The sequence below is a fragment of the Zingiber officinale genome, chromosome 6A (assembly GCF_018446385.1).
Source record: "Zingiber officinale cultivar Zhangliang chromosome 6A, Zo_v1.1, whole genome shotgun sequence".
NCBI lineage: Eukaryota > Viridiplantae > Streptophyta > Magnoliopsida > Zingiberales > Zingiberaceae > Zingiber > Zingiber officinale.
In genome coordinates, this window is record NC_055997.1 from 107,068,911 (window position 1) to 107,131,113 (window position 62,203).

The 62,203-nt window shown below is 38.8% G+C and overlaps 3 protein-coding genes across 3 annotated transcripts; 2 read left to right on the forward strand and 1 right to left on the reverse strand.

The window, feature by feature from the left end:
- The first annotated feature begins 34,060 nt into the window (after positions 1-34,060).
- Positions 34,061-43,580, forward strand: LOC121997290 (ATP-dependent Clp protease proteolytic subunit-related protein 4, chloroplastic-like). Its single transcript, XM_042551635.1, has 7 exons — positions 34,061-34,470; positions 34,847-35,050; positions 36,363-36,418; positions 38,306-38,432; positions 38,594-38,671; positions 43,100-43,213; positions 43,301-43,580. The coding sequence occupies exons 1-7, from the start codon at positions 34,186-34,188 to the stop codon at positions 43,379-43,381; spliced, it is 945 nt and encodes a 314-aa protein (XP_042407569.1). The 5' UTR covers positions 34,061-34,185; the 3' UTR covers positions 43,382-43,580.
- Positions 43,581-45,325: 1,745 nt separating this feature from the next.
- On the reverse strand, positions 45,326-59,686 carry LOC121997291 (probable protein transport Sec1b). The gene is made up of 21 exons (XM_042551636.1): positions 59,408-59,686; positions 59,269-59,327; positions 58,923-59,004; positions 56,508-56,586; positions 55,448-55,498; positions 54,861-54,957; positions 54,732-54,764; positions 54,350-54,478; positions 52,110-52,301; positions 51,923-52,006; positions 51,724-51,822; positions 51,582-51,655; positions 50,367-50,463; positions 49,206-49,331; positions 49,011-49,106; positions 48,000-48,116; positions 47,759-47,836; positions 46,435-46,613; positions 46,234-46,324; positions 46,072-46,161; positions 45,326-45,690 (listed from the first exon to the last, which is right to left on the reverse strand). The coding sequence occupies exons 1-21, from the start codon at positions 59,478-59,480 to the stop codon at positions 45,655-45,657; spliced, it is 1,962 nt and encodes a 653-aa protein (XP_042407570.1). The 5' UTR covers positions 59,481-59,686; the 3' UTR covers positions 45,326-45,654.
- Positions 59,687-59,897: 211 nt separating this feature from the next.
- LOC121997292 (probable calcium-binding protein CML7) lies at positions 59,898-60,469 on the forward strand. Its single transcript, XM_042551637.1, has one exon. The coding sequence runs from the start codon at positions 59,977-59,979 to the stop codon at positions 60,418-60,420; it is 444 nt and encodes a 147-aa protein (XP_042407571.1). The 5' UTR covers positions 59,898-59,976; the 3' UTR covers positions 60,421-60,469.
- The last annotated feature ends 1,734 nt before the right edge of the window (positions 60,470-62,203 follow it).

Consider the following 62,203-nt stretch of genomic DNA (forward strand, 5'->3'; position numbering starts at 1 on the left):
TCCAATCGATCGGTCGATCGATTGGGAGTCGCGATTCTGTGCGATAAGCCCTGGATCGATCTGCCGATCGATCCAAGAAATTCCCGAGAGCACAGAGGCGCTCTGGATCGATCGGCCGATCGATCTAAAGCCTCCCCAATCTATTGGGAGCAATCCAATCGATTGGGATTCGACCATTGGCGTCGTATTTAGCTGTTGGCGAGCGTTTCTCTCTGCAGAACTCTCGGCTTTCTTCTCCAGCGACAACAGCGACCACAGAGATTCTCCACAGTTACTCTCACGCCAGATCTTGAAGGTTCTTGGAGGCATTTCCAAGTCAAGAGGCGAATCTACAACAAGAAGAAGAAGCTAGGGTTAGGGTTTATTGTGTAAACCGTGTAAGCTTTCTCTTGTATTTGCTTTTGTTTGTTTCTTGTTGTATTGAGAGTATTGTAGGGCTTCTCCGCCTTCGGTAGTTACCGAAAAGGAGTGTTTACATAGTGGAGGGTGCGTGAGTGTGTGGATTGTTAAGTACCCCCCTCCTTTTTCTTCTTCTTCCCCACCGAAGCCTCAAACCCTTTCCCCCTCTCTTCTTCTTCGTTTCTCTTCTCCAAGGGCAACAAGCTTCCCCTCTTTGCTGTCTTGCTTCTCGCCAGCACTGTCGGAGCTCCTCGGAGTTCGCCGGAGCTCGCCAAACCACTGGAAAAAGAGGGGAAACAAAACCCTAGTTGTCATTCTCTTTACTAGCCAAACACAGCAGCCATCCGAGCTAGCTGTGGCCTTCGCCGGAGCTCGCCGAGACCACCGGTGAAAAAGGGGAAAAGGTTTTCCTTGCCCCTTCACTATCCCAGTAGTTTTCCTTATTTTCAACCTTCCCTAACTGCCCTAGTCACTTTTTGTTTCCTCCAACAGCAGCCCTAGCTGTTGTCCTTTTTTTGGCAGCACCGCCAGAGTTCGCCGGAGCTAGCTGAGGCGGCCAATGACGAAGAGAAAATAACCCTAGTTGCTGTCCTCATTTCCAGCAGCCACATTAGAAGGTTTACTTTATGCCTTGTATTAATCAATGTGTAGTTAGGAGGGTTATCTAGATTAGAACAGCAGTTTCATTTAGGAATGCGAAGTGGTACGAGATAGTGAGATCAAAAATAATGATCTAATGGTTTCGAGTCGTAGATCATGTTCATATTTAGTATCATGAGTTTATTATCATTTTAATTATTTAAGTTATTAAATTTTGTAGATACGAGCTCGAGTGGAGCGCGGTGACCTGCCGACACCTACAGATTTTGCTGTATATAAAGTGGGCACATTTCTCTTTGACTCATATAATTATCCTTCTGCATGAATAAAGTAATAATGAAATTATATATATTTATATAATTATTTTTAAAAGGGAATTAAAATGATACTTAAAATAATGAAATGGGTATTAACTAATTAAATCATTGGATGGTAAATAATTGATATTATTTCTTATTCACATGTAGGTTCATACTGGGATTTATATGGGAAGGGTTGTTTTAAAAATTAAAGAAATATTCTGAAGTACTCTTCTGTTGATACCTTGTCTTTTTGACTTGCTTGACCTTTCATACTCCATGTTTTGATATTCTATCTGTTGATACTTGTAGCTTTTTATCTGTGGATCCTATAATGATAAATTAACAAACTTGATATAAAAACTGTTAACTTGATTGACCATTTGTTATGAAAAGAGAATAATTTTGATAAATGGATAAAATGGAATCCTCAAAGTGAAATAATAAAGATGGTAATAAAGAATTAAAAAGTGAAGACTATGAGCCTAGCTTTATACCAGAGCTCTATATTAGAGTACTGGACCGTCCACATGTTATTGTGGTAGCGCGGCGGCCGCGGTCTAGAGTACCTGACCGTACACCCAAGGCGTGGTGACGTGATGTAGCCCTCAGTCAGTGTTTAGTATGTCTTCCACCGGTGAGGGTTGATAGCCCGTACGTCAGATGACGTATGCGACAGTTTTATACTCTGAGGAGGCATTTACCCTATCCATATGATATTACACTCTGATGATATTGGCTCCGATGATTCACTTTTTAGTTGATTTAACAGATTTAGACTATGGATATACATGTCGATATTACCATGATAACTTGTATACCGATTGATTAAATAATAAGATTGAAGAATTGATTTTACTAATGATGACAAGTGATGATAAGGTGAAGATCCTAAACTCTAATATAAAAATCTTACCTAGTTATAGATAATGAGAAAATGATTATACATATATATGTATAAATGTAGAACTTTAAGAATAACCTAAAGTTGTAACAAAAGATTGTGATTTACTCTACTTCTTTGACTTCTTCAATAAGATTAAATTCATGCACATCTTTCTTGAGTATCCACTTAGCCATTTGGCTAACTTTCTACATTCCTTGGCCTCCAGTTTTGCAGACACAGGGATCCTTTTGATATTATAGTTGATTTTGGACTTTCATAGAGTTGCTCAGAGATCTCGATGTGTTGATTACCTGGTTTGTTTTACTTTTGTTTTCGTTGTATTTATATTTTGTAATTTTATTTCAGATGTCGTTTATTTGTATAGTTTGGTGGTCTACGAAACTATGACATATATATAAATTTGATACATTTCGTGGTTATGTTGTTTCTATTTTATGTATGTTTCAGCCGTGTGGGCTGATGAATATGTTGTTTATCTTTATATTTTGTGATGTATGTATGTATGCTTCATATTGTCACCGGTACAGGGGAGATGCTGTCAGATTTTCGTCTGGCAGGGACTCCTCTGGGGGCGTGACATGGATCCTTGGATTAGTCACCTCTTCTTGAGGTGGATACCAAGTAAATCCCTAGTGTTAGCGTTGAGTGTTGTTTCTTTGTATTTTTCGCTGCATTTCACCATAAGAAACAAGCAACAAAGAGCACGAGATTGCACCGAGCTATTCACCCCCTCTAGCTACATTTCAGTCCCAACAGTTACAAGTGGATCTTTAAGAAGAAAATAAAGTCAGATCACACAATTGATAAGTGATCCTGTCCGAGAATCGAAGCGACGGACGCTGGGGACATGGCGCTCCTGTTGATTGCGTGGACCTCCGACGAGATGAGCCTGCAAGCACAAAGCGTTAGTGCCGAGCCAGGGAGTGGTTCCCTGGCGATGGACCTTCGACGCTCAAGTTAGATCTCTAGTGATGGCAACAAGAAAACAAAGTAGTGAAATGAAAGCAGCGGAGTAACAGTAGCTACAGTAGATTATTCATACCTCCGACGAAACTTGGGGCTCCTTATATAGGACCCCAAGAGCGCACGTGCACGCTTCTCGATGCGTGCACGCTTCTCAAAGCCTTCCCTGAAAGGGCATGTCAAAAAAAGTACCTCTGACGTCATGCCACAATGGCTCGAGCATATCCTGACAAGATAGTGGAAGCTTCCGTCGTATGATTCTCTGCCTGATCATGCCGCCGACCATGCTGTCTGTCAGCGGCACGAGTCTCAAGGAGGATATCAGTCGATCCTGCTTTTGTCTGCTAGTGGGCCGAGCAGATGATCGCTCGGCTATTTTCGCTGTTTAGGTCGAGCGGGGTGGCCGCTCGGCTACTTCCACTGTCTAGGTTTGCTGGGTCGAGTTTACACTTCGCTGGCCGTGATTTGATCTGTGGTCGATCCGGATGTCCGGTCGGCACATGGCCATCCGCTCGGCACATGACTTGTCGGTCGGCACCTGCTTTGGTGATAGTCCTTGAGCGTCGAAAACTCGGTGCGAGACCGAGTTATAATAACGTCAGACCGGTCATTCCTTAGTCCGATCGACAGATGGGGTCACCCGGTCGAACGCTAGCCTGGGGGCGTTGACCGCCTTGACTTTGACCTTCCACGTGGCCCTGACCTCCTGCGAGGCGGGACCCTACCTTACTACCGGATCAATAAGTATAAGGCTAGATTGGTAATCAAAGGATATCGACAATGAGAAGACCTTGATTACTTTAATATGTATTATCCGATGTCGAGAATAACTTCCATTAAATTATTGTTGGTTATAGTCATTCTATGAAATCTCGAAATACATCAGATGAATATAAAGATAGCCTTTTTAAATAAGGATTTAGAAGATAAAATCTACATGGAGCAAACCTAAAGGATTTTCTGTGTCAGGGTAAAAAAAAATAAGGTTTGCAAATTAGTAAAGTCATTATACGACTTGAAACAAGTATCAAAATAGTGGCATGAAAAATTTGATAATACAATGAAGGAATGTGGATCCAAGATCAATTAATGTGATAAATATATCTATATAAAAACCACAGAGAATGACTATGTCATCTTGTGCTTTTTTATGTAGATAATATACTTATCATTGTGAGTAATAATAAGATAATCAAATCCACTAAAGATATGTTGAACTAAAAATTTGACATGAAAGATATGAGTCAAGCTGATGTGATTATAGGAATTAAAATTCTTAGAATAATAGAATGACTTGTTCTTAGTCAGTTTCATTACGTGGACAAGATTCTTGAGAAATACAACAAGTGTGATACTGTGTTGACATGAACGCTGATAGATATGAGTCAACATCTACTGAAAAATCGAGGAAAAAGCTATCTCTCAGATAGAGTACTCTCGAGTAATTGGAAATCTGATGTACCTGATAAATTATACATTACCAGACTTAGCCTACGCAATAAGTAAACTGAGTAGATATACGAGTAATTCCGATGTTGAGCACTAGAAAGGGATAACAAGAGTATTGAGGTACTTGACATATACTCATGAATATGTACTGTATTATACAAGATATCCCGCTGTGATCGAAGGATACAACGATGCGAGTTGGATATCTGACATAAAAGACTCTAAGTCTACTAGTGGATATGTATTTACTCTTGGAGGTGTAGTCATTTCCTGAAAATCTTTAAAGCAAACTGTAATAACTAGATCCTCGATGGAATCTGAGTTTGTAGCTCTTGACAAATATAATAAAGAGGCTAAATGACTACGATAATTTTTAGAAGATGTTCTAACATGGCCAAAACTGGTGCCAATAATTTGTATACATTGCGATAGTCAATCGGCAATTGGTCGGGCATATAGCCAAATGTATAATGGTAAGTCAAGACATATACGTCGTAGACATAATATCATTAGACAACTACTCTTCATGAGAGTTATCATTGTTGACCGCATGAAGTTAAAGGATAACCTAGCAGATCTACTAACTAAATGGTTAAACAAAGAGTTAGTTACAAGTTCATCGCTAGGAATGGGCTTGATGCCGATGAGAAATATTGGTGCAAAGGAAACTCAACCTATACAGACTAGAGATCCCAAGAACTAGGTTCAAAGGAATAACTTAATTGTACCAACAAAATTGCTCACTATGGGGGAACGACCCAATGGACTAGTGAAGGATGGAGGTTAAGCACACGACTTTTAATGATCCAGTAGAGTAATGTGGAATACTCTTAAGAGTTCACCTATGTGAGAAAGAAGTGGAGCCGCTTCAAAGAGAATTGGAAGCACAATTCTTAGAATTTCTCATAGAACCAAGCGTGTTAATGGCCAAGAACGAATACACTCATGAGAACTGAGTTGTATCAGAAAAAGTCTTGGGTGAGATATGTCATACTTACACAAACAGTAGAACGGTTCAAGGACATCACGTCTACTATTAGCCAGTAAGCAAACAAATCTTTACAAGGAAAGATTCAAAGGGTAAAACCTACATGTCCTATATTGGACTCAACTATTGAATGGTATCACATACCATGTCTTCATTTATGTGAGGGATTGTTAGATATATGTGAATGGAGAAGAGGAGGAAAGGAAAGAAACTTCATTATGAATGAGACTTTAGCCCCTCATTGGGAATTTCAAGGCATATTGGTTGGTTTATATTGATTCACATGCATGTATGATGTGAACAAATGCATGCGGACAGATTCTCTCTCACGCATGGGTGCATAGAGGATGTAAATCTAGAGCTCAGATTGCACTATACTAAGTTGACTCATGTGTGAGCAGGAATTATGCATGTCGAATGTCGAACCGGCGATCAAATGAATCAGCGCTTTGTCATCTGAATCTCTTTTTGTTACCTGTTCAAGAGTGTAATGGAGGCATTAATATGAAAGTAATGGTAATATTAACCTCATTAATGGTGATTTTGTAACATCCCGACATTAAAGACAATATTAAATTCATTAATGATGATTTCATAACGTCTCGATATTAATGACAACATTAAATTTATTAATGGTGACATTAAACTCAGAATTAAATAACCATAATTTGGTCATTCATTGCAGGTGATCCTGTCCGAACTCTGAATCAACGGACGCTGGGCATGTGGCGCTCTCCGAATGGCTGACGTAGATCTTCGACCGGTCGTACGGACCTCCGGCGAACCTGCAGGTAAGTCAGGACGGGATGGGGTTCCCGGCGACGACCCTCCAACGCTCAAGTCAGGCAAGTGAACAACAAAGAAGTGGCTCTTAATATCCGAGAATGCGTACCTCAGGCGAAGTGTGAGGCTCCTTATATAGAGCTGGGAAGGGGCTCACGCACACATACCGAGGCGAATACGTCTCCTCAGCCCATACCTCAGTATGGGCTTGTCAGAAATGCTTACCTGACACCATACTGCTGCAGTCCAAGCACATCTCTGATGGGACAGGGGAACCCTCTGCCATAAGATACTGCGTATGGCCTCCTCATCGAACATATCTGCTGTCAGAAGATGTTCCCTTGTCCTTTCTCTTTTTACCCTATGCAGAGCGTCCGACCGGTCGACAGTTCCCTCGCGTCCGACCGGTCTTATGTTGTGTGGACTGTTCTTGGTCGTGTGCTGTGTGGACTGTTCGCAGTGTTGCTACTTTATGCCTTCGGCCGAGCGGGTTACCCGCTCGGCCATACAACTCTGTTCAACATGAGCGTCGGAACCCCGACTCCCCGCCGGGGTGTCTTTGCTTCCGCTCGGAACATTCGGTCGGTCGCCCCAATCTTTATCCGCTCGGCCAAGCTTCTGGTTGGCCTTTTACCTTTCAACCTCCACGTGGCGTTGACTCTGCTAAAGGGGGTCCCCCATTCTTACTGCCGGATCACTTGCCTCCCCTTCAAGTCTAGTCGAGGGAGGCGATTAGTCCGACTGACTGGACCATCAGTTGGGCCGAGCGGCGCCCTGAAACTACCATCCACACGGAAACAAGGGGCAGCTGAAACGCCAGTCCACGTCAACCTTCCTCAGCATCTCTTCGAAGTTTTCACCAATCTCCATCAATAAGGTCGAGCACGCGCTCATTAAATGCGTTCCAGTGGCTAAATGCCACTTGGCGGTGCTGCCGTCATTGTACGGCGGCGGCGTGGTGTTCTGATGGGATCGAGGCGGTTCAAAATGAACGGCGCGATGCGTGCTCCGAATTTCGCGACCTGGATCCGACGGTGGGGGCCGCTCGGGCTCCACCCTATAAAAGCTTCGCTTTTCTTCCTTCACCGCATTCTTGCTCTTGCGTGCCTCACAGCTTCTCGCTCTCAGTTCTCCGGCGACCCAACTCCTCTGCTCTCCGACGATCTTCGATGTTCTTCCTTCGATCCTCCTCCTCGTTATAAGGTTCTCCTATTTTCTCTCCTTGGTTCTGGTGTTTTCTTTGCATTTCTTTCCCAAGTTTTCATCCTCGGGGTACTGTTTCGTTGCCATCTTCTTCCTTTTATCCTCTTTCATCTTTTTTGATTTCGTCCGCTCGGACAATGGCTAGCTCTTCCCAACCACAAGACCAAGCCCTCGGCCCATGGAATACCACCATGGAGTCGCGCTTCGATCGGCGCGACGCCGACATTCTGATAGATAGTTTTGACATTCCCTCCGACCTTGAAATCATCTTACCCACAGATTCCGCTTGGCCACACAAACCACCGCGCGGAGCTTTCTGTGTTTTCCGTGACCAGTTTACAGCCGGTCTGCGATTTCTGATCCATCCATTCTTTGTAGAAGTTTGCAACTTTTTCGGCATTCCGCTCGGAAGCCTAGTCCCCAATACCTTCCGCCTCCTCTGCGGCGTTGTCGTCTTATTCAAGATCCATAACATTCCCCTCCGACCGGAGGTCTTCTATTATTTCTATTACCCTAAACAGTCCGAGCTGGCACTTACATGTTCCAGGCTCGACCCGGCTTAGTTTTCTTCAATAAACTTTCTTCTTCCAATAAGCATTGGAAAGAATTCTACTTTTATATTCGCCTTCCCACGCGGGCTACCTTCCGAACCCAATGGCAGGTCGGAAATCCTCTCTCCCCAGAACTCAAAAGATTCAAGACCCGGTCGGATTATCTTCACGCCACCAACATGCTTGCCGGTCTGCGGTTTGACATCCACAAATTCCTTCCAGAAGGGGTTATGTACATATTCGGCCTGAGTCCGATCAGAACCCCCCTCCCGAGTAGCTTCGGTAAGACTTTTACTCGTACCTTTTCTTTAATTGCTAACTGATTTTCTCCTTTTTCTTTTGCAGCTAATATTATCATGGAGTCGGTGATGGCTTGCATTTTGAAGAGGAAGGCGGCGGCGCTCGAGGCCGCGCGGCCAAAGAAATGGAGACGCTCGGCATCCAGCCGGTCGGCTCTAATGAAGAAGAGAGCGGGACAAATGCTGGGGAGTCGGCCGCTCAGGCTTCTCTCCCAGAGCCAGCGGCTAGCACAACTATTAGCCAAGAGCCTTCCGCTCGGGAGGAAGCTCCGTTCCGGAAGAAGAGCGGCCTCCCCAACAAAAGAGGCGCCGAGTGGAGACTCCCCTTCGGTCAGCCACGTTCGCGGTTCAGCCGTCCGCTCGGGTCACTGCAAGTGCTCGCGGCAAGGCTCCAGAGGTCAAGGCTATTTCGTCCGACCGGACCCCATCTCAATTGGACGCGCCGGCGGACCCTCTCGAGGCCGTTCCCGTCAGCGTCCTTCTGCCCGCTTCCCGCCGAGTCCAACATCCAACCATTTTATCTCAATTTTCGGCGTCGACCTCTGATCCTCTTCCATCCTCCGCTCGGACGGCCCCCGGTCATGGCTGCACTGTTAGGGTCACCCTGCATCTCCCCACCGAGGAAATTTTACCCGAGTCCGAGCGGCCAACTGCGCCTGAGCACACAATCACCCTGAAGGGGCCCCTAGCCGAGATGTGGGCCGACGCTCGAGCGCGCGTCACGATGATCCCTCTCGGTAACCTAGCCAACAGCCATATGCAAGAGGCCACCGGGGTAAGTGTACTTTCTTTTAGATCTTTTATGCGATATTTCCGATCGGCTTATTAATGATTTCGTCAATTGCAGAGATGGGTAGAAGAGATAGCTATCTCCGACCGCCTGGCGATGGTGGATGAAGAGCTCAAGAGGCTGAAGGCTACGGGCGGTCCGTCCGGCTCCCAAGGCCCTTCGTACACTGATCTGCAGAAGGAGCTGAAGAAGGCCCAAGACTTGTTGGCGGCCGAGCAGAAGAAAACGGCCGATCAGGCTTATACCTTGGCCGAGCTCGAGCGGCAAGCCAAGACGCTCGACCAAAAGATAAGCCTAACCACCACTCGGAAGAACACGGCTATCTCCGATCTGGAGAAAAAGAATGTCGAGGCTCGGGGCCTGGAGCAGAAAGTTAAAGAGCTGACGGACCAACTAGCCGACGAGAAGGTGGCCCTCTCGGCAGAGGCGAATAAGCACAAGGACGAGCTTAAAACTTTGCAGGAGTCCCTCGCTGCCTCCCAAGCGGCCTTTAAAGAATATCAAGAGGCCGAGCCAAGCCGGGTCGCCGCCCTGAGACAGAATTACATCCGCTCGCCCGAATTTTTGGAGAAAGTTTGCAAGCGGATGTACACTGCCTTTGACCTTGCTATGACCGCCACCACAACATATTTGAAGTCCAAGGGTCTTCTTCCCGACTCTGCTCTCATCCCGGCCGCAGATCAAGTGGCGCTCCTCGACAACATCCCGAAGGATCTTTACGATTACCTAGAATAGAAGTTTTACATGTAATTCGGCCGCTTGGCCAAGACTATCCTTTTTTTGTAATTTGGCCGCTCGGCTTTAGTTTCTTCAATATAATATCCTTTTGCTTGCTTTGTCCTTTGGCTAGTCAATATGTGTGCTGTCCGCTCGCCTCTTATCACACCTTTCTTGTGTTCGAAAGGGCTTTTTACGAAGTATTTTGCGTAACTTTTCCGCTCGGCTGAATATGTCCTGCTTGTTGGACCCCGTGGTAGTTTTGATGTGATCAACCAAGTTGGTTAGGTCCTGCTGTGTTTGATCCTTGTTTCTGAGTGTGCAGGAGCTTAGGAGCACAGGAAGTCGAGCGGAAGACGCAGCTAGCGTGAAGGACGACAAGGGAAGGGAGCCGACGGGCTTGGTGCGTCCGAAGGACGAGAGAGCTGCGGAAGAGTACTCCGGTGGGCGTGAAGAGCGTACGCGGCGTTCGAGGGACGTTAAGCCGGGATGGAAGGCTGCTCGAGGAGAAGGCCGAGAATTGGGTTCGGGTGAGCCCTATTCCGGTTGGCCGCAATCACCCAAAAGAACGGAGCTTCGGAAGCCAAAGCGAAGAAGAAAAGGAGTCAAAAGAAGCTGGAAATTACTGTAGCAGAAGTTACTATAGCTTGAAGGCGCCTTAAACAAGCTTGAAGGCGCCTTCAAGCCTGTTCAAGGCGCCTTGAGCAGGCCAGTTTGACCGTTTACGCTGCGGATGAAGTTTTATCCGCAGATCGAGTTGGAGGCGCCTTGAACCCTATTGGAGGCACCTTGGACTCTCGGGATAAGATTTCCAGGGCCTATATAAAGGCCCATGGAGCTAGGAATTCAACAACAACTCAGGCATTCAATCTGTAGTGTTTCCTAGCAATAGTTCTGAGCTTTTGAAAGTGTAAAAGGCTTCTCCGCCTTCAGCAAAGGAGAGTTTCTTTTAGTGCGCTTCTACTGCCCTGGATTAACAACCTCCTTGGTTGTAACCAGGTTAATTCTTCTGTGTCTTTCTTTTACTGTTTTATTATTTTGTTAACTATTGCACTAACTGAGTTGAAAGTACGAGGAGGGTATAGTCACTTTTTGTTTTCAGCAATTCACCCCCCTCTTGCCGACCTCCGCTGCACCAACAACTGGTATCAGAGCCTGATCGCCTCAGAAGGACTAACCGCCAACTGAAGCACTACAATCAAGACGATGGCCGGAGCGAACATCCATCCCCCGAAGTTCGACGGAGACTTCGCCACTTGGAAGCGAAAAATGGAGGTATTCTTCAAAACCGAGTTCGATATCTTACTAACAATGAAATACGGTTTTGCAGCTCCTAAAGACAAAGAAGAGTTCCAATGGACGAAGAAGGAGCAGGCGGATTTCGTGGCAAACGGAAAAGCTGAGTTTCACTTGCTTAGCGTTCTTCCGCCCCAAGAGGTAAGTCGGATCGGAAGCTATGACTCCGCAAAAGACCTCTGGGAGAAATTCCTAGAGCTCCACGAAGGCACCTCGGAAGCAAAGCTAGCGAGGCGCGACATTCTTCGAACACAACTAACGAATCTCCGAATGAACACCGGCGAGAAGGTAGCGCAAATCCAAGCACGGATCAAGGAGCTGATAACGCAACTAACGAATCTCGGCGAAACGATAACGAACCGAGACTCCATCCGATACGAACTCAACGCCTTCCCGAGGACTCCGGAATTGGCGTCCTTAGTAGATGCTTACTACATCTCTAAGGACCTTGAGGTAAGTACCTTAGAAAGTTTGTTTTCTACCTTTGAACTTCACGAGTCTCGGATTGCAGAGCCTAAAGAAGCAGTGAAGTCAAACCTCGACGTCGCCCTACAAGCAAGGAGAGACGATCCCGATTCCGAAGCTTCGATCGACGAATCCGAAGCGCCACTACTGGTAAGACGGTTTAATAAATTTGTAAATTCTAACAAATTTAGATTGCAGTCGAAAAAGCTCCAACGAAAGAAAAGGGTGGTTCGTTGCTACAATTGCAACGAAGAAGGACATATCAAAGATGACTGTCCAAAACTGAAGAGCAAAAGTAAGGAAAGGAGCAAAAAGCCCACTCGACCCAAACACAATCTAAAGGCCACGTGGGATGATTCGTCGTCCTCCGACTCTGAAGTCGAAGAATTCTCGGGACTAGCACTGATGGTCAACCATCAGCTAGAAGAAACGTCTAGCTCAGAAATGAGCATAGATGAAGGGAGAGGAACATCAGAAGGAGAAAGCAATGATGAAGGGGGAGCATCGCAAGATGAGGTAAGTAAGGTACGTGCCCTAAACTCTAAACAGTCTTTTGAGTTTATTAAAGCTTTGTCTAAAGAATTAGATCACTTAGAAAAAGAAAATGAAAATTTAAAATCTGAAAATAAAAATCTAAAATTAGAAATTGAAAATTTGATAAATAATACATGTTTAAAAAGATTTCCAAAGTCAAAAATTAGAATTTATGGTAAATTAAATTGGTATATAAGGAAGCATCAAGGACAACTTAGGAAAATACCAAGAAACTATGTACCCCCTAGATTTTTGAATAATCCTATAGGAAGGAACCTCTATTGGGTTCCAAAATATGTACTTAATTAATCTATCAAAAATTAAATTTGACTTAGAAATTTTTTTTTATTTACTTAGAAAATTCTTTCTGAAAATTCAAAAATTTGACTTAGAAATTCTTTTTGGGAAAAATTCATTTTGACTTAGAAATTTTTTGAAAAATTCATATTGTCGTAGAAAATTTTTTCTGAAAATGAATTTTTTAAATACATATTGACGTAGAAATTTTTTTCTGAAAATTCAAAATTTTACTTAAAATTTTTTTTCATTTTTAACTTAGAATTTTTTTTTCTATACATTTCACTTAACTTAAGTTATTTTTTTCTTTTCATATTTTCTTAACCCCATTTTTGCTGTGATCAAAGGGGGAGAGAAAAGTACAAGTTTAGGGGAAGCTAAATTTTTTTTTTTATTTTTTAAAATTCTTTTTCTTGCAATTTTACTAATTGCAAAAATTATACTTAACTTGTTAGTTTAGTAATTTTTTCTTTAAAATTACTGTTTATGTCTATTTTTAACCCTAACTTGAACTTGGGTTGATGCACATCAAAAAGGGGGAGATTGTTGGACCCCGTGGTAGTTTTGATGTGATCAACCAAGTTGGTTAGGTCCTGCTGTATTTGATCCCTGTGTCTGAGTGTGCAGGAGCTTTGGAGCACAGGAAGTCGAGCGGAAGACGCAGCTAGCGAGAAGGACGGCACGGGAAGGGAGCCGATGGGCTTGGTGCGTCCGAAGGATGAGAGAGCTGCGGAAGAGTACTCCGGTGGGCGTGAAGAGCGTACGCGGCGTTCGAGGGACGTTAAGCCGAGATGGAAGGCTGCTCGAGGAGAAGGCCGAGAATTGGGTTCGGGTGAGCCCTATTCCGGTTGGCCGCAATCACCCAAAAGAACGGAGCTTCGGAAGCCAAAGCGAAGAAGAAAATGAGTCAAAAGAAGCTGAAAATTACTGTATCAGAAAGTTACTGTAGCAGAAGTTACTATAGCTTGAAGGCGCCTTAAACAAGCTTGAAGGCGCCCTTGAAGGCGCCTTCAAGCCTGTTCAAGGCGCCTTGAGCAGGCCAGTTTGACCGTTTGCGCTGCGGATGAAGTTTTATCCGCAGATCGAGTTGGAGGCGCCTTGAACCCTGTTGAAGGCGCCTTGGACTCTCGGGATAAGATTTCCAGGGCCTATATAAAGGCCCATGGAGCTAGGAATTCAACAACAACTCAAGCATTCAATCTGTAGTGTTTCCTAGCAATAGTTCTGAGCTTTTGAAAGTGTAAAAGGCTTCTCCTCCTTCAGCAAAGGAGAGTTTCTTTTAGTGCGCTTCTACTGCCCTGGATTAACAACCTCCTTGGTTGTAACCAGGTTAATTCTTCTGTGTCTTTCTTTTACTGTTTTATTATTTTGTTAACTATTGCACTAACTGAGTTGAAAGTACGAGGAGGGTATAGTTACTTTTTGTTTTCAGCAATTCACCCCCCTCTTGCCAGCCTCCGCTGCACCAACAACCAGCTTCGACAGAAGAGGTTGTTCGCTGGATGTTGATGAAGTACCTTTGGGTACTAGGCCGAGCGGAACGTACAGGCGGTCGGACGATATTGACGGCGAGTACCTTTGGGTACTTGTTCACAAGTCCTCTTTATTGCCTTCGTCCAGCCGGAGGGTTTATAGTCGCCGGCTCAACTCTCGATTTTTAACGTCGGCGCTCGACGGTCTTCCAGCCGGAGGGTTTATAGACGCCGGTTCGTCTCTCGATTTTTAACGTCGGTGCTCGACGGTCTTCCGACCAGAGGGTTTATAGACGTCGATTCGTCTCTCGATTTTTAACGTCGGCGCTCGACGGTCTTCCGCTCGGAGGGTTTATAGTCGCCGGCTCAACTCTCGATTTTTAACATCGGAGCTCGACGGTCTTCCGGCCGGAGGGTTTATAGTCACCGGCGTGACTCTCGATTTGTAACGTCAGAGCTCGACGGTCTTCCGCTCGGAGGGTTTATAGTCGCCGGCTCGACTCTCGATTTTTAACGTCGGAGCTCGACGGTATTCCGCTCGGAGGGTTTATAATCGCCAGCTCGACTCTCGATTTATAACGTCGGAGCTCGACGGTCTTCCGCTCGGAGGGTTTATAGTCGCTGGCTCGACTCTCGATTTTTAACGTCGGAGCTCGACGGTCTTCCGCTCGGAGGGTTTATAGTCGCCGGCATGACTCTCGATTTTTAACGTCGGAGCTCGACGGTCTTCCGGCCGGAGGGTTTATAAACGCCGGTTCGTCTCTCGATTTTTAATGTCGGAGCTCGACGGTCTTCCGCTCGGAGGGTTTATAGTTGCTGGCTCGACTATCGATTTTTAACGTCGGAGCTCGACGGTCTTCCGCTCGGAGGGTTTATAGTCGCCAGCTTGACTCTCGATTTTTAACGTCAGAGCTCGACGGTCTTCCGCTCGGAGGGTTTATAGTCGCCGGCTCGACTCTCGATTTTTAATGTCGGAGCTCGACGGTCTTCCGGCCGGAGGGTTTATAGTCGCCGGCGTGACTCTCGATTTTTAACGTCGGAGCTCGACGGTCTTCCGCTCGGAGGGTTTATAGTCGCCGGCTCGACTCTCGATTTTTAACGTCGGAGCTTGACAATCTTCCACTCGGAGGGTTTATAGTCGCCGGCTCGACTCAATTTTTAACGTCGGAGCTCGATGGTCTTCCACTCGGAGGGTTTATAGTCGCCGGCTCGACTCTCGATTTTTAACGTCGGAGCTCGACGGTCTTCTGGGTAATATACCTCCGGCCGAACGGTCCGGGGCCTTCGATCAATAAGTCGTTCGGCGAACAATGTTATTCGAGTTTTCACTTCGTTCCTGCATACAGAGGATATAACCGAATAGCAAGTGTACAAAGCATATTACATTGGCGCACCTCTCACCCCGCCCGGTAAGGCTGGAGGTGGATAGCGCTCCACGGTCGATCTAGCTGCCGTCCGTCTTCATCTTCCAGATAATAGGCGCCCGAGCGAAGCTTCTCGATGACTTTGAAGGGGCCCACCCAGGGAGCCTCCAGCTTGCCAACGTCTCCGACTGGTTTTACTTTCTTCCAGACGAGGTCACCAACCTGGAATGCTCTAGGGATTACGCGCCGGTTGTAGTTTTGCTTCATCTGTTGTCGGTACGCCATCAGCTGGACGGACGCCTTGGCTCGCTCTTCCTCGACCAAATCCAGCTCCATGTTCCTCCGCTCGGCGTTATCATCATCATAATTTTGGATCCGGACGGACTCGACGCCGACTTCGATCGGAATAACCACTTCGCCGCCATACACCAAATGGAAAGGCGTGACACCCGTTCCTTCCTTTGGGGTCGTGCGGATGGCCCATAAGACGCCTGGCAGCTCGTCCACCCAGCTTCCTCCCATATGGTCCAGTCGGGCTCGAAGAATTCTAAGGATTTCTCTGTTGGTTACTTCCGCTTGGTCGTTGCTTTGTGGATACGCCACGGAAGTGAAGTGTTGTTCAATACCATAACTTTTGCACCAATCTTCTAGCAGCTTCCCGGTGAACTGTCGTCCATTATCATATACAAGTCGACGAGAAATGCCGAAACGACAAATTATATGCTGCCAGATAAACTTCTTGACCATCTGCTCGGTGATCTTGGCTAGTGGCTCGGCCTCCACCCATTTGGAAAAATAGTCGACAGCCACCAGTAGAAACTTCCGCTGACTGGTCGCCATAGGAAATGGACCCACAATATCCATTCTCCACTGGTCGAACGGACAGGATACGGTAGCTGTTTTCATTTCCTCCGCCGATCGGTGGGAGAAGTTGTGATATTTCTGGCAGGAAAGGCATGTTGCGAAGGTCCGAGCGGCGTCTGCTTGCAAGGTTGGCCAGAAGTATCCGGCCAACAGGATCTTCTTAGCCAACGATCGTCCGCCCGGATGCCCTCCGCACGATCCTTGATGCACTTCTTGGAGGATGTATGCCGCGTCTTCCGAGCTCACATATTTCAACAGCGGACGGGAGAAAGCCTTCTTGTAGAGTTGGTCTCCAATGAGTGTAAACCGACCGGCTTGTTGGTTGCTACTCGGAAAACCTAGAGGTTCCACTGTACAAAAATTTTGTACAAAGGTCTGAACCTTTTCCTAGCTACCATGTGTTCTTTTAAATTAAATTTTGGATCGCCTGCGGAACTTAACACGTTTGATCCAAAACTTAATCTATTTGTTCTTTAAGGTTTAGACTTGGATCTCTTGCGGAACTTAACACGTTTGATCCAAATCACCTAAGTTATTAATTCCATTAAATATTAATTTCCATAATTGGTTCCCAGTACTGACGTGGTGAGGCACATGGCCTTCTTGGATATGAGAACAACCACCACCGACTAGACAAAACCTTTTATGGAAAGCTAATATTTAATTTCCTAAAATAACTTTAGGTCAACCAAAAGGAACAATCAAATCACAAGGAAAAGAAAAATAAAAGAACACAACTTCGAAAAACATATTCGAAATACTAGAATCGTAAGCCTCTTGTATTTGGTATTATTTCCATAAATAACTAGTATGATGCGGAAAGAAAAATTACTAGTTATACCTTATAGAAAAACCTCTTGATCTTCTACCGTATTCCTCTTCTAACCTCGGACGTTGTGTGGGCAACGATCTTCCGAGATGAGAAACCACCAAAGCACCTTCTTCTCCTTTCTTCAAGTTTCGGCCAAGCACTATGCTTCCAAGAAATGAAGATCTTTTTCCATCAATCAAGCTCCAAGGGATGTAAGCTTTCTCTCCTTCTTCTCCAAGCTAAAATCCGGCCACCACTTGATCTTCAAGGAGGAAGAGAGGTCCGGCCACAAGATGGAGAGAAGAGAAAGGAAGGAGGCCGGCCACACCAAGGAAGAAAAGAGGGAGAAAATAATAGAGGTTGTTCACCCTTGAAGGCTCCTCTACCTCCTCTTTTATAATCCTTGGTCTTGGCAAATAAGGAAATTTTAAAAACTTCCTTAATTCTTTTGCCATGAAAAGGAAAATTTTATTTTAATTAAAATAATTTTTCTTCTCACTAAAACATGGCCGGCCACTTATTTCCTCAAATCAAGGAGAGTTTTAATTAAACAAGAATTAAAACTTCCTAATTTGTTTCCGGAAATTTATAAAAATTTCTCCAATAATTTTATCCCTTCATGATTGATTTATAAAAAGGAAATTTAATAAATTAAAATCTTTCTTTTAAACATGTGGATAAAAAGAAAGTTATCTTTAAAAATTAAAATCTCTTTCAATCTACAAATAAGGAAAGATATCAAATCTTTTCTTAATCTTTTGTAGAAACTTATAAAAGAGAATATTTAATTTTTAAACTCTCTTTTAAATCATGAACATGTTTAAAAAGGAAAGTTTTCTTAAAATTTAAAATCCTCCTTTAATCAACAAATAAGGAAAGATTTCAAATTTTAAACTCTCTTTTAATCATGTAGATGATTTATAAATAAGGAAAGTTTTACCAAAATTAAAACCATCCTTTTAAACTACAAATAAGGAAAGAGATTAATCTCTTCTCTTAATCTTTTGTAGAAAGTTATAAAAGGAAATTTTAATTTTTAACTCTCTTTAAAAACATGATATCCACATAAGAAATAATTTTAATAAAAATCCTTTTTAATATTCTAGTGGCGGCCACCTAAGCTTGGGACCCAAGCCGACCACCTTCATGGCTCATCCACTTGGTCTTGGCGGCCCTAGCTTGGGTTCCAAGCTAGCTTGGCCGGCCCCATTGGATGGGTAAGAAGGTGGGTATGCGGTGGGTATAAATCTCTATATACTAGAGGCTACGATAGGGACCGAGAGGAGGAATTGGTTTTGGTCTCCCGATAAAATTAAGCATCCCGTGTTCGCCCCGAACACACAACTTAATTTTATCAATAATAATTCATTCCACTAGAGAACTATTATTGAACTACCGCACCAATCCCAAATTACATTTTGGGCTCCTTCTTATTATGAGTGTGTTAGTCTCCCTGTGTTTAAGAAACAAATGTCCACTAATTAAGTAAGTTACTGACAACTCACTTAATTAATATCTTAGTCCAAGAGTAGTACCACTCAACCTTATCATCATATCGGGCTAGGTCCACCTGCAGGGTTTAACATGACAATCCTTATGAGCTCCTCTTGAGGACATTATCAACCTAGTATCTCTAGGACACAGTTTCCTTCTATAATCAACAACACACACTATAAGTGATACCATTTCCCAACTTATCTGGCTTATTGATTCATCGAACTAAATCTCACCCATTGATAAATTAAAGAAATAAATATCAAATATATGTGCTTGTTATTATATTAGGATTAAGAGCACACACTTCCATAATAACCGAGGTCTTTATTTCTTTATAAAATCAGTATAAAAGAAACGACCTCAAATGGTCCTACTCAATACACTCTAAGTGTACTAGTGTAATTATACAGTCAAGATAAACTGATACCTAATTACACTACGACCTTCTAATGGTTTGTTCCTTTCCATTTTGGTCGTGAGCTACTGTTTATAATTTATAAGGTACTGATAACATGATCCTCTGTGTGTGACACCACACACCATGTTATCTACAATATAAATTAATTGAACAACTACATTTATCACAAATGTAGACATTTGACCAATGTGATTCTTATTTCTAGATAAATGTTTATACCAAAAGCTAGGCTTTTAGTATACACTCTAACACGGCTCTCCTCCTTAACTGCTGGGTTGCTTCCCGATCGGATGGTGTTGCCCCCGACCGAAGAAATTCTATGATGGCTGTCCTCCAATCGCTCGGAAACTCGAGGCCCTCCATCCGGTCGACGTGTGCCACCAAAGATACTTGTTCAATTGGCTGTTGGATGACGACCGACGTTATTGAACTTGCGAGTTTGGCTAACTCATCTGTCGTCTGGTTTTCCGCTCGGGGTATCTTCTGGATAACGACTTTTCTGAAATTGGCCTTGAGCTTTTCGAAGGCTTCAGCGTAGAGTTTGAGCCGAGCGTTGTTAATCTCGAAAGTTCCAGAGAGCTGCTGAGCGGCCAACTGAGAATCTGAATGAAGCGTCACCCGACCGGCCCCCATATGCCAGGCAGCCTGTAAACCAGCTATAAGGGCCTCATACTCCGCTTCATTATTCATGGCTCTATAATCCAGCCGGACGGATAAGTGCATCCTTTCTTCTTGGGGAGAGAGTAAGAGCACGCCAATCCCGCTCCCGAGCCGAGTGGACGATCCGTCCACAAATATTTTCTACATAACTTCGGGCTCTGGCCCTTGTACTTCGGTGATAAAATCTGCCAAGGACTGCGCCTTTATCGCCGAGCGGGGTTGATACTGAATGTCAAATTCGCTTAACTCCGTGGTCCATTTAATGAGTCGTCCGGACGTTTCTGGATTCAACAGCACTCTTCCCAATGGGCTATTTGTCCGGACGATGATAGTATGGGCCAAGAAATAGGGACGGAGGCGCCGAGCGGCGAGGACCAAAGCAAAAGCCAGCTTCTCGAGCCCGGTGTAGCGAGATTCTGCGTCCTTTAAAATATGACTTAAGAAATACACGGGTTCTTCTCCGCTCGCCCTCACTAATGCCGAGCCTACTGCTTGCTCAGTTGAAGATAAGTAAATACAGAGCGGCTCCCCCACAACTGGCTTGGCTAGTACAGGCAGAGAGTTCAGATATGCCTTCAGTTCTTCAAATGCCCTATCGCACTCTTCATCCCAATGAAACTTGGTAGCCTTGCGCAAGATTTTGAAAAACGGGAGACTCCGGTCGGTGGTCTTCGAGAAGAATCTAAATAATGCTGTTATCCGGCCGGTCAAACGCTGTACTTCCCTTAAATTTCTTGGGGGTGGCATGTCTTGTAATGCTTTCACCTTGCTGGGATTTGCCTCGATGCCCCGCTCGGTCACTATGTAACCCAAGAAACGCCCGCTTTTTGCTCCGAACATACACTTTTGAGGGTTTAGCTTAACGCCATACTTCCTCAGCGTTCGAAAAGTCTCCTCCATATCTTTAAAGAGATCGGCCGATCGGACGGACTTGATGAGGATATCGTCCACGTATACTTCCAGATTGCGTCCGATCTGCTCCTTGAACACTTTGTTCATCAAGCGTTGGTAAGTTGCTCCCGTGTTCTTCAGTCCGAACGGCATCACATTGTAGCAGTACGTGTCGTCGGCTGTAACGAAGCTAACTTTCTCTTGATCTTCTCAGGCGAGCGGCATTTGATGGTATCCCTGATAGGCGTCGAGCATGCATATCAACTCGCAGCCGGCTGTGGAGTCCACCAGTTGATCGATCCGGGGTAGAGGATAAAAATAATTCGGGCATGCTTTATTGAGATCCCGAAAATCGATGCAAACCCTCCACTTGTTGCCCGGCTTGGAGACTAGCACCACGTTCGCCAGTCAGCTCGGGAACTGGACCTCGCGTATATGGCCGGCCTCCAGGAGCTTCTCAACCTCCGCTTGGATGATGGCATTTTGTTCAACGCTGAAGTCCCTCTTACTTTGCTTCACCGGCCGAGCGTCCGATCGGACGTGGAGCTCGTGCTGCGCTATACTTGGTGAAATTCCGGGCAGCTCGTGCGTCGACCAAACGAAGACATCCCAGTTTCTCCGGAGGCATTTGATCACTTCCTCTTTCTGGCTCACCTCCAGATCGGTAGCAATGAATGTGGTGGCCTCCGATCGGGTCGGGTGAATCTGCACTTCCTCTTTTTCTTCATAAACCAAAGAGGGAGGTTTTTCGGTTATAGCGTTCACCTCGATCTGTGGCGTCTTCCGGGCGGCATTAGCTTCAGCTCGGACCATCTCGATGTAGCATCGCCGAGCCGCCAGCTGGTCTCCTCGTACTTCTCCCACTTTATCTTCCACCGAGAACTTGATTTTCTGGTGGAAGGTGGAGACGGCTGCTCGGAACTCGCTGAGCGCTGGTCGCCCCCAAGATAACGTTGTATGCTGAGGGAGAGTCGACCACGATGAAGTTTGCAGTACGCATCCTTCTGAGCGACTCCTCTCCCAGCGAGATAGCCAGTCGGACCTGTCCGACCGGCAGAACTTCATTGCCCGTAAACCCATAGAGGGGGGTTGTCATGGGCAGCAGCTCGGCTCGATCAATTTGTAGTTGGTTGAAGGCCTTTTTGAATATAATATTGACCGAGCTTCCTGTATCAATGAAAATGCGGTGAATAGTGTAGTTGGCTATTACCGTTTGATGAGGAGAGCGTCGTCATGTGACACTTCGACTACCTCCAAGTCCCTGGGCCCGAAACTGATTTCGGGGCCGCTCGCCCGTTCTTGGCTGCAGCCGACCACATGGATCTGAAGCTGTCTGACGCTCACCTTCCTTGCTCTGTTAGAGTTGCCTCCAGTCGGCCCCCCAGCAATGATGTTGATTTCGCCTCGGGAAGTGTTGCTTCTATTTTCTTCTTCCCGAGCGGACGACCTAGGCTGCTCCCTAGACCTTCGGGGATTGTCCTCACGCCTCGGGGTATGATGCCGCTCAGGAGTCTGTCTTTGCCGCCTGTCGGATATCATCTGATCGACTTCACGAGGGCACTGTCGCCTGTCAGACGATGGCGATCGACGGCGGCCACCCCGGGGCACGGGGTGGGCGATCAAGGGAAGGCTTCGGCAATCTCTTGTATTATGCGTGTCCGTCCGGTGAAATGAGCAAAACATTGGGGTCCATATCTTCTTTTTAGGTTTGGGCCGCTCGGCAGATACTTCTTGAATAGCGTGGGATCTTGCATGTTGCTAGGGGCGGGCTGCTTCAGCTCGCGGTCCTCTGGGCCGCTGATGAGCAATGTGCGACTTCCGCTCGGCAGGTGGTGGACGCTCGGTTGGAGCTTCCTTCCTCCGGGCCGCCTGGGCTTCCTCCACGTTGATATATTCATTAGCCCGGTGTAGCATATGATCGTAGTCTCGGGGCGGCTTCCGAATGAGTGAGCGGAAGAAGTCCCCGTCCACGAGGCCCTGTGTAAACGCATTCATCATCATTTCTGAGGTGGCCGTTGGAATATCCATGGACACTCGGTTGAATCGTTGGATATAAGCTCTGAGCGGCTCCCTGGGCTCTTGCTTGATGGCAAATAGGCGAACGCTAGTTTTCTGATAACGCCGACTGCTTGCAAAATGGTGGAGGAAGGCCATGCGGAAGTCCTTGAAACTTGTGATGGATCCGTCCGGCAGCCTTCGAAACCACCGTTGCGCCGATCCCGAGAGAGTAGTAAGGAATACCCGGCACTTTACTCCATCTGTGTATTGATGAAGGGTGGCCGTGTTGTCGAACTTGCCCAGATGATCATCAGGGTCGGTGGTTCCGTTGTACTCACCGATCGACGGGGGCACATAGTGCTTTGGCAGAGGGTCCCGCAGGATGGCCTCCAAAAATTGACAATTGATCCGTTCGGGGGAGGCGTCCGCTCGGGGGGCCTTGCCCTTTCTGCTGTCTCGTATCGGCACTTCGTCTGATGAAGATCCTCGATCACGATTAACTGCTGCGGCTTCAGGAGGCGTGCAAAAAAGGGCCCGAGGAAACGGAACCGTGGTCGTGGGTGCTTCCGCTCAGCCTCCCGATGCGGACGTCGCTTGCTCCATCCGCTCGGCTTGCGACTTCTGCCTTTGTTGTTCCACTAGCTTGGCTGCTCTGGTTTCGATTAGAGCGTCGAGCTCCTCTGTGGAGAGCATCACCGAGTGCAGTCGTCCAGCTTCATCCATTGCTTCCAATCGGATGCAGGAGCGTTCCCACAGACGGCGCCAAATTGATCCTGTCTGAACTCTGAATCAACAGACGCTGGGCACGTGGCGCTCTCCGAATGGCTAATGTAGATCTTCGACCGGTCGTACGGACCTTCAGCGAACCTGCAGGGAAGTCGGGCCGGGATGGGGTTCCCGGCGACGACCCTCCGACGCTCAAGTCAGGCAAGTGAACAACAAAGAAGTGACTCTTAATATCCGAGAATGCGTACCTCAGGCGAAGTGTGAGGCTCCTTATATAGAGCTGGGAAGGGGCTCACACACACATACCGAGGCGAATATGTGTCCTCAGCCCATACCTCAGTATGTGCTTGTCAGAAAAGCTTATCTGACACCATACTGCTGCAGTCCAAGTACATCTCTGATGGGACAGGGGAACCCTCTGCCATAAGATACTGCGTATGACCTCCTCATCGAACATACCTGCTGTTAGAAGATGTTCCCTTGTCCTTTCTCTTTTTGCCCTATGCAGAGCGTCCGACCGGTCGGCAGTTCCCTCGCGTCCGACCGATCTTATGTTGTGTGGACTGTTCCCGGTCGTGTGCTGTGTGGACTGTTCGCAGTGTTGCTACTTTATGCCTTCGGCCGAGCGAGTTACCCGCTCGGCCATACAATTCTGTTCAACATGAGCGTCGGAACCCCGACTTCCCGCCGGGGTGTCTTTGCTTCCGCTCGGAACATTCGGCCGGTCGCCCCAATCTTTATCCGCTCGGCCAAGCTTCTGGTTGCCCTTTTACCTTTCAACCTCCACGTGGCATTGACTCTGCTAAAGGAGGTCCCCCATTCTTACTGTCGGATCAGCAGGTAAGGTGAGAACTTCTATATAAGGAGTCTGGAACTTGAGTAAAGAAGAGATAAGCGGAAAATAAGCAAAAGTAGAGGAATAGCAAAAGAATTCTCCGCCTTCATTCTCTGATTCTTTCCTCTCAGTCGTGCATCCGCTCAGTTGAACTACTCGTGATAGTACTCTGATGCATTCTCAGTTTGCCATGAACATCCAATGTTTGGTTGTGTGCATGGTTTTGCCATTGTATCCTAGGAAACAGACGCCCCGAGAGAACTTCAAAGCACAGCTAGAGGTGGGACGAATGTATTTCAATGAAATTGCATTGAGCGTAGGCCTAGACATCTTCCTCGATGAATTCCTTTCCCGATTCGGCTGCGCACGATATCGACTCCGTGATTTGGATCATCGAAAGTTTGATAAAATCAGACTCGCTGATAATATAAGATTATCTGTTTAAGTCATCTCTATAGATAAATTAAATTTGATTTATATAATTTCAATTCGGCTAATTTTTTAAAATATCGGACAGATTGTCTAACAATTTGCATGACCTCATCATTTTATCAACATGCATGATCAAGAGATGAAGGGCAGATGGTTAGACCTACACTAAATAATTTTAAATCTTAGTTGTATTTTAGAAGCGGAGATAAGAATGTTAGTCATTTAAATTGATGTATTTTTAATTTAGTTTTGATTTCCATAAATATTTTTAAATTTATTTTTAGAATTAGTGAAAAAATTTTATGGAGTCAAATCCATCGTCTTTAATATTAGTCAGTTTAAAAATTAAATATTTTGATTAAAAAAATATATATTGAAGAGCAAACAAGGATGTATTAACAGATAAAGCTAAGGATGCTCTACCAAGAGTAGAATGTCTTAATTTTGTTATTAACTAAGTCATTTTTCCTTATAAAAAAATTGGTCTAAAGTTTATTATTATTATTATTATTATTATTATTTTATTAAAAATCTCCATCCTTTACTAACTAACTTTGGTGAAGATTAAAATGAATTTACGTTAATATCCTTTTTTCTATTCACACTAAAAATAATTCCAAGCTTTATTAGTAATTCCACAAGCGAAACAATCAGTGATATAGAGTTCGAGACTCAGCTGCGGCATATTATTATGATTTTTTTTCATCATTAATTTTCTCTGGTTGTTTTATATAAAAAAAATATAATTCTCTTTAGTCCCACATCTTAAAATTTACAATACTATGATAAAAAAACTTCTATAAATATTTTAGGCCAATAATATTAAAAAATATATTTTTCTTAGTTTTTTTACTAAGATAAATATAATATTAAATTAAATTAATTTTTTTCATAGGGAAGCCGTAAGGTTGACACTCGAAAATCTAAACAATTCGGATTTTCAAAAATCCAAATAATTCAGATTTTCAACAGTCCGGTATTTTACCCTAATGACTTTACTTTAATATTTTAATATTAAAATACTTTAATTAATATAATTTTATTATAAAGGGTCCATATAATTTCAATGTATTATATTACACGTATGTACAGGAACACTAATTATTATATTAATCTAGAACTGCGAAGTTACTGTCCCGATTCGCCTTCCGACTCTCAAAACTGTCACTGCACTTCCGATTCGCCTGATAATGAATGAGCCTTATGCATTCTCATTTTTAAATTTTATATCATTAAATTAAAAGTTTTATGAATCAATATTATTTTATAAACTATAATATGACAAATTCAGTTATCTATTGTTGATACAAACAATATGTTACCGAATATATACAGGATATTAACTGAATTTAAACTACTTTAAATTAAATTTAATTTACAATCGAAATGACCTAAGCGGATAATCTCAAGCTACCAGCAGGGGTTGGTTTCTGATACGAGCCGAAAAATTGTCAAGCAAGAAGATCGACTGAGCCGCTAGTCTGTGTTGCCGAGTGGGCGGATCGACCGAGAGAGCAGGTCAGCCAAGCAAAGGGTAGATCGGCCAAACAACAAGTCTGTGTTGCCGAGTGGGCGGATCAGCCAAGAGGGCGAGTCGGCCAAGAGGGCGGGTTGGCCAAGCAGAGGGTAGATCTGTGTTGTCGAGCGGGCGGATCAACAAAGCGGAGGGTGGATCGGCTGAGCGGGCAGGTCGACCACGCAGAGGGCGGATCGGCTGAGTGGGCAGGTTGACCACACAGAGGGCAGATCGACCAAGTGGAGGGTGGATCGACCGAGCGGGCAGGTCAACCAAGCGGAGGGCGGATCGGCCAGGTCGACTTTGCAAATCGACCAAGCGGAGGGTGGATCGGCCGAGCGGGGAGAGAGACTGACCGGACGAGCTGACCGATGCCTGCGAGAGTCGCAGTTTCCTTGAAACAAGTTCGCCCCCACCTCCGGCTGTGCTTCGAGGCTTATTCGGGTCGTCTGTTTCCCAGGATATAACGGTTTGACCGTGATCCCCACCAAGCACTGGTGGTCACGGCGAACTGAGTGACACCCGATCGCTATCACGGGCATTATGCCGAGCAGGAGTAGCACGACAGAGGAGGGAGGAGTAGCACAACAAAGGAGGGAAATGAGGCGGGGAGCTTTTGCTTGCTTCTTGCGTGTGTGTACTCTGCCTATGATCGCAGTCTCCCTATATAGAAACTCAGATCAATGATAACGTTAATAGTCGATTAATGGTTATCACTAGTCGAGCAATGAAACGTCTACTGTTTCACTCATTATTACTCGAACGTTTTGATTCTGCATTAATCTCAAACTCAATGCATCCGTTACACAGCAGCAAAAGGTTTACGTGATAAAACGTTAGTTGTTCCACTTGGGTGAATTTTACCCCGACCGGTTTGGCATTCAGTGCGCTCAGGTCGTGCCCGCACACGAGTCAACATGGTTCAGTATAATCTCAGCCCTAGATTTACACCCCTTGCGCACCCATACGTGAGAGAGAGTCTCTCTCCATGCATTTATTCACATTTTCAATACATATTAATCAATATAAACCAACCAACAAACCTTGAAACTCCCAATATGACACTAAAATCTCATTCACAATGAAATTTCTTTCTTCTCCTACCTCTTCTCCATTCACGTATTTAACATCTATAATTCATAATAAATCTCAATAACAAATGCATATTTTAATTGTTTAACCAAAGATAAATTTAACATTTTATTTATTTGTATTTAATTAAAAAATAAAACCAAAATCCAACTAAATTTTTTATACTTTGGTCAACTCAAACCAAACCAAAGAATTAGATAAGCAGCCCAACTAAATCAAAATTTTATTTGATCTATTATGGCTTCTTTTCAATTTGAACTCAATAAAGAACACTTTAAGATAAAAATGTAAGATATAATCTAGCCTGACGCATACCTTAGTCGGCTTAATCATGCAATAAAATATTTTTCTCTTAAATTCTACGAGTAATTATATATAAATTTTTAAACAGAGAAAAACTCTGCTCTTACACGTCCAAATAGGGTGGTAAACAAGTTGAACTGAGCCAAATTTTAAGGTATTCAAGTTTGTTTGATAGTGTAATCAAGTCGAGCCGAGTCGAACTTAAAATGAACCAAGCTTTTGAAATGAGTGTTCAAGCTTGGCTTAGTTTATTTTTTATGAGTTTGAGCTTGTTTGAATCTTGATTTGAGTTTGGTTCGTTTAGATGTTATCAAGCTCTCAATTCAAGCTTGGCTTGAGCTTGGTTCGCTTGAGGTTGGTTCGTTTAGATGTTATCAAGCTCTCAATTCAAGTTTGGCTTGAACTTGGTTTGAGCTTGACTTGAGCTTAGTTCGTTTAGATGTTATCAAACTCTCAATTCAAGCTTGTTTGATTGTTTGAAACTTTTAATTGTTTGATTGGTTATTGAGCTTGATAATTTAAATTTATTTATTTAGTATATTGAAAAGAGTTTAACTCCGCCCATGATGACCAGTCATGGCCGGTCTCAAGCCCGAATAAAGGAGGAGGGTTGCGGTAGGTTGTCAGCCAGCGTCAAATTATGAGAAATATTTAATGAATAAATCCATTAAACTATTGTGCTAATGCTAGGTTGTTCTCCGGAAGGAACGCGTTGTAGGGTCCGACTGTAACGTCTCGGTAAGGACCGCTACATCTCCAGAACTCGGGTGTAGTGATAAATATGCAAGAGTTCGCGTTACAGTGTCCGACTGTAACGTCTCAGTAAGGACCGCTACATCTCCATGAGAACTTGGGTGTAGTGTTAAATAGGCAAAAGTTCTCACACCATATGTTAGATAAGAACAAATATGATAGGAAAACTAATAATCTAATATTTGGAACATAGAATATAGGAACTCTCACTGGTAAATCAATGGAGGTAGTAGATATGATGATTAGGAGATAAATTAGTATTTTGTGTGTACAAGAGACAAAATGGACAGGCGAGAAGGCAAACATGATAGAGAACTCGGGTTTTAAGTTATGGTACACTGGAAAGAGTAAAACAAGAAATAGAGTGAGTATCATTGTAGATAGTTTGTTAAAGGATGGAGTTGTAGGAGTAATTAGAAAAGGGGATAGAATTATAGCTCTTAAGATAATAGTGGCGAAAGAAACTATGAACATAATTAGCATATATGCACCACAAGTAGGATTAGATGAAGCTACCAAATCAAGGTTTTAGGAGGACTTAGATGAAATATTACAAAATATTTCACCAAATGAAATGATTTTAATAGGAGGTGATCTAAATGGGCATGTCGGAGTGAAAAATGAGGAATATGAGAGAGTACATGGGAGTTATGGGTTTGGAACCAAGAATGAGGAAGAAAAAACTATATTATATTTTGTGATAGCATATGACCTTATATTAGCTAATACGTTTTTTTAAGAAAAGAGAAGAACACTTAGTCACATTCAAAAGTGGGAATAATAAATCGCAAATTGACTTTCTTATGGTTAGGAAGAATGATAGAAAGATTTGTAAAGATTGCAAAGTCATCCCTGGAGAAAGTTTAACTACCCAACATAGGGTAGTAGTGTTGGATATACGCCTCAAACATAGTATCAATAGAAAGAAAATATATACAATTCCTAGAATTAAGTGGCGGAAGTTAAAGGATGGGAAACAAAATATATTTAAGGAGAAGGTAGAAGTACAAGCATTAGGTGAAATATACGATGACTCTAATACAACATGGGATAAGATGGTATTAAAGTTGAAAATAGTAGCTAAGAGTGTACTCGGTGAGTCAAAGGGACATGCACCACTAAGTAAAGAATCTTGGTGGTGGAATGAGAAAGTACAAGAGAAAGTGAAGAAAAAACGAATAACTTATAAGGAATTATATATTTGTAAGAACGAGGAAAGCTTAAAAAAAAATATGCAATAGCCCAGAAAGAAGCTAAGAAAGTAGTGAGTGAAGCAAAAAATAGAACTTTTGAATGCTTATATCAAAAATTGGATACAAAAGAAGGGGAAAGAGACATTTATAGAATAGCTAAAGTGAGAGAAAGAAAAACAAGAGATCTTAGCCAAATAAAATGTATTAAAGATTAATGTAATAGGGTATTAGTAAATGATGGAGAAATAAAAGAGCGGTGGAAGAGGTATTTTCATCAACTTTTTAATGAAGGTTTAGGTGACTAACTTAACTTAGGTAATTTAATTAGGTCAAATGAGCATAGAAATTTTAATTTTTATCGTAGAATTCAAACTTCAGAAGTAAAACAAACTTTAAATGAGATGCATAATGGAAAAGCCGTTGGACCAGATGATATTCCGATAGAGGTATGGAAGTGCTTAGGGAAACAAGGTATTAAATGACTTACAAAATTATTTAACATGATATTGAAAACGAAAAGAATGTCTGATCAATGGAGGATAAGTACTCTAGCTCCCTTATATAAGAACAAGGGAGACATACAAAATTGTGCAAACTATAGGGGTATTAAACTAATGAGTCATACTATGAAACTTTGGGAAAAAATAATAGAAAAAAGATTAAGGAAGGAGACCACAGTGACAGAAAATCAATTTGGATTCATGCCTGGAAGGTCGACAATAGAAGCTATACATCTCCTTAGACAATTAATTGAAAAATATCGGAAGCCAATTAATTGAAAAATATCGGAAGCAAAAAATAAGATCTACACATGATATTCATTGACTTAGAAAAAACTTATGATAGAGTCCCAAGAGAAATTATATGAAGAATTTTAGAAAAGAGATGTGTTAGCGTAACATATATTGAACTAATTAAGGACATTCAAGACACAGTACTGTGGTGCATATTGTTTGCAGATGATATTATTTTGGTAGATGAGACACGTGAAGGAGTAAATGCTAAGCTAGAATCTTGGAGGGCAACACTAGAAGGGAAAGGTTTTAAGCTTAGTAGATTAAAGACAGAGTATATGGAATTTAAATTTAGCAATATTAGAAGTAATGAAACAATTGTTAAGATAAGAGAGGACGAGTTGCCCGGAACCGAGAGATTTAAATATTTAGGATCATTTTTACAAAATGATGGAGAGATTGAGAGAGATGTCTTATATAGAATACAAGCAGGATGAATGAAATGGAGGGGAGCGTCGGGTGTTTTATGTGACCGTAAAATATTTCTTAAACTTAAAGGTAAGTTTTATAAAATCGCAGTTAGACATGCTATGTTATATGCAGCTGAATGTTGGACTATGACTCGAGCACATGAGCATAAGATGAGAGTTGCATAGATGAGGATGTTAAGGTGGATGTGTAGACATACGAAGATGGACAAAATAAAGAATGAGAATATTAGAGAGAAAGTCGGAGTTGCATCTATTGAGGACAAACTCCGAGAGACACGTTTAAAATTGTACGGACATGTACTTAGACGACCAATAAATGCTCCAGTTAGGCGATGTGAAACTATGATAAACATGCATATCAAACGAGGAAGAGGACGACCAAAAAAGACTTGGTTAGCAACAATAAAACAAGATAAACTTTATTTAAATATAGATGATGATATAATAGGAGATAGGGCTCAATGGCGTAAAAGGATTCATACAGCTGACCCCACCTAGTGGGAAAAGGCTTAGTTGTTGTTGTATTGAAAAGAGTTTTATTAATGAATATGGTTCATGAACATTGCTCACAAATGTTGTTCACGAATGTTGTTCACGAACGTTAACGAGCTGAACACATATGTGTTCAAGCTTGTTTGTTTAGCTTAACGAGTTGTTCAAGCTTGTTTGTTTAATTAATCTTATTTATATTGAACGAATATAAATAAGCTCTTATCAAGTCGAACACTAAATTTGTTCACGAACGCTTGATTCATTTACAACTTTACGGCCAAATTCCAAAAGGATTTATATGTCACATCAATAACTCTCAATGCATTCATAGCCGCTGTTGACAAATTCTCTGAAAGATATCCTCCAATTTTTGCAACTCTGAGAAGAAAATTAATATCTACGTGAACATGTGAAATTTGAGCATATCAAAGTTTCTACATGAAAAACAATAGTACCAACACTCTGCATAATATTTTGCATTTAAAAAACATTCTTTTCTAACACTAACTCTAAATTCTTCATAGTCAATCATCTCAAAACAATACCCAAAATTTATATTTAAGGAATTAAGTCTTGCTATAGTAGCAATAACACAGGATAGTTGCGGGCTTAGCACAATGAGTACTCGAGTGATAATTTACCACATTAGGATGATAAGTTAATTTTCGTGGGGTTTATTTCTATTTAAGAAATTATTGTGTATCTTAATTTATCTGTCTGTAGTTTATCGTAAAATCTATAATATCATGTCGTTGGAAAGAGCATATTATTTTTTACCACAATATCACGTGGCAGTCACTACAAAAGTTTAAATTAGAGGGCAAAGATAAGGTTATACCTGCTCTAATTTTTGAGGAATCATCTTGTGATTTTCGATAAGCTTTGGTTACTTGAAAGACAAATAGGCAATGCTTCCATTAACTTTCTCATCAATTTCACTATGTCATGCTTGTCTTCAAAGATGGATCTCGAAATCTCTAATTTCCTCAACCAGTAGAATAATTCCTTGACATTCAAAAATTAAGTATTGGAATAAAGAGAGGATGATCCAACAGGGAATTCAAACTTGCATAGGAGAAAAACTTTGAAGTGTCTTTGGTTCGGAGTTATCCTTCATAATTTTGATTATCCATTTAAGGTTATCAACGAAAATCTTATTTGATTTAGGTAATCGATAATTCTCGAGTAATGTTTCATGCCTGACACGTCAGCAAAAGGGACATACAATCCGAAAATCGAAAAACCTAATAAAACTAGAGTTTTTCTTGATTCCATGGTTAACGAAATTTTTTTACTCAAAATACCCTCGAATAAGAGAAAAATATGATAAAAATAAAAATGTAATGAAAAATAAAAAATAAAATATTTTAAAAAACATAAAAAATTTTAAAAATAGAAAAAACATTTAAAAAAATTAAAAATAAAAAAACATAAAAATAGAAAAAACGTAAAAAATTAAAAAATGTAAAATAAATAAATAAATAAATAAATAAATATAATAAAAATAGAAAAAAAAAATAAAAAACATAAAAATAGAAAAATGGAAAAAAAAAGTACAAAATTTTAAAAAACTTTAAAAAAATAAAAACGAAAAGAAATAAAAAAAATAATAATAAAAAACACATAAAAATAAAGAAAAACATGAAAAATAAAAAATAAAAAATGTAGAGTTTAAAAAAAGTAATAATAATAATAATAATAATAATAATAATATATGGTTAATTTTGTAACTAAGGGTAATATAGTAAAATATTAAACTAGATTATTTATTAAAATTTTCAAACAAATATTTTTTTTTTTACATTAACTAAGTTGAACCAAATAACACTTAGTTGTGTTTTATTCTCATAATCTTAATTATGTGATTACTTGATAATTACATAACTAAAATTATACATTATAATTTGAACCAAACGTACTCTTGGAACTAAACAACAAAACTTCATATTTAATAAAAACGAAATTGAAACTTAAGCATTAGAGTAAAATCAATAATATTAACGAAATAACTTAAAATACACACCACTCTAGAATATTCATCCATTATTATATAGATGATTATATAATATAGAAGCAAATAAAAGTAATCAAAACACAGAAGAGTTTTACTTTAAATTTTAATAAATAATTTAGTATTCTTATTACCGTTTTAGCTATTCTCCGGATATAATGAAAATTAAAGTTGATGTTAATTATATTTGTTGCTAATCCTCCACTTTTGATACATAGTTGACATTAAAGGAGGGGGAAAACTAACAAATTAAAATAGCGACTAATGGAGCTTAACCATTGATCTAAATTCACTTATGTAAACTTTTAAAACTTATATATATATCAACTATAATAATTTTATGTGTTTTTCTTAAGATTTTTTTTTTCTCGGTGAGCCGTCAATCCATCAAATTTACCAACCTACTCATATCGACCCAAACTGAACCAAAAAAAAATCTACCAGATATAGAACCGGATATAGGGTCTTGATATTACATTATCTGATCTAGTAAGGTCGGATAGTTTTTTATTCCAATAATTGAATCAACCCGATCCGTAATCATCCCTACTTGTAGTAATTACTATTGATAAGCTATTACACGTTGTAGTAGCTATTGTCGATAAGCTGCTATACGTCTATTGCCAATTAGTTACTACAACGTGTAACGAGTAATGTCTATAATTATTTTAAAATATTTTATTTTTTATTATATTTATATTTATATTTTATATTTCATTAAATATAGGATCGAATATTCAAATAACTGATAATTCATCGAATATATAATACATAAAAATCGTTGAATATAAAATTAGATATTACATTATCCGATCTAATAAAATCGTATAATTTTTTACTTTAATAATTAAACCAATCCTATCCATGAACATGATGATCCCTACTTGGTATCATTTTTTAAAATCTTATCTCAGAGACTATATTAATCCTGGTGGTTTCGCACGTGCGCTGGGCGTGATAAACCCAGGCCCAGCCACACCGCCTCTTCCTTTTGCTGCTGCTGCCGTTGCTTCCCAATCTCGGTTCGCCTATTCACTTCGATCCAGCGCCGGATCCATCTTTTGCCGGAGAGAGAAGGGAAGGTGATACGCCATGGAGGTTGCCTTCTCCTCGCTGCGCTCAATCCCTGCCGATGCCAATCGCGTTATGTCCGTTTCTCCCAGATCGTCGTGGAGCAGCGGCAGAACAGCGCCGAGGGGCTCCGCCTCCTTTTCTTCCGCTCCCTCGAGGCCTTCTTCCCTGAGTTGCGGCGTCGTCGCTACTCCTTTCCTCGGTATCGGGAGCGTCCATAGCGACTTCAACGGAATAAGGGTTCCCTCCCTGAAGCTGCCTACTCTATCCTACGGTCGGCGCCCAAAGAGTGGCGTCGTTACCATGGTAAAATAACAACAACAAAAAAAAGTTGTCTTTGCCTCTGATGTCTTTGTAAACTTTCCCCCCAGATCGTAGAGACCTTCTTCTCTGATTACTATGAGAGTTAAGCTCAAAATCCTCTTTTTTTCGATTTCTTTTATTTTCTACTTCAAAACGAACAATTCGATATTTATCTGGTACACGGACATGGAGATTTTATTAGATACGTTAGTTTATTGTTTGAGACATTAATTTCTTTTTGAGAGTCGGTGGAAATATATTAGTTAGTGTAGAGCTTTGTCATTTTATGAAAAAAAAACGTCTGTCATTACCAGCATTGTTGATTTTATTTGTTATGAATCATTCATAGTGTTTTACTCATGATTGCACTTTTTAACAGGTCATTCCTTTCTTGAGAGGAACAGCATGGGAGCAACCGCCTCCCGATCTAGCTTCTTACTTGTATAAAAATCGAATAGTATATTTGGGCATGTGTCTTGTTCCAGCAGTGACAGAGTTAATGATGGCAGAGTTCCTATATCTTCAATATGAGGATGCTAAGAAGCCAATATACCTATACATTAATTCTACTGGTACAACGAAAGTTAGTAGATATGCCATTTCTGAAGGATTACACTAATTTACCATAATGTCATGCTGCATTATTGGGTATTGTAATGCATTGAAAATGTGTGTACAACTTGTTCATTCATCATCTGTTGTTAATTCATTCATTTAGTTTAAGTGGATACATGACATTGATTGCCTTGGTAGCTCTGTACATACTATTTTTGTCATATAAAGCTTTTGTTGTTATAGTTGAAGTTGTTTTATTACCTTTGGATGTTTCATATTCGTGTTGAAATATATATGGGCTGATGGCTTTTAAAATCTCCAGTTTGGTTTATCCAATGTTTTGCGCCCAACATGTGGATCCATTCATAATATGGACTGCAATATCCTTTTGATTGTGTTTTCCCTTTACTAGATAGCAGCAATGATGCTCTCCAATTCATTTCTATTTTCTGGGTAGTAGTATAACTTTGGCTCATGGCATCCGCCAAATCTCTAGTCGAAGCATTTGCTGAATGGCGTCATACTTCTCTAACTTGGGATGAGATTGTGTGCCATGTAGACTAAAATATCATGAGTGCTTCTCCCCTGTGACTTGGCTTGCATTTGAATTGCTTCATTTCATGATAGTTTTTGGTTCATTGTTTTTCATTTGTTCCTTTTGGTCTTGGTTTTGGAAGTGTTATGTCTATTTTGCTTAGTGTCTAACTGTCTATTTTGATAGAAATAATCTGTATCTAATGGCACTTCTAGCATCTCTATGTTATTTCTCACTACTAGATATGGTTTGTATGATCTTGTAAACTTCCATTTAGTAGTAAGAAAAATAGCTATATTCTTATTTTTGGGGCAATGAGACTTAATAGCTTCATTGTCTTAGTTAAGTATAGAATTAAAAGTCATCTTAGATTATAATTTAAATTGGAAATAGCAATGTGGGTATTTTATTGAGTTGTTTAGGTTTTAAAAATGCATTTTTGACTTGTATGATCAAATGGAACTAGCGTAATTCTCTGCACTTGAATACATTGAGCAATTTACTTCTTATCTTGATCAAGCTAGTTTTGCTGGGATGATTCGGATGAACCCTCTAGAATTTGTTTTGTTCACTATCTATTGATCTGTATTATCAAAGACTACTGTATCTAAATAGTATTACCATCAATGAATTTCTTGTAAAAATCATAAATATGAATCTAGGTTATGTTGCTCCATATTTTTGTTCCAGAATTTGATCATTTAGTAGCTTCCTGTTGTTCCATTGACACCTATGCTTCTTTGTTTTTTCTGAACATTGCATTGCAGAGATTTTTTTCTGAACACACCTTATTATGTTCCTCTAGGGTGGAGAAAAGTTGGGTTATGAAACAGAGGCCTTTGCAATTTATGATGTCATGAGGTTTATTCCTTTGCTCATTCTTTTTAAATTATGATAGTTTTTCTATTTACTTTGTTTCTAATCTGCTGGCCACTTACCAAAAGCATTGGATGCTACAAGCTGCCACTGTCCTATGTTGCTCAAGTGCTAAGCATTTACTTGAACGAACTAGAGTGCTTATATTTTGTGAAGTATAAATCCCATTGTTAGTTTTTTAAGGAATAATGTTTCTAGAATCAATAATGTTGAGAATACAAATAAATTCAAGAGCTAGTTGACTATTTAAGTATACTATAACTCTTTGACTACATATTTATTAAAAAAGAGCAACCTGGTGCACGAAGCTCTCATCATGTGGGGTCCCGGGGAAGGATCCATTTAACGCAGCCTTACCCTACTTTTTGTAAGAAGTTGTTTCCAGGATTCGAACCCGTGATCTTTAGATCACAAGACAACAACTTTACCGTTGCACCAAGGCTCCTCTTCTGACTACATATTTATTAGCGAATAAAATAGATAAAGATCACATTAATATATTAAATCATTACTTGGCATGAAAAATTCTGGGAGTTAGTTTACTAACGTATCCTTTAAGGAACCAAAAACTATCTAAACTTTAAAGCTAGTAAGTTTGATCCTCAGGTTCTTATTTTTGTCATGCTCATTCAATGGATGTTTTTATTCATGCTTTAGCAATTTTTACCATGGAAAGTTAGAGAAGGGTCAAGACGTCAAGTAGATACATTGAAAGAGAAAAAAAGAATTAGCAGTACAATCAAGTGAAACCAAATAAGAAAAGAGACATGTGAGATTAAGAAAAAGTAACAGCAAAGAAGGGAGATTAAAAGATGTGATGCAAGAAAGAAAATTCAGTCTACTGCAAGACATGCCTAGTGTGTGTTGGGTGTGCTGTTTTCTAGGAGATCAGAATCTAGATGTTTTTGTTTGCTACGCTTTACAGCTAAAATTTCTTAATCTTTCAAAACTCAGATTGAAGGGGAGCCTTGGCGCAACGGTAAAGTTGTTGTCATGTGATCAAAAGGTCACAGGTTCGAATCCTGGAAACAGCCTCTTGCAAAAAGTAGGTAAGGCTGCGTACAATGGATCCTTCCCCGGAACCCCGCATGGCGGGAGCTGCCTTTTTTGTTTGTTTTTTTTCATAACTCAGATTCTCTTGGAAATGATATCTCAGTTTTTCTCCAAAAAAGATACCCTAAAAATGGAAACAAACAATGGAGGAACAAGATTGACAATGGATAAGAGAGAACTATAATTCATACTCTAAAAAAAGAAGTAAAATACAACTGGCATTGTTATGATACTTGTGCTATGGTTTCAATATGGTAGATAACTTAATTGTCACCATTAGAATGGCTGTATTTGCAATCAGAGGTAATATAGGTTGAGAAGATGAACCTCAAACAAGTAAAACATCTTGCTTTGGTCATTTATCAAAATTTAAAAGTTCGAAGCTATGCTGAATCTTCAAGCTTGTTTTTGAAAATCTATTATAAGTTCATATGACCAGACTTCAATTAGCGACAATTATTATTACAGAGGTGATTTGAATGATATTGGTTTTCTGATGGTTAATTTGAAGGATTTAAAATTCAATATCAAGTCAATTTTGAACTGCTTTTTTGCTAATCGTTCGGTTTTATTTCATGACTGAAACCTTTTTTCTTATGACAGTTATTTTAGTGTTGTGTCTACAAGGTAAAATGTATCTTTCTACGGGATTGTCTTCTTTTCTTTAATGCTTATGGACCACTTCACCTAGAATGTGAATCTTTGAAATGGCTGTTATTTAATATTTTTTCTCATTTCTTTTTAGAACAGAATGTATCACTTGTGATGTACATGAACATAAATATATGTGCAAATGCACTTCTTACTTTCAAAATACAGGTATATTAAAACTCCAATATTCACACTGTGCATTGGCAATGCTTGGGGAGAAGCTGCACTACTCTTGGCTGCTGGTGCTAAAGGAAACCGTGCTGCTTTACCATCATCAACAATAATGATAAGGCAGGTAGGGTTAGTAATCTCCACCTATCTCATGATATTATAAGTTGAATTGTCGAATGCATTTCTCCTTATTCTGCCTGTAATTCACTGAAGCCAGTAGCATATCTTTATTTCTAGTTTGTTGAGTGCATATTCAGATGACTGAAACTGTGCTCATATCTACAGCCAATTGCAAGATTTCAAGGTCAAGCGTCAGATGTTGACATTGCAAGAAAAGAAATAAGCAATGTGAAGGCTGAATTGGTAAGTCATTATTCTCTAAACTGTTCAAACATTATCTATTTTTGAGTTCAGCTAAGATCATTTATATCCTGAGCACAAGCATGATTTGTTAAAAATTATTATTTCTTATTGTAAATATTAATTCGTTTAAGATAGTCAAATCTATGTTGTCTCTCTATGTTCTTGACATCATGGCACATCTTGGATGTTATTGAGCTGGTAAGAGACAACCTTCTATGTGTGGTTGTTCTCCCTGCACACGAAACATTGAACATTTTTTAAAACTACAGTGGAAAAGATTATCGATGATAGAAAAAGTAGCTGATTGCAGAAAATATCATTCAAGAGTTTTAGATTTACCTTACAAGTTTTTGGTAGAGATATTCTATTTAACTCCTGCCTACATTCCTGTTCAAGTCTGGACCAATCCACAATGTGAACCTGGCATTGACAAAAACAGTTGATTCTTTCTGTTTGAATGAGACTCAATGTACTGCTAAGCTCAGGCCCATATACCTAATCAACGAGCTGATGTTATTTTCTTGGTTTCTGATCCTTTTTGAATGATATTGGACGGTGGAGGGTGATAGATCTGGTTTAACGAACCTGGTGTAGACCAACAAGGAGGAAATTATACAACAACAATAACAACCAAGCCTTTTCCCACTAGGTGAGGTCGGCTACATGAATCCTTTTACGCCATTGAGCTCTATCTCCTATTATATCATCATTTATATTTAAATAAATTTTATCTTGTTTTATTGTTGCTAACCAAGTCTTTTTTTGGTCTTCCTCGTTTGATATGCATGTTTATCATAGTTTCACATCGCCTAACTGGAGCATTTATTGGCCGTCTAAGTACATGTCTGTACCATCTTAAATGTGTTTCAGAGTTTTAACTCAATAGATGCAACTCCGACTTTTTCTATGCTCTCATTTTTTATTTTGTCCATCTTCGTATATCCACACATTCACCTTAACATCCTCATCTCTGCAACTCTCATCTTCTGCTCATGTGCTCGAGTCATAACCCAGCATTCAGCTCCATATAACATAGCAGGTCTAATTGCGATTTTATAAAACTTACCTTTAAGTTGAAGAGGTACTTTACGGTCACATAAAACACTCGACGCTCCTCTCCATTTCACCCATCCTGTTTGTATTAAGACATCTCTCTCAATCCTTCCATCATTTTGTAAAAATGATCCTAAATATTTAAATCTCTCGGTTCCGGGCAACTCGTTCTCTCCTATCTTAACAATTGTTTCATTACTTCTAATATTGCTAAACTTAAATTCCATATATTCTGTCTTCAATCTACTAAGCTTAAAACCTTTCCCTTCTAGTGTTTCCCTCCAAGATTTTAGCTTAGCATTTACTCCTTCACGTGTTTCATCTACCAAAATAATATCATCTGCAAACAACATACACTACGGTACTGTGTCTTGAATGTGCGCAGTGAGTTCGTCCATAATTAGTGTAAAAAGATAGAGACTTAGAGCTGATCCTTGATGTAACCCTATCTTTATTGGAAATGCTTCAGTTACTCCGCCTGAAGTCTTTACTCTGGTCGTTATATCCTCATACATATCCTTAATTAGTTCAATATATATTACATTAACACCTCTTTTTTCTAAAATTCTCTATAATTTCTTTGGGACTCTATCATGCTTTTTCTAAGTCAATGAAATGTGTAGATCTTGTTTTTGCTCCGATATTTTTCAATTAATTGTCGAGATGTATATCTTCTATTGTCGACTTTCCAGCATGAACCCAAATTGATTTTTCGTCACGTGATCTCCTTCCTTAATCTTTTTCTATTACTTTTTTCCAAAGTTTCATAGTATGACTCGTTAGTTTAATACCCTATAGTTTGCCTGATTTTGTATATCTCCTTATTCATATATAAGGGAACTAGAGTCTTATCCTCCATTGATCAGACATTTTTTTCGTTTTCAATATCATGTTAAATAATTTTGTAAGTCATTCAATACCTTGTTTCACTGAGCACTTCCATACCTCTATCGGATTATCATCCGGTCCAACGGTTTTTTCATTGTGCATCTCATTTAAATTTTGTTTTACTTCTGAAATTTGAATTCTACGATAAAAATTAAAATTTCTATGCTCATTTGACCTAATTAAAGTACCTAAGGTAAGTTGGTCACTTAAACCTTCATTAAAAAGTTAATGAAAATACTTCTTCTACTGCTCTTTTATTTCTCCATCGTTTACTAATACTCTATTACATTCATCTTTAATACATTTTATTTGGCTAAGATCTCTTGTTTTTCTTTCTCTCACTTTAGTTATTCTATAAATATCTCTTTCCCCTTCTTTTGTATCTAATTTTTGATATAACTGTTTAAAAGTTTCATTTTTTGCTTCACTCACTACTTTCTTAGTTTCTTTCTTGGCTATTGTATATTTTTTTAAGTTTTCCTCGTTCTTACAAATATATAATTACTTATAAGCTATTTGTTTTTCCTTCACTTTCTCTTGTACTTTCTCATTCCACCACTAAGATTCTTTACTTAGTGGTGCATGTCCCTTTGACTCACCGACTACACTCTTAGTTACTATTTTCAACTTTGATACCATCTTATCTTATGTTGTATTAGAGTCATCGTATATTTCACCTAATGCTTGTACTTCTACCTTCTCCTTAAATATATTTTGTTTCCCATCCTTTAACTTCCGCCACTTAATTTTAGGAATTGTATATATTTTTTTTTCTATTGATACTATGTTTGAGGCGTATATCCAACACTACTACCCTATGTTAGGTAGTTAAGCTTTCTTCAGGGATGACTTTGCAATCTTTACAAATCTTTCTATCCTTCTTCCTAACCATAAGAAAGTCAATTTGCGATTTATTATTCCCACTTTTGAATGTGATTAAATGTTCTTCTCTTTTCTTAAAAAACGTATTAGCTAATATAAGGTCATATGTTATCGCAAAATCTAATATAGTTTTCCCTTCCTCATTCCTCGTTCCAAACCCATAACTCCAATGTACTCTCTCATATTCCTTATTTTTCACTCCGACATGCCCATTTAGATCACCTCCTATTAAAATCATTTCTTTTGGTGGAATAGTTTGTAATATTTCATCTAAGTTCTCCCAAAACCTTGATTTGGTAACTTCATCTAATCCTACTTGTGGTATATATTCATAGTTTCTTTCGCCACTATTATCTTAAGGGCTATAATTCTATCTCCTTTTCTAACTACTACTACAACTTCATTATTTAACAAACTATATACAATAATACCCACTCCATTTCTTGCTTTTCTCTTTCCAGTGTATCATAACTTAAAACCCTAGTTTTCTATCATCTTTGCCTTCTCACCTGCCCATTTTGTCTCTTGTACACACAAAATACTAATTTTTCTCATAATCATCATATCTACTACCTCCATTGATTTACCAGTGAGAGTTCCTATGTTCCATGTTCCAAATCTTAGATTAATAGTTTTCCTATCATATATGTTTTTATCTAACCTATGGTGTGAGAACTCTTGCCTATTTAACACTACACCCAAGTTCTCATGGAGATGTAGCGATCCTTGTTGAGACGTTACAGTCGGACCTTGTAACGCGAACTCTTGCATATTTATCACTACATCCGAGTTCTGGATATGTAGCGGTCCTTACCGAGACGTTACAGTCGGACCCTGCAACGCGTTCCTTCCGGGGAACAACTTAGCATTAGCACAATAATTTAATGGATTCATTCATTGAATATTTGCCATAATTTGATACTGGCTGGCAACCTAACGCAACCCTCCTCCTTTATCCGGACTTGGGACCGGCCATAACCGGTTGTCATGGGCGGAGTTATAGGTTTCCACTAATATTTCCATCAAGCCGGGTGTGTGATCTGCTTGAATCTTGCTTCCCTGAGAGATAGCAATGAGAATGTATGACCTGACATTGGTGGTAGCACTTGACTTACTTTTTTCCTTATTCTCCTCTTACTAGATATGTCTACATCCTTTTTTATGTTCTCCAACTTGTTTCTCTTAAAAAAGAAAAGGTAGATCCGCTATCTTAATGTTCCCTCTAATACCGGCTCTATGGATATGAAGGAAGGTAAATGCAGGTGCGTTAGGCGCATGATTAGTTGTCTTGGCTTCTATTGTATGCATGCATGATGATTAACATTCAAAATGCTGAAGATTGCTACCCCAAAAACGCTGATCATTCAGCAGAAAAATTCAGCAGTTTTCTACACTGATTTTTTTTTACTAGGTCCATGTCTAGCCGCCCATTTGTTCTTTGATTCCTTTTTTATGTTCTCCAACTTAATTCTCTTCTGTTAGTCACAAAAGTATGTTTTCATTTTCTGACATTTGAACGTGGATTAGATGAGAAATAAGTAAGAACGTTATACTAAACCCATTTCACATATTACAGACTTCAAAACTGACCTTGAACTTGTTCAGGTTGCTCTTTACTCGAGACATATTGGAAAACCCCGGGACCAGATCGAGGAAGATATCAGACGTCCTAAATATTTCAGTCCTAGTGAAGCAGTCGAATATGGGATCATTGATAAGGTAAATATTCCGCAAAAGTTGTGTCTTTCTTTTTTCATTTTTTAAAACTCAATGCAGAAACTATCGAAAACTTTTGTTTATCATCAGGTATTGTACAACGAAAAAGGTCCGGAAGATCGAAGTGTTATCTCTGATCTTAAAAGAGGACAACTCGCCGAGACTGTCTAATGCTAATGGCTTATAACAAAAATGTCAGATTACATTTTGTGATTATTGTAGAAATGCAAGCTGCATCCTTATTTATTTATTTGTTTATTTCAAAAAAAATTAATACTTTATGCGTGGCTTGCTGTAACTTAAATTAAGCGAAGTTTGTTATCATGCTATTGTGAAAATGTCTATGAGAAATGTCATGCTGCAAGAATAATCGTTTGCTATTGTTGTTTACCATTATTCTTTCCTGAGCTGCGGACTCTGCTGCAGCGCCCCCCTGCAACTGGTGTTTGATGTGGGAGGTGCCTACAACTCCGAGGAAATGTCGTCTCAAGTTGGAAGCATATGCGGATCCAAGGTTTTTCTTTCTTTATTTAAAGTTGAAATGCCTAGAATTTTTTTATATTTATTTCAATTGATTATTGACCAGTTCACTAAAGAACTACCGAGCTCAAATAATATACTTAGCAAGTTGTTCATAGTGATAAAAGATGAATACGTTTGTCTTTAATATTTTCGTCAATTCATCTTAGGGTCAATATGGAGGAGATAAATTACGAGCGATTATTAGTCTTTGGAATAGTGATTAACATATAAGGGAGATATTTATCTCGATTTTGTCAAAATTCGAACCTTAGATTCTATGGTTGCAATTTCTCATATGCTAGGCATTAGATTATCTTGAGAGGTGAATACGTTCGCTTCCAGTGCCCCCGTCAATCCGTCCTAAGGTCAACACGGAGAAAATAAATTATGGACTGTTACTAGTTTTTGAAATAGTGATTAACATATAAGAAAAGTATTTATTTCGATTTTATTGAAATTTGAACTTCAAACTTTATAGTGATAATATTTCATGCGCTAGTTATTAGATCATCCCAAAAGAATCATAAGTAAAGATGTTCATTATGGTAAAAGGTGAATACGCTCGTCCCCAGCATCTTCGTCAATCCGTCTCAGGGTTAACACGGAGAAGATAAATCACGGATGATTATTAATCTTTGGAATAATAATTAACACATAATATAAGATAAGTAAAGATGTTCTTGATATGAGATGAGGTTGACTTTTGAGTGTTGGCGAGAACAACCTATACTTTTAGAATTAATAATAATTTATCTCCTCAGAAAAGTATGTGGAGCTGTTGGGGTGATTGTTTTTATCTTTTTACTACAATAAAATAAACAACAATTGACTAAAGGGTGCATTAGTTACGGAATTCTCAGTAGGGTACTTAACTTTTAAAATTTTCAAATGACATTTATTTCTCATTTTATCCCTTCTTCCAACTATTGTGATGTTGTATAAATTTCCGCAAACTATTGTGGTGTTGTATAAATTCAATGTAATATTACAGTGATTAGCAAAAGGCGTAAAATGGGAAATAATGTGTCCTTTGATAAATTTTGGAAGTTAAGTGTGATTTTAAAGAATTTCACAACTCTAAGTGGGTTCTTTGATATAATTAAGCATGTAAAGTCTTAACACTTCAATCGTGTTTAGATAAAATCTATTCTGTCAGCTTGATATGGGTCACAGGAGGTGGTTGTGGAGGTGTAATGGTGATGGTGGTGTTATCTAGTGGACACCTCTCATCGTAGCAAATGTGACTATTGCCTCTAGGCATAACCGAGCTATTCACTATATGGTAGATTTATAGAAATGGACAAGAGTTAATTTCCGATGAAGCTGGAGAAAAATATCCTTCCACGTAGTGACCTGCTTGGTTTTCTAATTTATCCTTGTATAAATATATCATTTTTTTTTTTTGACAAAAATAGCAAATGTGATTATCGCGATTGTAGTTCCAAACAAATCACCTAAACTTTTTTGTCCATTCTTTAGACTTTGGAGTATTAAATTTCTTTTCTTCTGTTCTTTAAATAACTATCTTCATTAAATTCACAGCGACGATACCACCAAAAAAAAAAGAACATGCTTAACAATTCAACAAAACTGAACCATAAGGCTCAAGGTATTTCAATGAATTAATCAATTTTATGGAAGTGTATGAACAAAATCAGTGAATGGAAGTATACAATTTCAAAAGTGTCGTCCTACAAGATGAGAGAAGTAACATATATGAAGTAGCTGATAGGGTAAATGTTGTCCCTCTCAATAGCAAATATTTTAGAAAAGGAAGAGCAAATCCATTTGATGGCTGCAGCAAAAGAGGCATTCATTTGGTAAGGCTTGAAGTCTGATATGATCGCCATGTGAAAAGAGCAAAATCTGTACTGAGATACAAAAAGGCACTTGTTCACAAGCTGAATTTGAAGCTTCTCCATTTACGGAAGATCCGGTCCTTTAAGCATCTTGAGTCTCTGCATTTGCATTTGATATCAGATAAGGAAAATATATATATTACAACTCAGTTGTAGATAAATGACCACATTATATTGTAATCTCTATTTTATAGATATTATTAGCCCATCAATATTTTTGTAAAACCATAGTACTGAAAAATTCCTATTCGAAGTGGAACTCCAGCAATGCAATTGTGTCAATTGAATTAGTTTAAGCATATAAAAAGCTAAACAGCTGAAGATTTGGTTAAAGCAACGATGAGTAGGAGTATGATAATTTGTGCAAGAGAATATATTTGAAATGCTAAACATCCAATACTACATCTTGAGCTCTTATAACTAAGATAGATCTTCAGAAGTTATTGCTTAAACAAAAAAATATAAGCATTGAAATCTTACTGTGATGAACATGGGAGGATCGTCGAGACTAGTACATCCAAGAATGATTTCTCTTCTCAACTTTGTTGTAAGTTTGTGAACTGCACGTAACTGGTCATGGGCGGAAAAAAAAGAGTTAAGGTGATTACAAAAAGAACAAAAGTTCAGTAGCCACAACTTTACCTCAGATCGAGTTGCTCCACCGATCATGAATATAAAGATACGCTGGCCCATGTTCTTGAAATCAACAGATGCATTCCGAAGTACAGAATCACTACAAATTACAAAAGTATTATGAAAAGAAACTAAAAGAAGAAATAGTATTTTAATTCTTGGAACATCGTTGAGAGTTGATGCTGAGGAAATAACAATTACGTGACATACCTTGAATAGCCATCATCAGAGCACCGACCTTTTGCCCATGTGGCAGTCCTTCTGGATCTCCTGGATTGGACAGGCTGTGTACCATTTGATGCTGTGGCTTGAGTAGCAGCAACTGGTTCATTTATATATGGAAAGTCATCCTTGGGTAGCTCACCTTTGTTTAGTTTCTCGATTAGCTCCTGAAAGAAAGAAAGAACACCTTGAGAATTGGGATATAGAATAGCTATCTAAAGATTTTAAAGTAATACAATTTCCATCCCAAAGAAGGAACTCATGAAATTATTCTTTAATTTTGAATTATCAGTTTGCAGTCATATTGATATGTGAAAAACCAAGTTTTATAGAAGCAGTGTAGTTCCCTTGGTGTCTTTAACCATCGTTTAAAATCTTGTTATTGTATCCATCTAACCAACAATGAATTGCTAATAACAATATTTCCCAATACCAACTGTTGTTTGATGTCCTATTGTTTTTGTTTTTGTTTTTGATTTTGCTGATATGGGGTCATTAACATATCTCAGTATCTTCTCAATGCGCCATATCTACCTTGGCCAACGGTTGGAGACAACTTTTTGTAGTTGTGCTTACTGGTCATCATCATATCAAGATAAGCACAAAAGAGAGAACTCACAATTTAATAGACTATAGATAACAGACATTGAAACTTATGAGGTTTGCCAAGATTTACCTACACGGTAGACCCCACAAAGAAACATGAAAACTCAGTACAATGAAGATTTCCCAAAAGCAAATGATAAGCTTGATCAAGAGTGTTATTCTGGACATCCATTATGTTCATCAAACAACCTAAATCAGTCACAAGAGCTACATAAGTGGAGATGCAGATTGCTACATATCACCTCCTAAAAGAAATCATGTTAGCTGTGCAACTTTATGAACAAATGACCATAGTAAAAGTGAATTGAGTAATATATTCCCTAGTTAGTAGTTTATCCAACAGATTTGACTGGGAATCAAGCCACCCAATGACTGGAAAGACCACCTGAAATAATTTCCATTTTTATGATCGAGCAGGTCAAAGGTGAAAGGTGATCAACCAAGGAGTCTGTCACGGATGTGGATGAAAGGTGATCAAAGAGCTAGTATACAAAAGAGGCAAAAAAGGATCTTAAGAAAAAAAAACTCTTGATTGCAGTTTTTTATGTTCATACATAGACTTCATTTCAATTTCTTAGTACAATAACAAAAACTTAATCATCTTATTAATCTGGATGCATTGCATATCTTATGAGAGAGCTGCACAAATGAGATATCAAGATAAGATAAAAAAAAAAATGGTTCTATCTGTGGATTCTATGAATACCTCCACCACTGGATAAAAACGTGACAATGCCCAGGTTTCCTCTTCACCACTCTTTTCCTTTCTTGCAGCTTGTTTCTTCTGCATTACAAAAGGCAGCAATTTTAACATCAGCTACAAGAGCAAAAAACACCTCATATTTTAAATCCATAAGAATGGTTAACTTTTATTTAATTTTCCGAGAAGAAGTTTCATAGAAGATAAAATTGCAGGATATATTTTTGTCGCCGAGAAATGTAATTACCTTCTGAACATCAAATTTAAGAGAGAAGTTTCCATCAGATTTCTTTTTGGGATCTATTTTTCCGAAGTACATCAAGTTATTTACAGCTTTCATATCCTCTGGTGATAATTTTGCCAGCTGAAAATGGTAAGGCAGACAACAAAAGAATTTCAAATTCAAAGCGCCCTAACATTACAAGGATTATAGCTAAAGGCTGATGAGGCTGCATTAGTATATTTTCACCAGTACATGTTATTCCAGTAAATCTGGATGGAAGAAAGATCCATAACAGTTGAATACCGCTAGACGATCATGCTATTGCTATTTATCAAATTTATGAAACTTGGAGCACAAAAATATCAAATTGAAACCATCAACTAGTATTTTACTGATTAAGTTGGATGAAAGGAAATCAATTGGAGCAAACACCCATGCAGGAAATCAAGAATGTATATAAGTAGTTATTCTCAGGTTAAGGGAAAAACAAGTAAAAAAATTCATGTGGAACCTTAAGTTTGGGACATGCATAAAACAAATTATTATACTTGACTTGGTACCCATGCATCGGTAAGTTGTGGATGATCAGTTATGCCCAATAGTCTCACATAACATGGACCTGAGCAGACTTTCATCCAGAGCAAGAGGTCTTTAAGTAATGTTTTTTATGTACCAATTTAAATGATACATAAAAGTACAACCACAAATAGGTAGTCAAGTTCAGAATAAACAATAAAATTCGTGGTGTAGCAAAATGGCATAAAAACCAAGAAGATCAAGCAAATTAGTGGAGCAGGTTTGATCTGGTCAATTTAGGCTTAAAGGAAAATTTGTGTATTAGGAGACTAAGAAGTGATTTTTTTATTCAGCAAACAAAGACCTACATATTTCGCATAAATGTACATATTAGGGTGTGCATAAAGTTCTTAATACAATTGGCAAGCCTTTAGCCTTCCTTTCCCCTAAAAAAAGGAAAGACATAAACACCAAGCAGTGGTTTACATTTGTTTCTATAAAGTTTAATACTCTACCAACCTGCATCAACTTGATCCCATTGTCCCCTTCAAACTTCTCAGGGTAAGTGGCTGCATAAATCATCAATAATCTTAATTTACTTTCAGGACTGGCATCCTGCAAAAGATTAATAGAGCATTGAAGTATACAAGTCTGTTTCACCATACGAGTAATAGATAAGTTTTCACTTTCTAATTTCCCATAAGTACACCAAACCTGCTTTGTCCTCAGTAGAGTAATCACTTCCTTTGCCCCTGCATCTCCAAAGACAAGATCTTGTTCTAACTGTCCTATGTCTCTAAGATGCATTTCTCGAATCAACCTATTGATTTTTCCTGCAATCTGAGCAGATTTAGCTAATTAGATAGAGCAAGGTTCAATTTTTCATGCATGACTGGAATAAATCTCGGCACAATTATCTACAAATGACTAATTAAGTGGAAAACTTCCTCATGTAAGAGAAAGAGGCTACTATAGAAACTATGTGCAGATAAAGTCCTGTCCCCAAACTTTTGCTCACCTTGGTTATTCTTTTATGGCTGTGGTAACTATTTTAGATATAAATTTGCAATACCCCAAAACATCTCATCTAAGAAATAGTACTAGCTAATCAATAATATCCTGCAAGGCAATGAAAAGCCTTTCTCCGCAACATCTATATTTTTATTGTCATAGATTATGTCAACCTTTCTCAAATCCAAGAAACATGTAGAACTGTTCAATTCTCTATGGCTTTTGGAGGATCATCCCAGATGACAACTAATTGAAGAAACTTAGTCACTCATTAGAGACATTTTACTAATTTGTATTGTGTGGGTTTTCATTGCTGAGGCTCTAGAAACCATCTAGTGTATACAACAACATTATCATTGAGCTTTCGCCCATATAAAATCTTTAGGTTTATATGGCTAAGCCTATATATAGTTCACTACTCATTGAATACAGTTCTGTTCAGCTTGATAGGGTTTCTTCCTGGTTCTTCCTCTCCCCTACTTCAATATGACCATCTCATCTGTCAAGCTCAATTGCTGTTCACTCCCAATTGCAATATCTTAGATGAAGATTTCTAAATGAGCATACGAAATGTTTCCTTTAACCTGACAAAACAATCTTCATCATCTCTCATCAAATAATTCTTACATTAACTTCAATCTTACTGTCTTAGCCATAATTTCTTGGAAACACTTGAAAAACAACTAAATCTCAAAATCCCTTGTCTCCACAAAACTAGTCCTTTTATTTTATCGTGTTTTAATAACACAACATCTAGACCACAATAATTAACTAGACCGCCAGAAAGGAATTTTAATAAACGATAAACTTGAATGAGTGTAACAAATGTGTTAATCAAATATCAATATGAAAAAAAATGTTTACCTCAACATGAAGAGAAAGCTTTTCAACTTGCTCGTTGTATTGTGGTAAAGCTTGGACTATTTTTTGCAGATCTTTAGTTGAAATCTCACCGCCATCTCTGTGAAATATTTAAAAAGGTTCATTATAATATAATGAAAAGCAAATATAAATCCCTGTATAAACTTAATATTAGACTTGTAGTCATCCAAACATTTGACAGCTAAAGATTGAAAATGAAATTAAATCTAATTAACGAATATGAAGTTATGAACTACAATGTTGAAATGTTCAATTGTACAAGCAGTATAGAAAAAAAACACTAAACTGCAGCACAAACATTTATTACCAAAGCAGTATGTTTTAATGCTTTAAGGGACGTGGATTTTATAAATTGCCTTGGCCTTCATCATGAAAAAAACCAAGAGGATAATAAACAAAGCTTAAAGAAGACAAAGGCGAGGACCAACATAAAATAATAGTGTTCTTTTTTTATACTAATGTTCATTACTATATTATTACTATGTTGTACAAATACTAATGCGAAGGTGAGATTTTAATTTTGAAATGCAGTTAAGGGAATGGATTAAAATCTCATGTTGTGCCAACTGACATGGCCGAAATTCTTTGTTCCCCTCTCACATCAAGACATGGCATGCTAACAAAATAGATGAGAAGAATGTGAGCTTAAAGCGGTGGAAAAAATGAGAAGAACTGCAAAAACCCATTTTAGATAGAGCAGATGCCCTATCAACATACATGATCGATTCTACTATTGAAATAGCAACCATCACCAGAGTGAAATCTATAAATCTATATAGTTGTGATGGAATCTAACTATAATTTTCCCATAAGTTCCATATGCCCAAACGGTGTATCTAACTCCTTATAGGGGGCGTTTGGTTAAATGATGGGAATGACTATGGGTATGAGTTTGATAATAGAGTAGAATGGGAATAGGAATGGAAATGAAACCCATCAAGTTATATGGGTTTGGTTGATTCCCATAAATGTGGTAATCATTCCCAAAATGTGATTCCCAAACCCACAATCCAAACACTATCTTTTACTATCATTCCATTCCCTCATTCCCAAACCCATCAACCAAACACCCCCATAGTGTTTCTAATAAAGTTCTATTCTCATCTACACTGTGCATGCTATTCCAGAATGTTATAGCTCTAAGTGATTGACATGAATGAAATACATGATAGAAATCCCATCTCTTCATGCATTTACCTGGAAGTTTGGTGTTGTGCAGCCTTATTCTTTGACTTAAATGTAGACATCTTCTCATGCAACCTTTCACTAGCCTGTCACTCCAATTTGTTACCAAGCAGAAAAACAACTGATGCTTACTATAATATATGCTCACACTTACATCAGCTATATGTGCATAGCGCAGTTCAAGCCATATGGGGTCATTATCTTCCAAAAGGGCTTCTTTCTTTTCAGCTGTTGCACCAGGCTTTGCTGGTGCCTGTTGATAATCAAATAAAAAGTAAATACAAGAAATATTTACAAATAAAAAGGAAGCATAAGTTTGTTCGAAAGTATTTCCTCTGTTAACATTTATTTACCTCATATATATATTTGTTTCCATCCATCTCGAGCAAATCATGACACATTGCATCATATGTCCATTCATGTATATAAGGTGCAATCTTCACCAAAACGCAAATGTAAAAGCATCTCATGTCAAAAATCAAGAGCACTGATAAACAAGCATCTTAGCATTCTAATTTCAACAAGCACATAGCCTTGTACCTGGTCTATTGTCCGATCCACAATGAGTAACTCACATGTCTCCTTTTGGGGAAAATCAGGGACTGAAGATTTATACTTTGACAGGATATCCCAAACAGCTGTAGCAAGCTTTGAGGGTACTAAGTCACGCATATTCTTTGTGTCAGACTCATCCATGGACTTAGAAACTTGGTACCGCACATAAGGAAGTTCCTAGAAACATATGGGCATAATCAAAAACAATAAATATAACTGTGTTATAAATGGACAATTAACAAGGAACTAAAAATCTGGTCTGTTTAAGTCAACATGACTGACAACACACAATTCACCTTTGCTGTCTTAATACTACCATGTATTGCCCATACAAGGTGATACATGCAATGAAGAGCAAGGAGAAAAGGAGAGCAAGGGAAGCATGATCTTGATAGCGAGTCCGTCGTCATCTTCATACGCCTCTTCTCAGACAATAATAATAGAAGGATTCCTGTCGTTGATCACCTTCTCTATATATATCTCTCATAGGCACAAGCAAGGAAGAGAAGTTGTTAACAACGGTTATCCATGCACCCAATTCTCCCCTTTATATAAATACCTATAATTTTATCTAATCTAACTCAACGAACCCCTCTTTTACCTTTCGATAAGACTACACTACTTTGAAAAACTATGTATCATTCAATTACAAATTGAACACAATTTGCTATTCAAGTTGTTAGGTGTTACAAGAGATCATTGAAGCTGCATTTCATTTGATACAAAATGAAAAGAATGTACAGTTTAAAAAATATTTAAACAAAGGCTCCAAATTGATTCAATTGTCTTTTACCTCAAGTAAGATTTGATTTGATCCTTAAATATATATTTTTTTCAAAGTTATATAGTTTTATTTAAAAAATGATCCTTTTCAAAACGTGATCCTTTTCAAAAATACAAAATGTGTTCCATCCTCTAAGAACTGATCCACATCATTTTGTAGGGTGGACGTGGGGTTTGGCTAAACAAATTTTAAACATTTCAAATTGATAAAATTATGAAGGGAAGTTCCATTCTCTTTCACCCTTTACTTTAATCTTTTATTTCTTTTCTTGTGCTAGTGAATTTCCAAACAAATTCTAAGGAGTTTTAAGTTTGCTAAGATGAGTTTAGCCAGGTTAATGGATGTAAAAGGGTTTATTACTTAGATTACTATTTGAGGATTAGGTTTAGAGAAATTGCATTCTAATGTACTTATGTGCATTAATTGGTAAAAGTTTAATATCTTTCATTATCGATTGGAGAAGTAGTGAAGGTCACCAAATTAAATGTCATATCAATCAGTGCAATCCATTTGAAGCATTTAGGAACTATTTGTTCCCCAAAACAAACGATGAACTGAGAATGATGCAACTTCGAACCAGATTAACTGGCAGTGCATTTACTTGAGTTTTTCACATACCAATCCAGTACCAAAGCAGTGTATTCTTATTCAGCTCAAAAAAAGCTGAATACTGCAATTAAACAGACACCCAGATTCATGTTTGTGAAGATGGCACCCTGGTGGAGTTTTCTCATTTCACAGTGTTTACTGACTAGTCAACGGCAAATATATCAAAAATAGGTATCATATATGGGTTTCAATTTCTACATTCAAATATATGTTAAAGTAGCCAAAATTAAAGAATCTAATTGCAACTGTTTTTTTAGGATGTTCTCTAGCAAGACTTGAATATGAAGAGCACACTTGTTATCTCTGCACTCTTGCTTCTTAAAGGTGGTGCTAATCAACAATGTGTACTCCCCTTTAGTTTGAATGTCAATTCTAGAGCAATGAAACTGCCAAAGGAGTTTAGCTTACATTACTCAGTTGTTCAGGCCTGATTTGTTTGCATTTGATTGGGATGAAGACAAATAACTCTTTTCTTAAAGAAAGCATTCTAATCCTATAGCTGTGTTCGGAAGCTAGCAACATCATGCTCCAATATTTTCTCCCGACTTCTGGGGAGTGTATTCAGATAGAAGAGTGCATTATGATGAGCCTAAGGAAAAAAAATCTAGTCACTTCTTTTTGTAAGCCTTTTCATGTGTGATTAAATGAGGCATTACCACTTTTCTTTTCAACTTTCCTGACTGAATTTTTCAGGTTCTTCCTTTTGGTTGGTTATCTTTCCTTCTTGGAGAAATTGAGATAAGATGAGTGCACTCATGAGATATATATCTTAAACAAGCTGTGAGAAATGAGATTTAGTAGAGGATAAACATCTTTAAGAATTCATGTGTACCTTCAAAGAAGCAATTGCTGTGGCAACTCGTGTAGCCATCGTAGTCAAGCACTCATTGAACTTACGAGAATTTTGAGCTGTTTCTCCAAATAATTCTTCAAAAGCCATCTCATGGTCAGTGGTGAACGCCTAAACATTGTAGTTTAATTAGGTAAGGAAATTGGGGCTGTTTGCTTGAAGGGAAAGGAGAGGGGAAAAATAGGGATAGTAGAAAATCATCTGTAGTTATCATTCTCCCATTGTTCTCCAAATAAAAGTTCCATAAAAGCCACCAATGTACAATTGGTTCACTTTGAACTTGATACAAGTATTACACAAGATTACTAGCAAAACATTCCCTCCAATACAATAAATGAAACTACATGAAAATGGTAAAGTTTACCTGATTATCAATAGCAAAATACTCCAAGTTCATCTAAAAAAGTTTCAAAAAGGGTGAATAAGGTTAAATGAGTATTCACATTGATTATTAACATATTATATATGCATATTGAAAGATAAAATAGTTCACCTCACTAAGAGCACCTATACGGGGTAAAAGACTCGTGTCATTCTTAATGTAAGCAATCAATTCCTTGGGTATAGGTGAACTAAAGAAAACATACGCCCTGAAATAATAAATATTATTAAAGAAGAGTAACAGAGAATTAGTGTTTACTTATAATTGTGTCAAAATTTGTAGTAGATAAAGAGTGAATGCATCTATCATCCTTGGAGTTTGAGGGTATCCAATATATCCCCTTCAATTCTAGTACTACAACAACAACCAAGCTTTATCCCACTAGGTGGGGTCGGCTGTATGGATCTTTCTACGCCATTGAGCTCTATCCCCTACTATATCATAAGTTTATTACTTAATTTAAGGATATGATATAAATTAATAAAATCAAATAAATCAGAAAATTAAAATGTCTATACATCTATTAACTCACCGTGCATAACAAATATATTGATTCAAATTCATCACATGAGTTTGGGATTATAGAAAATGACAAAGTTGGCTATTTTGGAATTGCAAAGGATACATAGGAGCCTTAAACTCCAAGGAGGTATAATGTAGTTCACCAAAAAAAATAAATGGAAGATATTGAAGCATACTTTCTGTACAAAGGACATCTTCCAGACATGTCAGATAGTAGCATGATGACACTGCAAGATGCAACCATGTGTGTTAAGAAGCATATATGTAACATCTACAAGAACCTAGTAGAAATTTTAGGGGGGAAATAAAATAATAATAAAAAAAACTAGAGTGGTATTTATCCTTTCAATTTTATACTACAATAGAATTTCAAGCATCTTTTACCATAAATATGAGACTGATATAATTACTTCATTCAAATTCAAGAGCATATTCAGTATCTGTTTGTTCTCGAATGTATTCTTTATAGTGAACTTCACTACAGTCTACATCTCCCAGCTAATCTGACTCCACCTCTTCCATAAAGCAATTCTGACTTCTACCATGAAAGCAAAAAAATTTAACTTGGATTGATAGAGGCTCAATTACACTTAGTTTTCTTATTTCTCAGATTAATTAGTTCATTGTTTGAGGTATGAAAGCATATTTGAGGACCACCAATATTCCTCTATCTAAAGGCATCAAGACAATAAATCATTTGAGAACTAGGGAGAAAAACAATGAAAATCAATCATTTGAATACTAGGAAATCAATCATTAGGTTTAATCTTTACTGAAAAAGAAGGCTATGATTAGGGGAAAACCCCCAAGCTCTAATTAAGAATTAAAGTTGGACTAGTGTGACACAATAGAAGTTAGGGTTTTCTAAGGTAATATTTCTCAGTAGTCCTTATTTAGCTTATTGGTTGTATAGTGTACTGTAAATAGAACAATTAACATAACTTTCATCATGGAGATTCCCAAGCAAGATTTATTATTTAGTAGACTGTTTAATACACTCCACTCCTATATTTCCTATTGTTCATCATTATAGAATTTTAGACTACTATATATCAAGAAAGTGCACAATCTCGAACCAGCTGTAACACACAGAAAGTATAAGAGGACAAAAAATTAAAAGTTAAGGATAAACATTGAGCAAATAATGATATATGAAACAACAAATTTGAAAAGTAGCAGGTTTTAATAATGTAACTAAGTAGAATAATTAGAAAAAATAACTCCAAAAACCTTTACTTTTCTTTTAGTGGTTGGATGAAATATATAGCATCCATTGAAGGTAAAGGCTCCCTTCTTTTGAAAATGTCCTCTACCACTGCAAAATAGAATGTGAAACTTATTTAACCGCGACAAATATTATTGATTGTAAGAATTTCAAAATTTTGCATGTAAAGTTTTTGTACAAAAATTCCTTGCAAAAAAGTGTATATAGTGGATTGCAAGAATTTTCAAAATCATAAAAGGACTAGTCACTAACTTCTATGCGATGATATCATACACAAACTTAGATAGCATTCAATGGAGAGATAAAATCCATATACCTATCCCCTAAAAGTTAGCAAGGCTTGTACATTGATAATTATACACCAACTCGCATGAGAGTACCAAGTTGGTCGGTCCTTCAAATTTACTTGAAAAAGGCTGATGGAAATTGGAAGATCGTGAGGGATGATCGTTTGACACTTTATAGTCAAAACTTAAAATTTTTTGTTGTCTTCATGTTCAACATTTTATCATATTTTTCTTTCCACTTCCCCTCTTTGCTTCTCATTTCTCCTCTGTTACCAATTGAGCGTGGTGTTTCCTACTCATCTTTTGTCCCTCTATCCTTGTCTTTTTCTCTTTTTTTTTTTTTATATCAGGTATCCAAATCTTACAACCCGACTAATCCTGGAGTAGATGGTCCGGACCCACATTCCACCCACCAATTAAATCCAGGAAGTATGGTGGCTCCTGATGTGGCGCCCCAGCTTCACTATTAGTTCAATCGTCGTAGGTGTGCCCTACTTGTCTTGCTCCCACAGTTTCTAGTCTATTGTGTGCACCAATGGGGCAATAATATGTGGCACAAACTACCAGTCATGGAGAGAACATGGTATAGTAATGTTAGTGTGCATTGTAATGGGAGTTTTTTTCCCACAAACTACATGTTGTATTTTAATGTGAGAAGAACTTGAATACAAAACCAAGTTTGTATTCCTGCAAAAAATCTTTACTTATCCCTCTTTCCAAAAATGTGAATCGAAAGATCTAGATAAGGTACAAGTACAGAAGATCATGGCAAGTTTATCACTCTATTTTTGCTACATTAGATATTAACAAGATATAGGAGGATCTCCTATGGCAAGTTTAGACCAATCTAGAAGGAGATTCTTCATTATTCCAAAATAATTAGGATACAGACATTTTGCTAACAATGAGAATCTACCTTAATATTTCCAAATTTCAAATACTAATCCATTTAAAGCATAACAGCATAATAGGAAAATTATTAAATTTCTGTGTAGACCAATATTCAAAGAAATTGAAAAGGTCTCATCATCAAACTACAAAACATAAGTAAATGTCAGTTTATTAGGAACAATTACAAATTGAAAAAAATAGTATTGTCTTTCTTTTGAAACTTGTGCGCAACTTCAACAAGTTCAATTTTGAAATATTTGATCTAAGATTTCATATGGAAAGACAAAAGGTGTCAGATGACGTTGACAAGCATCATAAGTTAACAAAAGGTGTAACAACTTGGTTAATGGAACAAAGATTTGAAACCTTGCCCCCAAACACCCATCATCCTTCAATGGAAATATTTTATTTCATATTCAAGATTTTATTTTTTTTTGGGTGGCTTAGCAATTTCCATTGCCACTGATGTGTCACTTGATTTTGAAGAGGCCAATCTCTTGATGGGTGCTCATGAACACCTCTCTCAAGATACACTAGTTTCTAATATGAGGATTAACAATAGCTATTGGACTTCTCCCTTTTACATTTCAATTCTCTAAGATGGATTCTCAGGAAATTTTTATGCCTAAAAATTCTAATGCCATTAACTCTAACTCTGATGATGAGAGACGAAAGGTATGTTAAATTTCTACTATAATAATCATTGCACTATCATTGATAAAGGAAAGAAGAGTAGGTCCCACCAGATTATTTGGAATTTTCAATCACTCTAACAATTAAGGTCTTATGTTGGATTTTTCTATAGGAACACAAAAATTAGTTTGAAGAGACCATATTTTCTTTCATGATATTGCATATGCCATCCAATGCCTCAATCTGAATATCTTATCCAGCAATTATGAATTTACAAACCCGGATGGCTATTTTTGCAGCATCACTACAACTTGTGCCATGAAGAATCAATATGGAAAATTTATGGCAAAATGATTGACTGGATAACCATAATTCCTCCATACTTAACACTCTATTGGATGGTTGAATTGGTTCAATATGGAGAGAACGCAGCAAGAGGATTGTTAACCCCTCATCCAACTATTCCTACCAAATCTTTGAAGTAGATTTGTAAAGAACAAAAACTATCAGTAGTTTAAAAAAAAAATTAAATCTAATGGAGACAATCATATTATTACTAAAACAAAAGGGCAAGTAAGATAAGATTTTCAAGCTTTAAAAAGTGACTAAACCTACATGAGATTTCTTGGTTTGTAATGTCTGCCATCTTACAAGAAAAAGACATCACTTTGAGAGTGAATTTGTCCATGATAAGTATCTGCAATATAATCCAATTCCAGTTGTAAGTACTTAGTACTGTGATGAATTTCTTGCAACATGATTAAATGAAAAGAGGATGGAAACTTCTTCTGTAAATTCGATAAATGGTGGCAACCATTTAGTTTGTTTGTGTTGTGCCCATTCATAGAGGAGTAAATAGAAGGGACGCAAGCTGGACGTATAGTCAAACTCACTTCCTGTGCTTTTCTTGTCATCGTACGCTTTTTATATTTTCTGCCAAAATGGATAAATAAGAACTAACCTTCCATGGGGTAGTCGAGCTCTTTGTTTCCGACGATCTAAGCATTTCATTTAAAATTCCTGAAAATAATCCAAGACCAAAATAGATTTTGTGAATTAGTAAGCAATTTCCCGATAAGGAAGCGAGCAAAAGCACTCACTTTCACGACTAATTTGACGGAAAAACTTATGATCCGCGTTGGCGTGAGCGAAGTCCCATTCCGACATCGACATGGTTCGTACTCCGTAGTGTTGTTCCTGCCCTTGGTTTTATTTTTTACTATTGGAAGTCGAACGAGGAAGAAGAAGTGAAAGGATAAAAAGAATATGATTGTGGCTAATGGAGAGATGGCTCAGCGGAATTGTCGAGCGTGTGTGGTTACCATACTCATTTGCACATCGTCTCCTATATATTCGGATCCCATTTGTTACTGCCCTTTCTCTCGTCAGAAAATACTAAATATAAATAAAATAGCTCTAATTTCGGTCAAGAATTTTTTTAATAGAAATTTATTACTAAAAGGGGCCGTACTCGATCAATTTTTTTAAAAAAAATAGTTAAAATTAGTATATAAATCTAAATAAGATGATATTGTCCATTTTACTTTTTTATTACCATTTTTAAACTCAGCAAGCATTTAAAATTATAAAAAATAAATAAATAGTGAAGAGGGCAGCGAGACGCGGTGGAAAGGGAGAAGGAAGAAGAAGCCCAGCAGCAGCAGTAGCGATGGGGAAGGAGCCGACGGATGAGCAGGTGGCGTCGATGAAGGAGGCCTTCAATCTGTTCGACACCGACGGCGACGGCCGGATCGCCGCGTCGGAGCTTGGCATCCTGATGCGCTCCCTTGGCGGCAACCCGACCCAGGCCCAGCTCAAGGAGATCGCCGCCACCGAGGGCCTTACCGACCCCTTCGACTTCCCCCGATTTCTCGATCTCATGCGCAAGTACCTCCGCCCCGAGCCCTTCGACCGCCAGCTCCGCGATGCCTTTCGCGTCCTCGACAAGGATTCCACCGGCAAAGTCTCCGTTGCTGACCTACGCCACGTACTCACCAGCATCGGCGAGAAACTTGAGCCCGCTGAGTTTGACGAGTGGATCCGCGAGGTGGAGGTCGGCCCCGACGGTACTATCCAATACGAAGACTTCATTGTTCGCATGGTCGCCAAGTGATCCTTTCCTTTCCAGCGGCGTCTGAGTCAGGTACGTCCAGATCTTCGTTTGCGGATTCTATTCGTTTCATTTAGTTATGCGATCTGTTCGTTTGCTTGGGATCTGATCATAATTGGACCTGTTTAGCTAGAGATCCGTAATTATAGCCCGCCCAAATTCTCAATTATGTTTATGACTAGGATCTCCTATTTTTTTGTGATTGCTGTCTGATCTGAATGCGTTTCGTAAAGTCTACCGAGTGTCTGATGAAAGATAAATTTCGAATCAACTTTTTTTTTCCTTAGTGTCGTGATTTTTCAAAAAGATGGTTGTTTCTATACTTCTTCACGGAGGTGTCTTCATATTCTTAGGAAGTCCAGAATTTTTTAGAAGAAAACAAATCTTTCCATACCAGCAAATCTTAACATACCAACATAGTTTGATGAATTTGTGCTTCATATATGAAATGATTTAGTGATAAATTCCTTCTTTTACAAACTATATTCACCCAGAGATAGGACTAAATTATTAATTTGCTTTAGTTGATCAACGGGTCTCAAAATTTGTAGTTGTTTTGTTACTAGTTGATTAAGTCATTCTGGAGCCAAATAATTAAGATATAACTAGTTTGATTCTATTTCAGTAGTTCTAACAAGTTATAATCTAATGATACATTTACTTTATTACCCATAAAAAGCATATATCTATCCTCCATCTAAACACAAAGATAAAATTTAGCTTAATGGGGAAGACCCTTATCAGATTTAAAGAGTCGACTTATGACTATTGGTTTATCTAATCTCATTTTTCTCCCCTACCTTCCACCTCTTGTTATCCGGCTGTAGTTCAGTTAGTATGAGTGTCAAAGATCTAGGAGTAAGAAAAAAAAAGGAATGACATCATAGTTGACTGCATATATGATAACTCTTTTTCACTCTTTTTTTCTTATATTTCATCTTGAATCTTGGACTCTAGTGGAGATGGTAAATGATCATTATATCACTGCTCAAATTTTATTTATATCCTCTGTCATGAGTCATGGCATTAGAAGACTTGGGAATCTTCTAGTGCTTCATGGTCACTATAATAGTGACAAAATTCTGAATAATTTAAATACATATAGTGTTGGCAATAGTTTCAGATATGCTAGTTACCTAGAAACTCAATATTGTTGGCAAACCTGTCAAACAATATTGTTGCATGTTGATGTTAGTCGTCACTTCCACAAAATCTGTGCAAGAAATGTGCCAGGCATTATAACTCATAACATATTTAAGTAATTTGAGGTACTTTTCTCATCCAAGGATGTCCAGAAACCTAGTCGATGGTTATGCCATAGTAATACAAAGTTGTTTGGAGAAATTGCCAAGGATATTCTTATGCTACAGCCCAAGTGCTAAGTGGCTACTTGGAACCCTATCATTGATTTGGGATATCAAAATAGATAGAGGTCATGATTGTTGTGGAAGATAGCGTGTATTGTAGAAATATACACCACACGGGTAAGGCATGTTTGATGTCAGTTCTGGAACAAACAGCAAATTTATGAGATTTATAGAGCTTTATAGTAGATGATCTAGCATAATACCACAAATGAATGCAATGAAGACTATATCCTGCCAAATACCAACAATCACAACAACAAAACACATGCCCAAACAATTTCTTTGGTAGATGTATTTTTTCCCCCAATATAACCATTTTATTGAGTATTTTCATGTAAAGAAAAGCAAGCCTATTACAAAAATGGAGTAAACAACAAGAGGCATATACCATTGTGTTACAAAAATATATTTGAAAACTG

Bases quoted from the DNA above. Each gene is read 5' to 3' on its own strand.
- LOC121997292 (XM_042551637.1), top strand. From the start codon at position 59,977: ATGGGGAAGGAGCCGACGGATGAGCAGGTGGCGTCGATGAAGGAGGCC.
- LOC121997291 (XM_042551636.1), bottom strand. From the start codon at position 59,480: ATGTCGATGTCGGAATGGGACTTCGCTCACGCCAACGCGGATCATAAG. The intron at 52,302-54,349 runs GTACACATGAAT...ATATGTTTCTAG, and splicing joins CAGCAATTGCTTCTTTGAAG to GAACTTCCTTATGTGCGGTA. The intron at 50,464-51,581 runs GTAAATGCATGA...AATATTTCACAG, and splicing joins GCACAACACCAAACTTCCAG to AGATGGCGGTGAGATTTCAA.
- LOC121997290 (XM_042551635.1), top strand. From the start codon at position 34,186: ATGGAGGTTGCCTTCTCCTCGCTGCGCTCAATCCCTGCCGATGCCAAT. The intron at 34,471-34,846 runs GTAAAATAACAA...ACTTTTTAACAG, and splicing joins AGAGTGGCGTCGTTACCATG to GTCATTCCTTTCTTGAGAGG. The intron at 43,214-43,300 runs GTAAATATTCCG...GTTTATCATCAG, and splicing joins AATATGGGATCATTGATAAG to GTATTGTACAACGAAAAAGG.